Source organism: Lactuca serriola, chromosome 1 (genome assembly GCF_051521515.1).
Source record: "Lactuca serriola cultivar US96UC23 chromosome 1, Lser_US96UC23_V15, whole genome shotgun sequence".
Taxonomy (NCBI): domain Eukaryota; kingdom Viridiplantae; phylum Streptophyta; class Magnoliopsida; order Asterales; family Asteraceae; genus Lactuca; species Lactuca serriola.
In genome coordinates, this window is record NC_136408.1 from 18720262 (window position 1) to 18792350 (window position 72089).

At 38.3% G+C, this 72089-nt stretch overlaps 4 protein-coding genes and 1 long non-coding RNA gene across 8 annotated transcripts; 3 read left to right on the forward strand and 2 right to left on the reverse strand.

The window, feature by feature from the left end:
* Positions 1-28828: 28828 nt before the first annotated feature.
* Positions 28829-46494, reverse strand: LOC145063166 (putative LRR receptor-like serine/threonine-protein kinase RPK1). 4 transcript variants are annotated; one of them, XM_079010907.1, is made up of 6 exons: positions 41409-42086; positions 40996-41067; positions 40814-40885; positions 40604-40747; positions 40081-40537; positions 28829-29226 (listed from the first exon to the last, which is right to left on the reverse strand). In XM_079010907.1, the coding sequence occupies exons 1-4, from the start codon at positions 41457-41459 to the stop codon at positions 40688-40690; spliced, it is 255 nt and encodes an 84-aa protein (XP_078867033.1). In that variant the 5' UTR covers positions 41460-42086; the 3' UTR covers positions 28829-29226; positions 40081-40537; positions 40604-40687. The 4 variants fall into 4 exon arrangements, with proteins under 4 accessions (XP_078867033.1, XP_078866908.1, XP_078866973.1 ...); XM_079010782.1 differs by having other exon boundaries at positions 28832-29226; positions 40988-41067; positions 41300-42086; XM_079010847.1 differs by lacking the exon at positions 41409-42086 and adding an exon at positions 46357-46494 and having other exon boundaries at positions 28833-29226; positions 40988-41067.
* Positions 42119-43377, forward strand: LOC145063428 (uncharacterized). Its single transcript, XR_013687960.1, has 3 exons — positions 42119-42254; positions 42562-42978; positions 43118-43377. It is a non-coding gene; the product is annotated as an uncharacterized LOC145063428 (long non-coding RNA).
* On the forward strand, positions 46343-48062 carry LOC145063071 (UDP-glycosyltransferase 89B2-like). Its single transcript, XM_079010696.1, has one exon. The coding sequence runs from the start codon at positions 46500-46502 to the stop codon at positions 47910-47912; it is 1413 nt and encodes a 470-aa protein (XP_078866822.1). The 5' UTR covers positions 46343-46499; the 3' UTR covers positions 47913-48062.
* Positions 48063-49667: 1605 nt separating this feature from the next.
* LOC145052145 (uncharacterized) lies at positions 49668-54902 on the forward strand. Its single transcript, XM_078999959.1, has 4 exons — positions 49668-50092; positions 50201-50908; positions 53078-54468; positions 54555-54902. The coding sequence occupies exons 1-4, from the start codon at positions 50029-50031 to the stop codon at positions 54900-54902; spliced, it is 2511 nt and encodes an 836-aa protein (XP_078856085.1). The 5' UTR covers positions 49668-50028.
* A 5042-nt stretch (positions 54903-59944) lies between these two features.
* LOC145067696 (uncharacterized) lies at positions 59945-61172 on the reverse strand. Its single transcript, XM_079014777.1, has 3 exons — positions 61030-61172; positions 60863-60936; positions 59945-60481 (listed from the first exon to the last, which is right to left on the reverse strand). The coding sequence occupies exons 1-3, from the start codon at positions 61136-61138 to the stop codon at positions 60179-60181; spliced, it is 486 nt and encodes a 161-aa protein (XP_078870903.1). The 5' UTR covers positions 61139-61172; the 3' UTR covers positions 59945-60178.
* Positions 61173-72089: the final 10917 nt, after the last annotated feature.

Consider the following 72089-nt stretch of genomic DNA (forward strand, 5'->3'; position numbering starts at 1 on the left):
ATCGGCCTGCATACTCTGTTCATGAGATCCATGAACGTTGTTGGTGCATTGGTGAGCCCAAAAGGCATCACCACGAACTCATAATGCCCATAACGAGTCCTAAACGCCGTCTTCTGGATATCCTCATCCCGCACTCTCATCTGATGATATCCAGACCTCAAGTCTATCTTGGAGAACCAAGACGCTCCCTGCAGCTGATCGAACAGATTGTCGGTCCCCGATAATGGATAATGGTTCTTAACCGTCAACTTGTTCAACTCCCGGTAATCAATGCACATCCAATGTGAACCATCCTTTTTCTTGACAAAAAGGATCGGCGCTCCCCACGGCGAGCTACTCGGTCGAATAAATCGCTTCCTCAGCAGCTCCTGAAGTTGCGAGGACAACTCCTGCATCTCTGGCGGTGCAAGGCGATAGGGTGCCTTGGCAATGGGCGCCGCTCCCGGAACCAAATCGATGCGAAACTCCACCTGCCTCTCGGGAGGCACTCCTAAAAACTCCTCGGGGAAAACATTCGGGAACTCCCGCATTATCGGCACCTCACCGACCGAACTTGGCCTCTTTGCGGCTACTCGTGCATCCATCACATAGGCTACAAACCCGCTGCAACCCTGCTATAGACTCTGTCTCGCTCTGGCAGTCGAGCAAAATGCTGACCCACATCGGGTGCCCTCGCCATATACTGTCAGCACTCCCCCACTAGGTTCTCGGATCATCACCATCTGACGCTCGCAATCTATAACAACCCCAAATCGACTCAGCTAATCCATGCCCACAATGACGCAAACGTCCCCCATCGCAATTGGGACCAGATCCATCAGAAAACCAACACCGAAGATCTCGAGTACACATCGTCGAATCACATCAGTAGCATACACCGCTCGCTCGTTGGCTATGGAAACTCATAGAAGTCGACTCAACGCCTCTCGTCGGATACTGATGTGCTGACTAAACGCTACAGACACGAAATATCGACTCCTACCCGAGTCAAATAACACCAAATCAAGTACAGAATTCACAAGAAAAGTACCTACGCATACCATAATATAAGCAAAGTATCTCAAACTCAACATAAATAAATGAAAGAATACATACCAACCACGACATCGGGCGCTGTGCGGACCTCCTCCACTGTCAACTGAAAGGCTCTCCCACGAGCCTTTGGTGCCTCGGCCTTCACTGGCCGACCCTCAGTAGCTCGTGCAGCAGTAGGGGCAGATCCCTGGGTTGATCCCTGTAACAGCTGCGGGCACTCGGCCTTCTGATGGCCCGTTTGGTTGCAATGAAAGCAAACCATAAATCCCTTGGGGCATTCCTTGGCTATATGCCTCTCCTTGCCACACTTGTAGCAAGCACCTGCTTGACACACTCCATCATGTCCCTTTCCGTACTTCCTACAAGTGTGGCCCTTCTGGCCTCCAGATCTTGTATCGGCGGGCTTAGCCCGCTTGGCTGCTGGCTGAGACTATACCAGGCGCCTGTCCTTCCTCTGAGACTCGGCCTCCTCCCTAGCCCGAGTCTCCAGCTCGATCTCCCTCTTCCGAGCATTTGCCTGAAGCTCGGAAAATTTCCGGTATGACGAGTTCGCCACGAACTCCCGAATGTCCCTCCTCATTATGCTCAGGTATTGACTCATGCGTGCCTGCTCAGAAGACACGTGCTGAGGGAAAAACAACGCCCTCTTGTAACATCCGTGTAATCACAGTCACGGACTCCGTCCCTTGCTTGAGGGACAAGAACTCCTGGGCCAACCGATCCCTCTCCACCGGGGGAACAAACTCGTCCCTGAACATGGTGGTGAACCTTTCCCAGGTTACCGTTGTAATCTCCGCAAGAGTGAGATCTGCCGTCACAAACTTCCACCAATCCTTTGCTCCCAATCGGAGCTGGCTCAATGTGAACCGTACCCTCAGATGCTCCGGACACGAACAGGTGTAAAAGCATCCCTCAATGTCAGAAATCCATCTCATCGCAGAAATCGAATCATGCGTCCCATCAAACTTTGGTGGCTTCGTGTTTCTGAAATCCCGGAACAGCAACGAATCCCCCCTGAGGTCTGGCAGCGGCAATAGCTGCAGTAGCTACAGCGGCTGCAGCCTCAGGAATCACAGTGTATCTCTCATCGAACGTCTCAATCAAAGTGGTCTTAATAGACCCAAACATCTCCGGTATCTCTGTGCGGATAGCCGCAACCACCTCCTCGTGGATCATCCGACGAATCTCCTCGTTGCTCACGCCGCTGGTCTCTGGTCTGTGGCGTGTCCCAACCATGATGTCTCTGAAATACAGCATAAGATATCAGAGACTTGCTCGAGTATACTTGCACTCGATAACTCAACCCTACTTGTTCCTTGGTACCCTAAGGATTTTTACTTGGACTATTCACTGATCCGGTATTTTCAATAGTACGGGCCCTATACTACCATCCATACCGCATCATCATTCACCCCAAGTCCTCCTCCTAGGATCCCAGATCGCAAGTACTCTACATCTCGCTAAGCATAGGCTACCCTTCGGTAGATCTCTCATACGCTCCTCACTGCTACCTACTCACTCTCGAAGCATCTCGTAGCAGAAGCAATCTCCTAGGCTAAGGCATTATAAATCAGGCCACTCTAGTCCTAATATGAACACCTAGCCTACTCTAGCATACATAACATATCACATAATATCTCATAACACATAATGTAAGGGTATTTTGGGAAATCACCGTTCGGACGCTGACTGATCGTACACACTGTTTCCCTTGCTTTTCTCAAAATCTTTTAGTATTTTACAAAAATTGTTTCTTTTATGAAAAACTTCCTCATCTCCTCAGTTTGATTTCAGTTACACCCGAAGATGCATCCGAATCCCTCAAACCAAGGCTCTGATACCAACTTGTAACAACGTAAATTTTCAAAACAATTTTTCATTTCCAAACATAGTAAACTTCATAAAACAATTTCAAAACTCATTGTATCAAATGTTATCTCAGAAAACATGTCCCAGAATATCAAACAAATAAATCTATATCGGTGTGTAAGGATCATGCCGGCGCCTTCCCGCGATCCTCGTTGGTACCTGAAATACATATCACACAACACAGTAAGCATAAATGCTTAGTGAGTTCCCCAAAATACCACATATACACATACGCCACTCAAGGATATAACTCTACAAGACCTTCCGGTCAATGTGTCTCAGGGGACTTCCGTCCCATAATCTTGGTAGACCTTCCGGTCCCACTTCTCTGACCTTCCGGTCCGCATCATTTTGACCTTCCAGCCCATACACTGTTGACCTTCCGGTACATATCATAATACTCATAACATAGCATAGCACACACATATCATATAATAAAATACATCACATACTCATCATAGCACATAAGACCTTCCGGTCACACATAATTACCACTCTAGGTAAATTATAGTGAGAAGAATCACCTCGTATGATGTCGGATAACCTCTTGTGCTCGATAACCCGACCTAGCCTTCTCCTATCAAAATGATAACAAGTCTAATCAATACTTTCACTTGTCCTCATCTCTAAAGAATGGGTAGAAGACCATTCTACCCTTCCCTGACCTCTCTTGAATCAGCTTGACCAAAACCCTAAGGTCAACTGAAGTCAACTCTAGTCAATGGTCAAACTTTGACCACACTCGTCGAGTGCACTCGGGTGACTCGGCGAGTCCATGTGTGTTCTCAGAATCCTCCTAAGGCCTCACTCAACTCGTCGAGTTAGTCTTTCACTCGACGGGTTACCACTGGTCACAAATCGCAGGGCAACCCGACTCGACTCGTCGAGTCCCCTTGTGAACTTAACGAGTTCCCTCCATGGCACTACTCAATTGACCTTCTGAGGTCAAATCTGCTTCTCTAACTTATAGATCTGACCTCCTAACACCCAAAAATCACGTAAAGGTTCAATCTTTAAGCTCATGCAACACTCATATGTCCTTATTTGATGAAATAGCTCCTAAAATGGCAACCAAGGTCCACAACTCCACAGGGACTGCATAAAGCTAGAAGGTTGGGACTCTCTGGACCTCTTAAGGTCCAGATCTAATGCTTATTCTACATTGAGACTTCATATACTCTAAAATCCTTTGAAGACAAGGGTCAAGAAACCCTCGATTCATGCAATCTACACCATACATAAAGAGAGGGCCGATTTGTTACCTCAAAGTGAAGCTCCTTGCTCCAAAATCTCAGAATGACAACCTCCTTTGGTCCTTCTTGCTGAAACCCTTCTTTTACTTTGCAAAATCACACCAATAAAGCTCAAGATGGCTCTTCTCTCACTCTCTATGCTCTCTGGTTCGAAGGGATCTCTCAAGGGTGAAGGTGGCCGCTAATGCTTATTCCACATTGGGACTTCATATACTCCAAAATCCTTTGAAGACAAGGGTCAAGAAACCCTCGATTCATGTAATCTACACCATATATATATTTATATATATATATATATATATATATATATATATATATATATATATATAAGTCAAGACCTCTTGGATGTATTGCATGTGTCTTACCGGTGAACCATTAATACTTTTGTAATTAACGTCTCTCTCTCACTATATATATATAGTGAGAGAGAGAGACGTTAATTACAAAAGTATTAATGGTTCACCGGTAAGACACATGCAATACATCCAAGAGGTCTTGACTTATAACTTCATTCTGACCATTCTATCCCTTTCCTTTAATATGACATTGACATGCCGCGTCAATAAAAAAATGTCCAAGAATCGTGAAACAGAGAAAAAGGTAAACGAGTAATTAACATGTCGCATAAAAATTATGGGTGTAAATTTGAAAAAAAAAAACATTTAGAGTAAACCGTGCAAAATTTGAAACTTGAGAATTTTCTTACAAGTTCCACTTTATGTTAATCTGGAAACCTTAAAAAAAAAAAAATAAATAAATAAATAAAAAATAACATGGAAACTTTCGATAACAAGTATAAAGGGTAAACTTGGAAATTAAGGGAAAAATATGAGAAAAACCCGTAAAAAAAAGAAACTATTCAAATATGACAAACTTAAAGTTTTTGTGGGATAATTCCAAGAAAAAACTCTTCATATTTTACACATAATGTAAATACCGATAAAAATATGATAAACTCGTTATAAATTGTAACGTCCGTAGATCCAGGCTAGTCAATTTAGAGATAATAGGGGTCGAAAACGACTTTTCTACAAATGATTATTTAGAATAAATAATCTTAACCAAGTTGTAGAATATGTCTCAAGGGTCACATATAAAGAACGCCGAAATTCAAGTTATAACGAAGAAGTTATGGGCCGTCGAAGTTTTACGGCAAAACCGGCACGACACCGGGAGACGTAAATAGTGGATTTATGTTAAACCGAGAACATACAAAAAAAGAACGCCCAAATCTGACTTCGTGTGAGGAAGTTATGATTTTTCTAAGATTCGGCTTAGCAGTGCACAGCCCGAAACTCGAGTTTTAGTTCGAGTGGTTTTTGGCTTACGCGACCTAAATGATAGTTGAAGATCTCATTAATAGGAACTCAATGGTAAAAAGATAGACGAAAATCGATTCCGTATGAAAGAGTTAAGAATTCTTCGCGGTTATTTAGCAGTCTAAACTCCTTCTACTGTTAAATTTAAGACCGGTCAAGAATTAGCCGACGGAGTCTAAAAGAAAGTTGTAGATCTTGTTTTTACCTATTCGTGGATATAAAGAACATCGAAAACGGAGTTCGTATGCGAAAGTTATGAATTTTTGAAAATCGGCTAATTTCCACCCTGTGTGCGATGCCACGTGTCAGCACCAGGCTTTGCCTTGGTGCCCAAGTAGGCTCACGACCTGAGCATCAAGAAACTCACGACGTGAGTGACCGTCCAGCCTCCTATAAATAGAGATGCCCCCTCCATTCATTCTCACACCTCCCTTCACTTCCCTCTCTCTCTCTAGAACTTCTCTCTAGCCCCGAAACCCCCTGAAACCCCCCGAAAAGCCTAGGGAACCTCCCTAGCACGAGGCGGAAGCCCTGGAGCGCCCGACGGCTCCGAGAAGAAGAGCCTTTGGGCTCGGGAACGCTGCTCCAGCGGAGCCTGGTTTTGAGAAAAACCCGCTGTAAGTGAGCTACGCCTAACTTATCTTTAGTATAGCTTATGTTTTTATATAGTAACATTATTAGGACCATAAATTAATTATTTGGGCTATTATTATGAGTTATATAGAGTGCTGTTTAACGCTTATATAATAATAATAATAGCTAGATTATTAATTAGTCACGGTTAACGTTAGACTAAACCCTAGTGATAATGATACTAGGTTTATCGAGGGATAATTGTTTTGAGATAACTGTTAGGTGCAATTTGTGCAACTTTTAGTCCCATTTCATGCATCTATTTAGCACAATTGTTCTTCCTTTTTCTTGCATTTCATCATATTCATGTTAGTCTCTAGAACAACCTTATTTGCACACTTTTATGTCTTTTTCAGGTGAACCGAAGCTTGGAACATGCTTTGGGAAGTGCCGGGAAGCATTGGTGAAGATTTCGGGACGATCGGGCGAAGAATGAAAAAGTTGGAAAAATCAAGTTTGGAATTGGAGTCAGAGAGGAACACGGGGTGTGTCAGTTTAGTGCAAATCAACACGGGGCGTGTTGCTGAACATGACCCGTGTCAGTTTAGCCTATTTTAACACGGGCCGTGTTCGACCCAAAAACCAACTTTTGGCAGTTTTTCCTATCTTTCATATTACGGGTTAAGAGCCATTTTTACACACACACAACATATCAGAGCACCATTGGAGAGGAGAATTCGAAGGTTTTTGCAAGGGTTTGTCCGTCAATCATTTGGAAACATTAATTCTTGTTTTTGTAAGTTGTAATTACACTTAATTTCATCTTTTAGACTTGTGATCTTGTTCTAGCCATGTGTGGCTAGAACCCTAGTTTCTCCAATTTCATGTTTTGACTTCTTGGTAGTGACTTCAATCATATGACATGATGTTTGTTCTTAATCTCTATCTAATGAATTTGATTTTGCTTCAATCGAATGTTTGATTCTAATTGTGATTCTTATTGGCCATTTGAATTAGGGTTAGGTCATTCAAGTTATTTCTTTTACAAAATCCATAATTGTTTTGTGAAATTGAACAAGTAACAAGCATTAAATTGATCTCTATTGAATGAATTTAGTGTAGATCTTATTCATACGCTTTTACACTCCCGAGCTTATGAGGAGTATTGGGTGTTGTTAGGAACATTCACATAAAGCTTCATGCAATCTTATAATTTAATTCTAAGAACTTGTTTAGATTAGGTTAGTAAGGTTAGGGTTAATCAAAGAGCTTGTTTTGGTTAATTAATGTGGTGAATGGGAAGTGTTAGAGCTTGTTAACACTTTCAAGTACCAACTTAGATAGAATTAAACAAATATCATGTTATCTTGGAATCACATTGCTAAGTTTTCATACATGAGGTTGGAGTCCTTACCTTATCTGGATTTAATTCACTCTTTTAGTTGATTACTTGTGTTTTTAAGTGTTTGTTTTAATTATTTTATTCTAAACCCCCCTCTTTATTGTTGGTGACCATAGTACCTTGCGCAAAGAGGTATAGACTAATTATCCTGTGTCTCTGTGGATCGAACCTGCTTTCCTTGTACTACCTTTTAGTGCAATATAGTGGGATTCTTTTGGAGTATATCCTACCCCATTATTTTTTGGGTCTGACACCCTTAACAAATTGGCGCCGTTGTCGGGGACACGGTGTTACTAATTGTTTATGCCTAGATTTTTGTGAGCAGGTACATCTCTATAAAAAAACAAAAATAAATAAAAAAAAAAACAGAAAAAAGTGTCGCTCAGAAATGAATACTCCTTACATAGAAGACCAGCTTTCTGAGCTAGCTCAGTTAGTTATGATGATTGGAAATGACCAAAGTATGCAGTCCATATCTATTCCTTGCGATTTTTGCACTCAAAATGGACATCATTCCGATATGTGTCCATATCTACAAGGAGAATGGGAAGAAGTGCAAGAAATGGGAAGATACTACTGGTCAAACCAATGGAGTTATGATCAACCTCAACATGATCAATGGTGGAAAAACAACCAAGCTTGGGGAAACAACCAATGCCAAAACCCATACCAAGCTTGGGGAAATGACCAATACCAACTAACTCCACAGTTCCAACAACTATATTCTCCACCTCCCCAACAACCTGAAACGTCGAGCATGTCCTTGGAAGACATTGTCAAAAGCATTGCCACTACTACCCAGATCTTCCAAGAAACAACCAAAGCTAGCCTCAAAAGCTTAGAGCAACAAATTTCACAACTTACTCAATTGGTGAGTATATTGGAAACTCGGGGAAAACTACCATCGCAGACGGAGGAGGACCCAATGCATGTCGTTTCTTCCATCACCTTGAACGATGGGAAAAATGTTGATGACACAAGATTGCAATTGGAAGATGGGGAAGAGGAGGAAGAAGTAGAAGTGGAGAAGGTTGTCAAGGAAGAAGTGGAAATTAAGAATGTTGATATGGAAGTTGTAGAGGAGGTGTTGGAGGTTGACAAAAAAGAGGCTGAGCCACCCACTAACAATGAGAAACTCCTTTCACTGGTAGACCAACCACAAGAGCCGAAAACGATAAATTTGTTTGACCCTTCAAATGATATGTACCCCGAGAAGATCGACACCCAACCGGTAATCAAATCGACCACCTTATCAAAGAAGGAAGATTTGGCCACCTTACTAGACAAGTACAAGAAAGGTATCGGCTGGACGATTAGTGTCATTAAGGGTCTAAGTCCAACATGGTTCCCACGCAAAAAGAAAGTCAAGTACAAGATAAGTGTTCCATTGATGGAGATGGCGAAAAGTTTAGTGAGTTGGAGAGCCCCACATACTTAGATTTATGCATATTCAGGGGTCATGTCGAGCTAACGACTTTAAAAAAGGGCGGCTAACCGGGAGGCAACCCGGGGGTATTTTTGTCTTTTCTTTTAAAACTTTCTAGTCTTTGGTAAATTTCAAAATTTTAATGTCCCAAATGGTTTTAAACTTGTTTTTGCCTAGAAAATGACTCTCGGGCTTCAAAAAATATTTCACAGATAGCTTGGGGAGGTTGAAGAGGAGGTTCTCACCACCAACTGCAAGGCTCCAAGAACGATCCGGTAAATTCTTTCCATGTCTTTAATCATTCATATTTTGTTTTAAAATTCAATATGTGTGCACTTGTGACTCTTTTACACTCTTACCCAACCCGACTACCATCCCCCACCACCTTCCGATGATTAGATAGGTTGTTCCGCCCTCTCCAAGCATCGAGGACGATGCTTATCTTTAAGTTTGGGGAGGGGTAGAGTTGTACATTAGGTGCATTTTCATATTTCATATTCATGCATGCATTGTTTAAAAAAAAACTCCTTTCTTATTTTCATTTTCCTTGCATTCTGCATTTATAAAACCCAAAAATATTTTCCTTCCCATCATTTTCATACATTGTTAAAAAAAAAAAAACTTTATACGAGATAATGACACTCTTTACATACAATAGTTCCATGAAGTGGGAAATCGAGATCTCAAATGAGAAAAAAAACTACTGAAGTGACCGGATAGTTGCTGGAAGTGTAGAATCAACTATCATAACTAGGGGACCCATACACCGTAATTCGAGACCCCAGCCTTAGATAATAAAAAAATGAAGTACTGAAACGTTTTTGTAGGCGGTAATAACAGCCTTAGGATGATTTGCTTCTGAATGTTTAAAAAGAATCTTAATCGGCAACTTTGAACCCACAAAACATGGACCTATTTGTTGACACGCGTTACCCTCGCGGTAATATAGAGCTTAAGTATTAGATCCACACATTCAAGAAAGAAGAAAGGGTACAACTGTCACATCCAGTACCCCAATCAGAATTTCAAGTGCCAAAACGAAGAAACTTTCAGAAATTCAAAAGTTTATTGAAGAATTCAAAGTTCAAAATGAAGATACAAATCCAAGTTCAATCAAAATCAAAAGCCGCCTCAAAGTCAAGTCTGTCGAATGAAGAACTGTGTGATATGATACTTGTGGCTCTCGAAAAAGTGAAAGCATAGGAGCTGGGCCCCTTCGGGTGGGCTCACTGTTTCAACAAAAGTTGATTCGCCGTGACGGGTTCTTAAGGATGCGTCGATTCTGATTCTTGACTATCTAGTCTTAAGGACATGAGATCCCGAACTGTGTTATTTTCGCTCGCAAAAGCTAATTAAGGTATGAAGTTTAAATAAAACTATGGTTGGATTATTAGATTACACCGTTTCGTGGTCTTCCTCACTTTGGGAGACTGTGATATGTGGAAGGTAGCAGGATGGTCGCCTAGGTATTAATGATTGGAGCCCCATTGATGTAAATTCTGATCGTCTATGTCCATTTTTATACAATTAAATAAAAAATATTACTTGTGTTCTTAAATTTTTTCTTTGGTTCATCTTTGTTCCTTAAGTATCTTTTTTACATATGTTTCTTTTTCATGGTCTTCATTGCATGCATTCATTCTTAGCTTTTAGGATCATTTTATCCCTATTTGTTCTATATTTCTTTTTGCCATCTAGAAATCATCCTGTTTGTCCGGTTCTTGTTCTTTCTTGAGGACAAGAAATGTCTAAGCTTTGGGAGATTTGTTAGGTGCAATTTGTGCACCTTTTTGCGCACCTTTTAGTCCCATTTCATGCATCTATTTAGCACAATTGTTCTTCCTTTTTCTTGCATTTCATCATATTCATGTTAGTCTCTAGAACAACCTTATTTGCACACTTTTATGTCTTTTTCAGGTGAACCGGAGCTTGGAACGTGCTTTGGGAAGTGCCGGGAAGCATTGGTGAAGATTTCGGGACGATCGGGCGAAGAATGAAAAAGTTGGAAAAATCAAGTTTGGAATTGGAGTCAGATAGGAACACGGGGCGTGTCAGTTTAGTGCAAATCAACACGGGGCGTGTTGCTGAACACGACCCGTGTCAGTTTAGCCTATTTTAACACGGGCCGTGTTCGACCCAAAAACCAACTTTTGGCAGTTTTTCCTATCATTCATATTACGGGTTAAGAGCCATTTTTACACACACACAACATATCAGAGCACCATTGGAGAGGAGAATTTGAAGGTTTTTGCAAGGGTTTGTCCGTCAATCATTTGGAAACATTAATTCTTGTTTTTGTAAGTTGTAATTACACTTAATTTCATCTTTTAGACTTGTGATCTTGTTCTAGCCATGTGTGGCTAGAACCCTAGTTTCTCCAATTTCATGTTTTGACTTCTTGGTAGTGACTTCAATCATATGACATGATGTTTGTTCTTAATCTCTATCTAATGAATTTGATTTTGCTTCAATCGAGTGTTTGATTCTAATTGTGATTCTTATTGGCCATTTGGATTAGGGTTAGGTCATTCAAGTTATTTCTTTTACAAAATCCGTAATTGTTTTGTGAAATTGAACAAGTAACAAGCATTAAATTGATCTCTATTGAATGAATTTAGTGTAGATCTTATTCATACGCTTTTACACTCCCGAGCTTATGAGGAGTATTGGGTGTTGTTGGGAACATTCACATAAAGCTTCATGCAATCTTATAATTTAATTCTAAGAACTTGTTTAGATTAGGTTAGTAAGGTTAGGGTTAATCAAAGAGCTTGTTTTGGTTAATTAATGTGGTGAATGGGAAGTGTTAGAGCTTGTTAACACTTTCAAGTACCAACTTAGATAGAATTAAACAAATATCATGTTATCTTGGAATCACATTGCTAAGTTTTCATACATGAGGTTGGAGTCCTTACCTTATCTGGATTTAATTCACTCTTTTAGTTGATTACTTGTGTTTTTAAGTGTTTGTTTTAATTATTTTATTCTAAACCCCCCTCTTTATTGTTGGTGACCATAGTACCTTGCGCAAAGAGGTATAGACTAATTATCCTGTGTCTCTGTGGATCGACCCTGCTTTCCTTGTACTACCTTTTAGTGCAATATAGTGGGATTCTTTTGGAGTATATCCTACCCCATTATTTTTTGGGTCTGACACCCTTAACAAATTGGCGCCGTTGTCGGGGACACGGTGTTACTAATTGTTTATGCCTAGATTTTTGTGAGCAGGTACATCTCTATAAAAAAACAAAAATAAATAAAAAAAAAACAGAAAAAAGTGTCGCTCAGAAATGAATACTCCTTACATAGAAGACCAGCTTTCTGAGCTAGCTCAGTTAGTTATGATGATTGGAAATGACCAAAGTATGCAGTCCATATCTATTCCTTGCGATTTTTGCACTCAAAATGGACATCATTCCGATATGTGTCCATATCTACAAGGAGAATGGGAAGAAGTGCAAGAAATGGGAAGATACTACTGGTCAAACCAATGGAGTTATGATCAACCTCAACATGATCAATGGTGGGAAAACAACCAAGCTTGGGGAAACAACCAATGCCAAAACCCATACCAAGCTTGGGGAAATGACCAATACCAACTAACTCCACAGTTCCAACAACTATATTCTCCACCTCCCCAACAACCTGAAACGTCGAGCATGTCCTTGGAAGACATTGTCAAAAGCATTGCCACTACTACCCAGATCTTCCAAGAAACAACCAAAGCTAGCCTCAAAAGCTTAGAGCAACAAATTTCACAACTTACTCAATTGGTGAGTATATTGGAAACTCGGGGAAAACTACCATCGCAGACGGAGGAGGACCCAATGCATGTCGTTTCTTCCATCACCTTGAACGATGGGAAAAATGTTGATGACACAAGATTGCAATTGGAAGATGGGGAAGAGGAGGAAGAAGTAGAAGTGGAGAAGGTTGTCAAGGAAGAAGTGGAAATTAAGAATGTTGATATGGAAGTTGTAGAGGAGGTGTTGGAGGTTGACAAAAAAAAGGCTGAGCCACCCACTAACAATGAGAAACTCCTTTCACTGGTAGACCAACCACAAGAGCCGAAAACGATAAATTTGTTTGACCCTTCAAATGATATGTACCCCGAGAAGATCGACACCCAACCGGTAATCAAATCGACCACCTTATCAAAGAAGGAAGATTTGGCCACCTTACTAGACAAGTACAAGAAAGGTATCGGCTGGACGATTAGTGTCATTAAGGGTCTAAGTCCAACATGGTTCCCACGCAAAAAGAAAGTCAAGTACAAGATAAGTGTTCCATTGATGGAGATGGCGAAAAGTTTAGTGAGTTGGAGAGCCCCACATACTTAGATTTATGCATATTCAGGGGTCATGTCGAGCTAACGACTTTAAAAAAGGGCGGCTAACCGGGAGGCAACCCGGGGGTATTTTTGTCTTTTCTTTTAAAACTTTCTAGTCTTTGGTAAATTTCAAAATTTTAATGTCCCAAATGGTTTTAAACTTGTTTTTGCCTAGAAAATGACTCTCGGGCTTCAAAAAATATTTCACAGATAGCTTGGGGAGGTTGAAGAGGAGGTTCTCACCACCAACTGCAAGGCTCCAAGAACGATCCGGTAAATTCTTTCCATGTCTTTAATCATTCATATTTTGTTTTAAAATTCAATATGTGTGCACTTGTGACTCTTTTACACTCTTACCCAACCCGACTACCATCCCCCACCACCTTCCGATGATTAGATAGGTTGTTCCGCCCTCTCCAAGCATCGGGGACGATGCTTATCTTTAAGTTTGGGGAGGGGTAGAGTTGTACATTAGGTGCATTTTCATATTTCATATTCATGCATGCATTGTTTAAAAAAAAAACTCCTTTCTTATTTTCATTTTCCTTGCATTCTGCATTTATAAAACCCAAAAATATTTTCCTTCCCATCATTTTCATACATTGTTAAAAAAAAAACTTTATACGAGATGATGACACTCTTTACATACAATAGTTCCATGAAGTGGGAAATCGAGAGCTCAAATGAGAAAAAAAAATACTGAAGTGACCGGATAGTTGCTGGAAGTGTAGAATCAACTATCATACCTAGGGGACCCAAACACCGTAATTCGAGACCCCAGCCTTAGATAATAAAAAAATGAAGTACTGAAACGTTTTTGTAGGCGGTAATAACAGCTTTAGGATGATTTGCTTCTGAATGTTTAAAAAGAATCTTTATCGGCAACTTTGAACCCACAAAACATGGACCTATTTGTTGACACGCGTTACCCTCGCGGTAATATAGAGCTTAAGTATTAGATCCACACATTCAAGAAAGAAGAAAGGGTACAACTGTCACATCCAGTACCCCAATCAGAATTTCAAGTGCCAAAACGAAGAAACTTTCAGAAATTCAAAAGTTTATTGAAGAATTCAAAGTTCAAAATGAAGATACAAATCCAAGTTCAATCAAAATCAAAAGCCGCCTCAAAGTCAAGTCTGTCGAATGAAGAACTGTGTGATATGATACTTGTGGCTCTCGAAAAAGTGAAAGCATAGGAGCTGGGCCCCTTCGGGTGGGCTCACTGTTTCAACAAAAGTTGATTCGCCGTGACGGGTTCTTAAGGATGCGTCGATTCTGATTCTTGACTATCTAGTCTTAAGGACATGAGATCCCGAACTGTGTTATTTTCGCTCACAAAAGCTAATTAAGGTATGAAGTTTAAATAAAACTATGGTTGGATTATTAGATTACACCGTTTCGTGGTCTTCCTCACTTTGGGAGTCTGTGATATGTGGAAGGTAGCAGGATGGTCGCCTAGGTATTAATGATTGGAGCCCCATTGATGTAAATTCTGATCGTCTATGTCCATATTTATAAAAATAAATAAAAATATTACTTGTGTTCTTAAATTTTTTCTTTGGTTCATCTTTGTTCCTTAAGTATCTTTTATACATATGTTTCTTTTTCATGGTCTTCATTGCATGCATTCATTCTTAGCTTTTAGGATCTTTTTATCCCTATTTGTTCTATATTTCTTTTTGCCATCTAGAAATCATCTTGTTTGTCCGGTTCTTGTTCTTTCTTGAGGACAAGAAAGGTTTAAGCTTGGGGAGATTTGTTAGGTGCAATTTGTGCACCTTTTTGCGCACCTTTTAGTCCCATTTCATGCATCTATTTAGCACAATTGTTCTTCCTTTTTCTTGCATTTCATCATATTCATGTTAGTCTCTAGAACAACCTTATTTGCACACTTTTATGTCTTTTTCAGGTGAACCGGAGCTTGGAACGTGCTTTGGGAAGTGCCGGGAAGCATTGGTGAAGATTTCGGGACGATCGGGCGAAGAATGAAAAAGTTGGAAAAATCAAGTTTGGAATTGGAGTCAGATAGGAACACGGGGCGTGTCAGTTTAGTGCAAATAACCACGGGGCGTGTTGCTGAACACGACCCGTGTCAGTTTAGCCTATTTTAACACGGGCCGTGTTCGACCCAAAAACCAACTTTTGGCAGTTTTTCCTATCTTTCATATTACGGGTTAAGAGCCATTTTTACACACACACACACAACATATCAGAGCACCATTGGAGAGGAGAATTCGAAGGTTTTTGCAAGGGTTTGTCCGTCAATCATTTGGAGACATTAATTCTTGTTTTTATAAGTTGTAATTACACTTAATTTCATCTTTTAGACTTGTGATCTTGTTCTAGCCATGTGTGGCTAGAACACTAGTTTCTCCAATTTCATGTTTTGACTTATTGGTAGTGACTTCAATCGTATGACATGATGTTTGTTCTTAATCTCTATCTAATGAATTTGATTTTGCTTCAATCGAATGTTTGATTCTAATTGTGATTCTTATTGGCCATTTGGATTAGGGTTAGGTCATTCAAGTTATTTCTTTTACAAAATCCGTAATTGTTTTGTGAAATTGAACAAGTAACAAGCATTAAATTGATCTCTATTGAATGAATTTAGTGTAGATCTTATTCATACGATTTTACACTCCCGAGCTTATGAGGAGTATTGGGTGTTGTTGGGAACATTCACATAAAGCTTCATGCAATCTTATAATTTAATTCTAAGAACTTGTTTAGATTAGGTTAGTAAGGTTAGGGTTAATCAAAGAGCTTGTTTTGGTTAATTAATGTGGTGAATGGGAAGTGTTAGAGCTTGTTAACACTTTCAAGTACCAACTTAGATAGAATTAAACAAATATCATGTTATCTTGGAATCACATTTCTAAGTTGTCATACATGAGGTTGGAGTCCTTACCTTATCTGGATTTAATTCATTCTTTTAGTTGATTACTTGTGTTTTTAAGTGTTTGTTTTAATTATTTTATTCTAAACCCCCCTCTTTACTGTTGGTGACCATAGTACCTTGCGCAAAGAGGTATAGACTAATTATCTTGTGTCTCTGTGGATCGATCCTGCTTGCCTTATACTACCTTTTAGTGCAATATAGTAGGATTCTTTTGGAGTATATCGTACCCCATTATTTGTTGGGTTTGACACCCCTAACAATAACGAAGCGCTATTTGAAGGCAGAATCACCACCTTTTCAGGTGAGTGCATGGTCCCTTTCATCTTACACATAGCTATGAAGTATTTTATATAAATTACGTGCTATGTGTGCATATTACGTGAGTAGTTGCTGTCTATGCTGGATGAACGATTTTATACACGTTTTAATTGATTTAAACTGTATATGTATTTTATATCTACGAAAATGTTGGGGTAAGACATGGGTAGATGTAATAGATGAAATATGATTGGATGATGAGTTGAGGGGTGAAATAGACCGTAAGGTGAGGGTGAGAGGTGGACGATATGAGAAGCCTTTTTCCCAAATGATGGCTCCGTCATTCAGCAAAGTATGGATGGCAACCACGGACTATTCTAGACAGTCCAGTGGAACACTAGCAGGCTCGCAACCTGTAGGTGCTGTGAACAATGTGTTCACCGGTGTACTCTAAAAACCCATTGATATGTATTGCGAGTGGACTCTCGAAAATGATACTATCAATAAAACCCTGGCAGATACACCTAAAGGACTCTACTGGTAGAAGCGCCTAATAGAGAACCTCATAACCCCGGCAGATGCGCCTAAAGGACTATTCCGGCAGATGCGCCCCATAGAGAATGTCACAATTTTGGCAGCTACGCCTAAGTGACAGAACTAGTAGTTGTGCTTGACAGATGTGTCATTTACAACGATGGAATTTGTACCTATTCCTTAGGATACTCCTTAGGAATGAATAAACAAGAAATAGTTGATTCTTAGAGTAGATCCTTAAGAATAAAGAAGATAATGAGGATGGGTAATTAGGTTAACTGTTTGATGATTAAACATAATAATTATATTATTATGGGTTAAAAACCCTATGTACTCACCAGGTTTCCCAACCTGACCCACTCAGTTTACTTATATCACAGGTGTCGATATGAAGTGACATTACACTGAGAGATTAAAGAGATGTAGATCACTAGTGTAAATAAATGTAAGTTCTGTTTATGCTTATGTTCCTATATTGACGATGACATCCCAAACGTTTTAAAATGAATAAAATACGTTTCTTCGAAAAATTTTTGATGACGCATTTAACGTATTTTTCTGGGAACAAATTCTGCAACATTTTAATGAAAAGAAGTACTATGATTTTTATAAAGCATAAACAAAATCGGTCTTTTCTGGCCGTGGAAATGGGGATGTCACATAAATGAATGTTATACTTATCAACACTCATGGTAACAATATAAAAACACTACATTTCACAATGTGAGGAGTTTGTATTGTACTTAATAGTGTTGTAAAAATCTCAACCATTCCCCGATTAATCTTCGATTAGTCCCTAGGCGCTACCCGACCGACTAGGAGATGCATAATGATTAATCCTTACCTAGAGAATGAGTGAAGTTGTGGAAGTCGACGAATTTTAAAATGTAACACCCACTTACCGGGTATGAGTTGAATTCTTGTTGATTTAATAAAAGATTGAGATTTAGGGATTGTGGCTAAGAGCGATACGACTTCTGAAGGTTGTGACAAGTGTCATGTCAGTAAGTAGCGTCACAACCTTGTTTTGGTCTCGACGTGAAGCCGCCACATCCTAAAACCTAAGATCTCGGGCCTTGGGCTCTATATAATGGTGTTAACATTTTAGGGTTTGCTTCTCTCAAGCTCCAAACCCACAATAATGAAAACAATTTCCTTAAGTGTGTATTCTAGTGTATGTGGAATATTTTGAGCCTTGGAGTGCCATTTGGATAAGAAGTGATCTTGGTGCTTGTAGAGTTTGTTCCAACTAAGTTCTTGCATTGCTAGCATCTTTTGGACCTTTGAAAGGTATAAAGCTTCTGCCTTTATTACTCTTTAGCTCTTGTTTCATGATTTGGAGCCCCTTGTTGGTCATTTTGAGGAATGTTCTTGGAGTATGAGCTACTCCAAAACCCTAGGACGATTTTGTGGTGATTTTTAGACTTAGGGTGTTAGAGAAAGGTGTGTGCTTGGGTTCTAATTGGTTCATGCACAAATATTTTCCATTAAGAACGTCTAGAGAGTTAGGGTTTGAGTTTTGAGCTTGTTTTGGTTAGGAAATGAAAAAAGTTGAAAACTTAATCCATTACGTCCCTTAAAGAATCAAATTTAAAGTTTGGGCTTTAGACTTAAGTGTAATGACCCTAAAATCCTTTCATTAATGACGTTATCTCTCTGTTACTCGAAGAAATATTTATGCAAAAGATTTTAGTTTTATGATGCTAAAATGGAATAAATTAAATAAAAGTAATATTATTTAATATCTATAAGAATTAATCAATAATTAAAAGGTTAAATAATTTAATCACATGGATTTATTGGATTTTAGGGTAAATATAATTCATTTAATTGGTGTAAATGGTGTTAAGGGACTAAAATGGCATAAAAAGAAACTTAAATTGTCAAAGTGTCTAGGGTTAGGTTGGAAAGGGGTTTAAAGCCAAAATTTGAGGGTCCAATTAGCGAAATTTGGATTATAACCTACAAGACTTGGATTGATTCACCTTGTATCCTTTCCTAGTCTTCACATATGATTTATGAGATGATCTAAAATCGAGCAATATGCTATTATTGTTTTCATGTACGTCGATTAGCAAGGAAAAAAAAAGGAAAACAACGATCGTGAGGTAGGGGTGCGAGACAGAGAATGCAAGGGAGTGGTGGGAAGGATTGTAGGCAATCGACTCTCACTGTGGGATTAGCTTGAAGCCGTTGGAGTCAATTTCTCTCCTTGGTAAGTTCTTAGTTTTCCTTCTTATGTAATTCCTTTGCAATTTCTTGTGAGTTGGTTGAGTTGGTGAAGTCAATTGGTTTCTCATTGGTGTTATTGATTATGCCTCTTACTACCTTCAATCTTGTGATTTTATGTGATCAACTCCAGCCATATTTGATTGTGTTTTGATGATTTATGTTTTTCAAAAATCATGTTAAGAACACTCTCAAAAGTGTTAATAATCAAGTCTGTAAATTGCTCAAAGTTTTGAATTCTTACCTTCTTTGTTGTTGTTAAAACTCATGTTGATTTCTATCTCATTTCTAGTGAGTATTTTTCTGTAAAAGACCATTTTTTGAACCATCCAAAAATTCATAAAAACAGTCCTTAAAGGTCTAATATGTGGCTTAATGGTGGAGGGAACTCAATCCCCTTAATGGTGTTTTCTCTTTTAGCAATGTACTTTGTTTTTTTTCCTTAAAAGCAATGTACATTGACTCATGGTTTGAAATTGAAATTGTCATTTTGACTTCATGACATTATGTTACTGTTAAGAACTTAATTTTCAGCTTTATAGTCATTTTTGGTTATGTCTTAATGAGTTAAGTTGTCAATTAACCCTTACAACTAGAGATGCAAACGGGGGCGGATATTGACGGATACTACAATACCCGTCCGCAAACCCGACCTCCGATCCCCACACCCATCCCCGCCCCGCCCTGCCAGATGCCCAATGGGTTTGGGTGAAAAAATTTGCAACGGGTTTGGAGAACCCGATGGATACCCATTTAGTAGATAATGTTCTATTTTTTAGAAAGATGAAAGTAGATAAACATATAATAATTATGACAATTACTTCTTCCGCGGTATCTAAAAAATATAAAATTGTTTAAGACATGAAGATATAAAGTTGTTCGATAAATAAACAACTTTAATATATATATATATATATATATATATATATATATATATATATATATATATATATACACACACATAGTTAATGAGTTTGAATTAGGCACACAAAACTTTTGCTATTAAAGGTATCATATTCTTACTTTTTGCAACTTTCCAACTTAATCCAAGATTAACACACATGATAAACTGTTTAGTAACCTATACCTCGGTAACTTAAGAAGTAATTAATAAAATCGATTTTCTATATGTTTATTATTATTATTATTATTATTATTATTATTATTATTATTATTATTATTATATATATATATATATATATATATCAAGTCTTAAATAGGGCGGGTAATAGCATAACCGTCCCCGCCCCGTCCCCGCTACAGGTAAGAAATTGAATCCCCATCCCCGATCTGAATACCCGATCCGTTCGGGTCGGGTCCCCAAGGGTAGCGGGGAATACCCGATCCGCTTGCATCCCTACATACAACTCAAAACTGGGAATTGTAGGAAACTGCCTATTCTTCCCCTGTTTTGTAAAAAATCTAGAAAAATAATCGAGAGTCACATTTAGGATCCGTAAACTCTCAAAGTTTAGATTTTGGGTCTAGTTTGTCCCTGAGTTTTCCCAGTACCTTATGTTGTCTCTAACCAAGGTGAAAATCATCATCTTCACTGATTGGTCACATATTAGCTGCATGGATATGCAGTTTTGTAAAATTCATAGAAAATTATAGAAAAATCGTATGGACCAGTATGAGCACTTACTGAAAAGATAAAAGTCTAAACTACTAGAATATGAAAAAAAAATTCTATAAGTTTAGCTAGTGTTGAAGTGGTATTCAACAGATTGTTGTTTCAAGTCAAAATATGAGCATTTGGCCTAATAACTAGTTTACATGTTTGGGGTATAGAATAGTTATTTTTGATCTTGTAGACTTATAGTAATCTACTTATTTGTGTTTTGTTAAGGGAAATATTGATACCTCAAGTACTACAAGATTTAAAGTGTGGAAATGGTGCTTTTTTTACAAACGTGAGTCAATCTTTGTAGTTAATTAAAGTACTTGTTAGGAATTCCATATCTTAGAGGGATTGGAATGAACCTATGTTGTTTAGGTTGCATGTACCCCAATTTTAAATGAAATTTTGATGTGAGTGATGTTTCCTTCATGCTATACTTTTTTTTTTGTTATTTTGATGTGAGGGGTATGGTAGGTCCATAATAGAAAGAGGGATTTGCGTTGATTGAGTGTGACATTTGGATGCTAAATTTTTTGGTAATATTTACCTATGTTGGTTAGGATAATGCATGCTTGCATTAATGATGAAGTGATGATATGAGCATGATTATATCAACGATGTAAAGTGCCTTAACTTATACTTTGTTGCATGTTTACATAATGTAGAGTATGTAAGTAATATGCCATCTAATATTATTAATAGAAATTGAGTAGAATTACTTAGGGGTCGTTTGATAGTTGCTCACTAGGTTAGAGCTGATTGGGTTAGAAATCTATTGAGTTCTAAGTAAGTTAACTTCTGACAAAAACTTGTTGTTTGATTTTGCATCTGACTGACTGCATAAAATGACTATATTACCCTCAAACTACCAAGTTCCATGCATCAAAAATAAAATTGAATGCAATCTTATAACAAACAGAAATTAAATTATACAATTGAGTTCTTGCATCTACACGTTCAAGTTGAAATATTATATGTAATGCTCATAAAATTCATGATAAATTTAAACTTTTTAAATACAACCGAAGACCATAAAGTGTTTACAAAAAAGTTTTCAAAACATTTCCAATATCAGATTTTTCCCAAAATCATAGATCATAATTAGAGGATGTGTACGGCCACGCCTTCGCCTTCCCGCGGTCATCCGAAGTACCTGAAACATAACCCAAAATTGTAAGCCAACATTTAGTGAGTTCCCCCAAAATACCGACACACAACCAGATAACATATATACAATAACAACATGCAATGGGTCCACAGCTAAAAGACTGGATTACCCCTGAGCCCATAAACATAAGTATGGCTTGCCCTCGGGGCCTACAACTTATGTCTGGCTTGCTCCCTGACCAGATCAGCCCTCAGACTGAATTACCATCAAGCCCTTAGTATGAGTCTAACATACCGCCCGGTCCTCAGCTTGTATCTGGAATGCTTGTGAGCCCTCAGTATGAGTCTGGAATTCCCTACCCGACCCTCAACTCATATCTGGAATGCTCCAGGATTTGTTGGCTACAACACAGAGCAGTACAACCTCAACCCCACACAATATGTCGACATATAACAAATAATACACATATACATATAATCATGCGAACAGAATCACAGGTAGTCCTACAGATATACCAGACTAGCATATCCACAATTAGCATAATCATGCATATCTATTCCATGCTCAACATATCAGTGAATAGCAGGATATCAAACCAATAGGCCGGCATTGGTGTCTTCGACCCGTAAGTACAGTGATGAACACTTACCTCATAAACTGGATAAAAGTTGATGAGGTCTCAACTACGAATCTCAGCTCCAACCACCTCTTATTCCAACCAATTGATCAATCACAATTAGAATTCCCAAAATGCCCTTAAGATCAAACTAGGTCAAATTCAAAGTCAACTGGTCAAACCAAATAAGTCAACCGAGTCAACCTATTCGAGTCAACCCAATCGAGTCAACTCAACCGGATTGACCTAGTGCGAATACATGGGGCGTACTTCGAAGGTACGTTGGGCATGCTCGAGTCCTCACATGTTGACCACCATCGGGGTGGTTGACCTCGTACGCAGGGTGTACACCCAACAACTTTAAAACTTATTAAGTGCTTAATGGAATAAGCACTTATGTCCATATTTCAGATCCAAGGCTAAAATACCTTCTAAAGTCATAATATTCCAACTTTATGACTTTACATGCCCATTAAGTGCTTATCTCAACTTCTTAATCCATCAAGACATTCTACAAGATGCATGGAGCAAAACCAACCATTTGAAACCCATTTTTATGACTTAAGACCCTCACAAGGGTCTGAAAGGACGACTTAATGGGTCAAGAACATGAATTGTTCATGAAACACCACATTTGGGACAAAAAGAGCCTAAAACTAACCCAAAAAATCTACAAGAAACTACACCAAGTTCAGAACTTGATACCTCAAAATAGTGCCAAAAGGTAGTGTGATCTTGGATCTAGAAAGCTTCACTCTTTCAAGGTGGTCTTCTCTTCCTTTCTTCTTCTTCAAAAGCACCAAAACACACACACAAGTTTAGAAATGGCTTCTCAAGAGGATATTAGGGTTGCAAACACGTATGAGAGGGTGGAGGCTGATAAGGTGAAGGAAATGAGACCATAACAGTGCTTAAATACAAACCAAACCTTAAAAATTAGGGGTTTCTTCATCTAGCAAGTATGCCAACGTATATTGATGTATGCTCAACGTACACCACGTACGCATGGCGTACTCCGAAGGCCTAAAATTAAAACAATGCCATTAAGGCCCTTTTGCATAAATGTCTTGAACTTTGGGATGAAAACACAACATAAATGAATTAAAGGGGTCCAATTTAGAAATACCTCACATCTGGATTTTACATTATAGATGTAGTTTTATCAATTACACATTATAAAGCTCAACTCTACAACAACATCAAACATTATTATCGAGAAAACAATTACACTGTATATATATATATATATATATATATATATATATATATATAACTACTATGAATTGAAACACCAAATATCAAATAATTACCAAAAATAAAACAACAATTTCAAAGTACTCATCATAAACAATTTATCAACTATCCCAATTTTCTCTATCAAACCTCAATCCAATCTTTTTATGTGTATAACAGCCCAATGCATTCTGCCTTTTCCAAAATTTGCTTCAAATTCCTCATGAGCATTAAAACTTCACCCTTTGTTAGCCATATCAAAAAAGAATTATCTTCCTTTCTTTTGTTAACACAACTCTAATTCAACAAAGACTCATTCCATTCCCAAATCATGATCAAAACAACATGACTTAAAACTTGTTTCTGAACAACCTGTCATTAAAACCATCAAATGAACCAGATCAAGTTGTCATATTCTTTTGAAAAAGCCATCTATCACAGATCTCATTGGGTAGACTTCAGCCGCAAAAGTTAGTACCTAACATCTTTAAGGATTACTCTAGCTACTTCCTTCACATCACAAAAGCAATGCACTTGAAGATAATCAGTTCCAACTAAAAACTAATGATATGGATCAAATCTAATTACAGGGATCAAAATACCATGAAGTTAATAAAAGGAATCGCAAGAGCACTGGGAATTCGTAGACAAATTATTTTCCGAAATTGGGAAAACAATTTACAACAAACTAATTATATGGATTAAATCTTACATGTGATAGAATTGCATGGAAGAAACTAAAAAAATGCTTTCAAAATGGAAGAAAAACTTAAGGGAGATGACTCACCAAGGAAGTCAATGGCACGAAGGAGGAAGTTAACAACGTAGGCGGAGGCGAAGGAGGATGAAGGAGCTGTAAACAAAAGTGGAACGCCGATAGAAGGTGATGAACGATAGGATAGGGTGATGGTGTCGCTGGCAGAGGCTGAGGAATATCGACAGATGCAGAGGTGGGGAAGGAAGCAAAGTGAAACTGAAGAGGTTCTGTTTGTGTTTTTTCTTTAGCGCAAGGGCAAAATAGGATGAGGATTATTTCATTTAGGTCAGCAACTAAATTTGAGGGACCGAGTCAGTGTCTTGGTTAGAAATAACTGACCGAGCCGGCCACATTTTAACATTATCAAGCAGACTGACTACTGACCGAGTCAATAGTCAGCTCTGACTGGACTTGGGAAGTGCAAAATAAACAACCATTTAGGGAGGCTGGTTGTGTAATCTTTACGTGACGAATTAATAATGCATTAATTAAAAAGGGGAATACACTTAGTGGGGCGTAAGGGATAGCAACATAGATTTAGGTGTGTACCCTATCCGGATACTTGTGAGGGACTTATAGGTTGAAAGATACCTAAAAGGGAAATAAATTAAGCCAATAGTGACGCATAGTGGTTTTTCTAGACCACCATTCGGGACACGGTTCGTGGACACTAAGGTGTTCAAGGACTAGAGTGATGTTGGCGTAGTGATGGCGCTGGATCAAATATCACATTTGGGTGGGAATTTTCTAGTGATGGAAAACAATGATAAGTACCACTCTTGAATGACAACACACATAGTCAGAGTATCGAACGTAATGCATCGAGGGCAATGTTACGAGTGAGAGCTGCGCCTCACTTAGAACATTGGGTCGAGCTGGTCATGTTAGTAGTGAATGAGATTTTTACATCTTGGGTTAGTGATGGACCCAATGGGAGAAGGGTTGGGTCGGTCACTTAGTAGTGAACGGGTTTTTCCTTCAGGTTAATGAAGGACCTACGTGTGGGGTGTCTACCTTACAGGTTAGTAATGGACCCATGTGTGGGGTGTATAACTTACGGGTTAGTGATGGATCTAGGGATAAGTTAGGAATAATTAATATTTATCTAACAATAAAAGATAAATAACAACTGTAGACTTTAATGATGCTCTGGTGATGTATGTGATGTGAGTGATGCATGTGATGTATGTGTTGTGTGTGATGTAAGTGATGTATGTGATGATATGCTATGTGTGTTTTCCTAACATTGTACTTATGGTTGAGTCACTTAGCTTAAACTGACACTTGTTTCTTTTTTTTTGTGGCTTTTGCCTTGTATTGGTATATGTAGCATGATATGATGGTCGGGTGAGTATTGAGGGCTTATGGGTGGTTACCTTTCGATTTATGTCTTAGTATTGATACCATTTGGACATGCCAATGAGTTTCATAACACTTGTTTTTGAGGACTTAATTTGGATTGGTTTATGAACTTTAATTTTCATAAATGTTGTTTTTGGTAATAAAAGTAACATTGATGATGTTTTCATGAAATTCAAAATAAGAATTCCGCTAACTTATTTTGTTAAATAAATGTATTAAAAAATGGGTGAAAAAATCACGATGTTACATTAAGGGATTAAGAGCTTAATGAAAGCTTGCTGAATAACCAAAATTAGTGGTGCGACCATTAGCATGTTGCGATTGTTTTGTCGTTTAGCTTTCGTGACACGAACAAGGAGCTGGCCCCAATGTGGTTGATTGTTGACTTTGACTAGTTAACCGTTGACCATTTAAGTTTTGACCGATTTGACTTTTGGTCAAAACTTTGAGGAATTAAGCTATAAACTGAGGTTTGACCTCTGATTGTAATCTAGGTTGTTCTCATTGTTGATACGTTCGATTATGCGAGTGTGTGTTGGTTTAACTCTTTGATTCATGTGACCAGCTTCTTTGTATATCCAAAGTAGTAGGTTGGATAAGTATTGTTTGGGTACAACTGTATGTTTAAGTTGCTTAGTTTGTTTGCTTATTATGTGTTGGATCCTAGGGGAAGTTGGCTACAAACTTTCAAGCCAACTAGAATGGTAGCTAGAAGTTTAACAGATATTTAGGATGATGGCTTTGTGCCTATAGGTGCGCTAAGGTAGACCTGGCAAACGTGTCGTGTCGTGTCGGGTTCGTGTCGTGTCAAGACATTAAACGGGTTGAAAGGGCTTGACCCTAACCCAACCCGTTTAATTATTGTGTCGTGTCAACCCATTTATTTTCGTGTCGGGTTTCGGGTTAAGGCTTAAACCTTGTAAATATGCTGTGTCATGTCGGGTTGAAATATTTTAAAGGTTGGAAAGTAGGAGATGTGGAGGCAAGAAGGAAAAGTGAAACATTGAAGTTATGAGATGGAATGACAAAATTTATAGTTAGCTTAGAAGGAAAAATAAAAAGAGTTAAAGTTGAGGAGCAAAAGGGATAGTTGGTGAGGATGACTAAAATTAAATAACTTTGAAAATTTGAATATTACTTCTAATTATCGAGTTTGACTCACTACAAGTCTATAACATATAATATATTTATAAAAATATGAAATTAATAATAAATAATATATAATTAAACGGGTCATATTCGAGTTCAAAGTGTTGACCCTAACCCTACCTGTTTAATTATCGTGTCGTGTCGTGTCAACCCGTTTGCATAAACGTGTCGAAATCTCTGACCCTGACCCGCTAAGTTCGTGTCGTGTCATGTTTTGCCAGGTCTACACTAAGGTGTTTACTATGAATTGATGATGGCTGAAAGTTTAACATCTCTTTGGGATGATGTCCTTATGCCTATAGGTCCACTGAGGTGTTGACTATGAGCATTGTATGTATGCACTTAATATGTAATGTAATATATGATATTTTTGAGAACTCACTAAACTTTAACTTACAGTTGTTGATTTACACCCCGTTCCCGAGTTTATCAAAAGAAACGAAAAGAAGAGAAAAGAATGTCACGAGATAAAAGAAGAGAAAGGAAGGGAAAACAAAATTTTCTTTTGTGTTCCTGAGTTGGAGAGAAGTGGAAGAAAATTAATCATTTTCTTCTTTCCTTCCAAATCCTCCCAAATCAGAACGAAAGATAGGAGGGAAAATGATCATTCCATTTTGCTCCACTTCCTTCCACTTCTTTCCTTTAATGAAACTCGGGAACACCAATTTCTTTCATTTTCTTCTCATTTCCACCCATTTCCTTTCCTTTCTCTCGTTAAGTTGAACTCAGGAACAGAGTGTTAATGTTTTTCAAGTAGTTCTTTTGATCGAGGAAAGACTCCAATTTGATTGTATTGTACATGCATCACTAATGATTATGTTTTGATTCACGATATTTCAAATACATAAATGGTTTTGTGACATTAATTCTTGATATTTTATCTTTATGGAAAATGAATGCTATATTTGTGTTTAAAAAAAATGGTTTGAATTTGAAACATAGGACGTTACATGAACACTTTGAAAAAGTTCAATATCAATAGAAATTATTTGATGAATGACTCGTATTATATTAATTATATTAAACTATTTTGTTATGATATTATTTAATGGCGAAATCCAATGGCCCTAAGTACTTTGACTCACTTACATCTTTATGTCTAGTGTTCACATTATCGGGTTTTTAAATGACTTATTAGTTTTGCATTTCCAAAGAAATTTCTGAAAAGATTAGTTTAGAGAAAATTGTTTTAGACTTAAAAAAAACAAAAAGTCAGGAGTTCCACTTTGATAAGCGATGCACATATATTTCATCTTAACTAGATGTGAAACCCCACTCCACGGGGTTCGGTTAAGACCATGGTATTACTCTTTTGTTTTTCGGTCAAACCAAAACTTACCTATATATAAATACCAATAATTCAAGCAAAACTATAAATTAACAAATTATATGTTTATGTTTTTGAAAATATATTTTTTTGTCTTAGGATTCAGTAAATATTCATCTGTCATATTTTGAAATAGGATCTTCGAGTGCTTCCAAATGAAATCAACAGATTCGAGAACGGAGAAAGCATTTATAAAATTTACCAAAAAGCTAAATTTTTAATAGTAAAATCCCAAATTTGACCAAAATTCCCCTGCTCTCTTTGATAACTATTTTGGTTGACTGAGATACCAATCTTGAATTCAATCCAGCATGTGCATATGCAACATCACATTAAATCCTAACAGCACCAAGTAAAACCAATAGAAAGATAAAAACAAAATTCCCAAAATACCCTTTAATCAAGAACACATAAATCAAAATTTTTTTGCCAAAATACTAAAAGAAACCAAATTTCGAAATCACCTAGATGGATGTTTTTAAAATCTGACCTTTATTGGCAGTATGTGTTATTAAAAATGGAATAGAAATGTTTCCACTACATACAATTCTAATAAGAACATCATCTAGCTTTTCCAAACTAACTACACTAAAAGATTCATAAAAATTCATTTTATCTACTAAAATGATTCCCTGATTATTGGCAGGGACAACTAATATAACTCTCTTTAGCATGCCTAGAAAGCATCTTACTGGTTTGCAACCAAAACACATATAAACACAGACATTCATAAATTCTTGGAAGAAAATGAGGAAAATACATGTTACTCGTATTCAACCGAAAATGATTACGGTTATGAAGGCTATCTAGATGCTTTTCTTTTGCTTCCAACCTCATAGCACAACCAAACATAAAATTGGTAACTTTAGCAACAAAAATCAAGGGGAATTGGTCATTTTGGACGATCAAATACATCCTACCTGTAACACCCAAAGTTTTGAAGGCCAAGAAAAGAAAGAAAAACCCTAATTTTAAGGGGCGACTCGGCGAGTCCAAGGAGGAACTTGGCGAGTCCGAGCGGGATCTGGGTCGAGGAGTAAGTGACCGACTCAGCGAGTCGGCCAAGGAGACTCGGTGAGTCTGGTCTGTGCGAGGAAAACCCTATTTCCGGGAGTTGTATCCTATATAAAGGGTGTTATGTCCCTCCCTCAGCCTCCATATCATCCTAGAGAACCTGTAAACCCTATATTTCGTGTGAGCTTCCATCATTTGAGAGAAATAGCTTTGGAGGAAGGAAATTTTGGAAAGGAACTTGAAGATCAAGAAGGTTGCTTCAAAGGAGAGGTGTATATTCGAGACCTACTTCAGTTTGTGTTCATCTTGGAGGTATTAAGCTCCCATTTTCCCCTTCTTTGCATCTAGATCTATTTTTGTTATGAGATTTGGGGGTTTTATGGTTGATTGAGACACAATTCGAGTTAGGGGATTAGATATGTTGTTGCCACTTCAGATCTAGTGTTGGGATGGTCCAATATGTCATAAGGCATCAGAAGATGAGTAGTTGGTGAAGCCCTTTTGTCCTTAAACCAAACCCTAGTATGTTTTGAGCCTAGATCTCTTTAGTTATATGTAAAGTTTGCAACTTTACGTGGGGATTGAGCTTTGGAAGTATGGATCTATGGTTTGGAGTCCCTGCATGACTCAAAAGTCCTCTGCATGTTTGGAGATCTGAATGGACTCGGTGAGTCCTTTGAGTGGACTCGGCGAGTAGAATGAAGATTTGGAGGAAATCGACGAGTGGGATGAACAGCTCGTCGAGTCAGATGAAGATTGCCTTGAACTCGGCGAGTCTGTTCTTGGACTCGGCGAGTCAGGTCGCGAAACCCCAAACCCTTCGAGTTGAGACTCGAATCAGTGAGTCGAGTGGAGACTCAGTGAGTTGGACAGGTCAGGACTCGGAAATCGGTAGACTCGGCGAGTCATGGACTGACTCGGCGAGTCGAGTCGCGATTGGAAGGACTTTGAGCATATGAACTCGGCGAGTCAGTAGGTGGACTCGACGAGTAGGGCTGACCTGGAAGGTTGACTTTGACCAGGACTTTGACTTTGGCCAGAGCTGATTTGGTTGTCTTTCGGGGGTCAATTAGACTAAGTGTTGCATTGATATTGATAGCTCGGGGAGCTAGTGGAGCAGGAGTTCAGTGAGTTGTCGGGCAGCAGCTAGTGGGATCATCAGCGAGTTCAGCCAGTGCAGGTGAGTTTCCCTTTGTGTGAATGGGTCTACGGCCACAATGTTGGCCCATGTAGTTATGAGTAGAAGACCCGGGGGTTAGCCCTAGGCACAATATGCTAGTATGATATTCAGGACAAGGTCCAATGATAGCGGGCGGGTGCCCAAGGAATGGTTTATGTGATAGTTTATACTTGTTGTCTGTGTGATACTTGTATGTGCCTGGTAAGGTGGTGAGTGTGGGCGAGGTCCCGTACCTCACCAATAGCAGAGTGTGGATGGTGTTCCACATCTCATTAGTAGCAGATCAGGGGCGAGGCCCAAGATAGGGAAAGAGTGAGGGAGGGCTTGGCCCGTATCTCACTATCAGTAGGAGCATGGACGAGGCTCCCTGGCTCATCAGTAGAGTTCGGTTGTTAGGACCGGAGGGTAGTCAAACACCCCAGATACGTCTGACAGTATGTGATGTTATGTTTATGTGCTAGCATGATATGATGTTATGTGACAGTGGTAGTAGGGGTGAAATAGTCCCCACCTACCGGTCGACAGGACCGAAGGGGTAGCCCAACGCCCAGATATGCTAGGCACTATCCGGTCGAGAGGACCGAAGGGGAGCCCAGCACCCAGATATGCTAGGCAGTATCCGATCGAGAGGACCGAAGGGGAGGCTAGCACCCATATATGCTAGGCAGTATCCGATCGAGAGGACCGAAGGAGTAGGTCGGGCACCCAGATATGCCTGACAGTATATGTATGTTATATGATTGTGTGGTATGTGGTATGATGGGGGAACTCACTAAGCTTCGTGCTTACGGTTTTCAGTTTTGATTTCAGGTACTTCCGGTAGCGGAGGGAAGAGCTCGGGGTGATCGCATGGCACACACCATAGTTTAGACAGCCTAGGAATGTTCACTCTGATAACGAACATGTATTTTGGAAACTAATACTCTGTTTATGTTTTGAAATGATGAATTTGCTTAAAGTAATGTTTTACTAAAAGAAATTTTTAGTCTTGAATTTCGGACGTTACAAGTTGGTATCAGATCCTTGGTTTGAGGGATTCGGACATGCTCTCGGGTGTGTCTGAACTCAAACTGAGGAATGGGTATAGAAGTTTTCATAATGAAAAGACAGTTTTGTAAAAGAGAGTTTTGGGAAAGAAAACAGTTTTAGAAAAGCAAAAAAAATAATTCAGAAGGGAAAGAACTTTGAAAAGAGAAAAAGGGTGTGGTGCATGCAATCAACCGAGCTCAAGTAAGTACCCCAAAATACCCATACAAGTTTATGATTTGATTATCAGCTAGTAGAATAGCATGCTAGAATAGGACTAAGGACCTAGGGAGGATGCCATATGTGTCTGATTATGTGCTTTGAGCTGCATGATAGTGCAGGTTAGACAATAGTAGGATAGCCTATTTAGGTTATGCCTGAGTTATGAGTTTGTGTTGCATGCTAGTTCAGATTCTTGCTATGTGGATATGATTGCTTGAGTATGTTATGGTTAGATTTTCCCCTTGTTCAAATGTTGCTTGCTTTGTGCATTGTGGGATTTTGAGTGATAGGAGTTAGCCATTAAGTGGATACGCCACGTCACATGTGATCAGGGTTGAATAATCTCAGAGTGCTGGATTTGGCCCTATTGCGCAGCTCTCGTCTAAGTCTAACCGTTGTAGGGACGAGTCTGTTACTCGAAGGATTATCTGAGCCTCGTAACATGTGATGATATCCAGGTGATGGCTAATTGGCATCGCGAGGAGGCCTTCAACAGCTGACGACTGGTTTGAGTTGAGTCAGAGGTTTCCCTAGGGTCAGCCTAGGATGAGATAGTGCTGGGAGCAGTAGTAGTGGTTAAGGGACCTGGCGGAGTCAGAGCAATTCCTGAGGAAAGTACGGATAGATGTGGAAGGTAGTATGGGCCCGTACTACTGAAAGCAGAGGATCCGTACTCGATTCGGGAAAGGCCGAGACAAGACCGGAAACCTGGTAGGGTGTGTTTGGTCTCGCATCAGTGATGAGTATTCTGATAGTGGTTGTGGAATATTTTCAGCATGGTAACATTGCGAGAGAGACCAGCGGGCGGATCAGGCACCGGAGAGGGATCAGGCTCGGGTTCGGGGGCCGAGCAGCTCGAGGAGCGAATGAGGGAGTTGATATCCGCCGAGGTTACGCGCAGTATTTTGAATCAGACTCTTGTGATCTTTGGCACGGTCAAGGAAGGTATATTGGAGATTTTGGATGAGAGGATGGGAGCCTTCCGTACTGAGATGATGGCTTTGATGGGAGCGCGTACCTTGACATCTCGGGAATTCAGGGCTTGCGGGGCACCAAATTATCATGGGGCTAGGGACCCCATCGCTAGCAGCAGATGGTTGGCTGATGTTGCCAACGCATACCGTACGAGCCGGTGCCCTGAGGGGGACAAGGTCAGACTCGCTTCTGGTCTTCTGAAGGACAGAGCGAGGGATTGGTGGGAGGAGATTGGTCATGCTTTGGGTGATGATGTTGCGTTGGACGCGATGACTTGGAGCGATTTCTCGGCCAGGTTCAGGGCGGAGTTTTCACCGATTATTGAGGTGCAGCAGTTGGCATGGGAGTTTCAGGATTTGGCGCAGACCACTGAGACTGTCGCGGAGATCACCGCCAAGCTCAGGGAGAGGGCTTTTCTTGTACTGCAGTATGTCGTGGATGAGGAGATGAAGAAGGCCCGATACCATGAGATGTTGAGGGATGACATCAGGGAGTTCGTGAGCAGATCCAGCTGTAAGACGCTGGAAGATATGATTTCTCGGGCTAGAGAGAGGGAAATTGATTTGGAGCAGATCCGGAAGAGGAAGCCGAATGAGGTTCAGGTAGCTGCAGGTTCGGGCAAAAGGCCCAAGGGATCGGATCCGAGATCGAGGGATTATCAGGACCGCATTCGGTGCGGGAAGTGTGGCAGGGCGCACGGGGGCGCGTGCAGGAGTGGTAGCGGTGGTGAGTCTGGCTGTTTCAAGTGCGGTCAGACTGGTCATTTCAGCAGGGATTGTACTGTTACCACTGCGCAGGGATCTGACTTGTTATGTTTTCATTGCCATCAGCGGGGCCACAAGAAGGCCCAGTGCCCCAGTTTGTTTTCAGCAGGGCGGGTGATGACACCTGCCCCTGCAACTTTGAGGATCACAAACGGCCGTCAGGGCCGTACAGAGCGCCTGCGGTGGGAGGCAGAGCTCTTCAGATGACTACCTTAGAGGCGCGATCAGCACCGGACGTTGCAGGTATGCGATTTTTGTTTTCAGTTCTTTTATTTGTGCATGATTATATTGTTATGGTTCTGCATCATTATCGGTATGAGTATTTTATTTTTGAGCGGTTGATTGTGATCGAGTTATATGCCATCTGCATACCTTGGATATTCGAATGGTAGTGAGGGGACGTGCCCTATTGGAGAAGGTTACATAGGACGCAGTAACTGTAGCATGCTTGGGAGAGACTTGGTATGTCTCGCTAGATCAGAGTTGTATAGTGTTAGAGATGGATTGGTTAGATCCCTAGCTATGGTAAGCTTGGGTTCCTCAACATATTGATTATGGAATGGTAGCAAGGATTGGGATTTCTTTTTGAGTATTGAGTAACAAGGGGTAAGCAGGATCGAAGTGGGGGAGAATCCTCCGAGTGTGCAAAGGTAGGAGCACACAGACCCAGAATGTGTGCGCGACCTCCGAGGAGGAAAGGAAGTAGTTCAGTGTTTGATGGATTGAGGATTTCAGGGTTGGGAGTTTAAGAAACTCCCCATCAGCTAGTGTGTGTGATGGTAATGGTTAGTGCGTGGTTGGGAATTCAGGTTGTGGATCGCCCATAGGACTCGAGGGAGTCGGAATGAGGATCTTGAGAGCTAATGGCATATGGGTGCCTTCGTATTAGCAGTCAGTGGTAGGAAGTGATGTAAGACTACGGGGCGGCCGTAGCATTCACTAGCAGTCAGTGGTGGAAGTGTTGTAAGACTACGGAGCAGCCGTAGCATTCACTAGCAGTCAGCAATGGATGGTGATGTAAGACTACGGGTAAGCCGTAGCATTCCTTAGTAGCTTCGTTAGCGGAGTTGGGGCGAGGCCCGTATGAGATTAGCAGTGTAGATGAGACCTGGGAGCAGGGTTGCTCGGTAGTATGGTTGGGTGAGACCCGTGGGCGAGGCCCGAGCGAGAGTGATTAGACTAGTAGGACTAGAAGGATAGAGGCGGGTGGGACCTGTGGGCGAGGCCCGTGAGTTTTAGCAGCACAGGTGGGACCTGGTAAGGACCTTAGTGTCAGGATAGGAGATCGGGGATCCCAGGGAAATTGTAGTGCCTGTAGGGCAGGATAGATTGAGCAGTTTTAGGTGGTCGAAGTTTCTTCGAAAGTCGTTGGGAGCGACTAGTAGTTGTGTTGGGTCAGCTACCGGTGGGAGCCGGTAATCCAGACATTGATAGGTTGGTAGGGACCAGGGTGGTCTCAGTTCATCCGGAAGGCAGACAAGGAATAGCAGAATTTTCAGTCAGTAGTACTGCGGGTAAGCAGTGTATGGTGGGATTCAGTTAGTTGAATCGAGGGGTGCTCGACACCAAGTTTTGGCAGAGAGGAGTGTCAGTGGTTACTGACGGTGATAACCCGTACTGGGATTAGCGGGGATGATGGAGTTGGTGAAGGATAGGGCCTTCACAGTGACAGAAGAAATAGTTGGTTATGGAGCTTTGCCTTGGGAAGGAAAGGAATTGTGCAAGGAAAGAAGGGGTGAACCCCTATTGTGACATCCCCAATTTCACGGCCAGAAAAGACCGATTTGTTTATGCTTGTTTTTAAAATCAGAGTAATCTTTTAAAGAAAACAGTTGCGGAATTTGTTCCCAAAATATGATAAAGATTTATCAAAGCATTTCTTTAAAGAAATGTATTTTTATTATATAACAAAATCTCGGGATGTCATGTTCCGATACAGACACATAAGCATAAACAGAACTTACATTATTTATACTAAAGATTTACATTTCCTTTAATCTCTCAGTGCAAAGCAGCTTCGTATCGATACCTGTGATACAATTAAACTGAGTGGGTCAGGCTTGGGAGCCTGGTGAGCATATAGGGTTTTCGACCCATAATAATATAATTATTATATTCAACCATTAAACAATCTACCCAATTACCCATCACCATTATCTTCTTTATTTCTTAAGGTTTTACCCTATTAATCAACTATCCTTCCTTCATTCATTCCTAAGGATTGACCTAAGGAATTAGCACAAACTTCCATTTCTACATAAGGCGCATCTGCCAACATTATCCTTTAAGTGCCTCTGCCAGGATTACGTCATACACTATGAGGCGCGACTGCCAGGTTTATGACATTCTCTTTTAGGCGCATCTGCCGACATTATCTTATAAGCGCATCTGCCAAGATTATCCTATAAGCGCATCTGCCAAGATTACCCTATAAGCGCATCTACTATTGTTACGACAATCTCTATTTGGCGCGTCTGCCAAGATCACGACATTTACTACTTGGTGCATCTACCGATATTATTCTCAAGCGCATCTGCTAGTTTTATGACATTCCTTAATTGGTGCATCTACCAATATCATTCTTAATCATCTTTCATACCTCATCATTTTATCACATACCAACTATCTCATCTACCCATGTTCTACCCAACATATTTGTAGATATAAAATACATATACAGTTTAACTCATTTAAAAACTATATAAAACATTCATTCCATACTCATCTCAAATAAACAACAATATATAAACACATAGCACGTATTTTATAACAAATACTTCATATTTATGTGTTAGAAGAAAGTAACCACACACTCTCCCAAACATATACTTAATACATTCAAACAATACTTGTATTATACCCGTGTTTATGAAAGGGACTATACACCCACATGTATAAACAACTTTATATTATACACATAGCACATATTTTATAGAAAATACTTAATATTTATGTGTTAGAAAAAAGTAACTACACACTCACACATATAAACAACTATATATATATATATATATATATATATATATATATATATATATATATATATACACACATAGCACGTATTTTATAAAATACTTCATATCTATGTGTAAGACGGAAGTGACTATACACTCACTTGATCAGAAGATGATCGGACAACACTACGGCTTGTAGAAGTAGTATCTCTCCGCAGATCTGGAAGATCTTCACAAAAATCAAACTTCTCGCGGGCAGACCTTCGGCTCGGGAATCACGCTCTTCGGGATTCTCGGGGCTTCGGATCTTGCTTCGGGACTCGGGAATGATACCGGGGCTTCGGGGTACTTCTGGCACGCAAATCGAGGTAAAACGGGAGAGAGAAGAGAGAAAATAGCAACCCTAAACGTCTGGCCCTTCAAATCTATTTATAGGGCAAATTTGGCCCTTGCCACGTCGTGGCAACCTTTTTCCACGTCGTGGGCTTGGTCGTCACTACATGCGTCATCCCAAGTTGCATCTGGGGGCTTCCCGGAGGTGTCAGGAGACTTGCCACGTCGTGGCCCTGCTTGCCACGTCGTGGTCTCTGACATTTTTGGGGTTCCGCGCCCCGAACTTCAGAAATTCATAACTTTCGCATACGAACTCCGTTTTCGACGTTCTTTATATCGACACGAAGGTGAGATTATGCTCTACAACTCTCGTTTAGACTCCATTGGCTAATTTTGACTTTATTTTTAATATAATATAAGTATATTACTTATATATTATCTTTAGTAGGCCAGGACAGGAAAACTCCGTTATAAACTCATAACTCCTTCATCTGAACTCCGTTTTCGTCTGTCTTTTTATCGTTGGACTACTATCGAAGAAATCTTCGACTCTCGTTTAGATCACTAAGGATAGATATCTATCTACCTTAAATTCACTATTTACATCGCGTTGGGTCGCGCTAGGTCGTGGTGGTTCTGTCGCGAAACTTCGACATGTCATAACTTCTTCGTTATAACTCGGATTTCGGCGTTCTTTATATGCACGGAAACCTTGTGACATATACTACAACTTGATTAAGATTAATCCTTCTAAATAATCTTCCATCAAAAAGTCATTTTTGATGCTTATCGTCTGTAAATTGACTAGCCCTAATCTACGGGCGTTACACCTATAGGTTCAGTGCAGTACTCGGTGAGTACCAGAAGGATTGTCGGTAAGTAAGTTGTGTTCCCAGGATGTTCAGGGTCAGGGTGAACCGAGTCTATTATTCACAAGGATTTGTGTTAGCCGGAATGACCGAGCGGGAGGCCAGCGAAGGTAGGCAGCTGGTGTTGGATTAATTGGGAGTTATTGAAGGCAGATCGCAGGCGGTGGGCCATAGCAAACTTCGAGGACGAAGTTTAGTTTAAGTGGGGGAGAGTTGTAACACCCAAAGTTTTGAAGGCCAAGAAAGGAAAGAAAAACCCTAATTTTAAGGGGCGACTTGGCGAGTCCAAGGAGGAACTCGGCGAAGTCTAAGCGGGATCCGGGTCGAGGAGTAAGTGACCGAATCGGCGAGTCGGCCAAGGAGACTCGGCGAGTCTGGTCTGTGCGAGTAAAACCCTATTTCCGGGAGTTGTATCCTATATAAAGGGTGTTATGTCCCTCCCTCAGCCTCCATATCATCCTAGAGAACCTGTAAACCCTATATTTCGTGTGAGCTTCCATCATTTGAGAGAAATAGCTTTGGAGGAAGGAAATTTTGGAAAGGAACTTGAAGATCAAGAAGGTTGCTTTAAAGGAGAGGTGTATATCCGAGACCTACTTCAGCTTGTGTTCATCTTGGAGGTATTAAGCTGCCATTTTCCCCTTCTTTGCATCTAGATCTATTTTTGTTATGAGATTTAGGGGTTTTATGGTTGATTGAGACCCAATTCGAGTTAGGAGCTTAGATATGTTGTTGCCACTTCAGATCTAGTGTTGGGATGGTCCAATATGTCATAAGGCATCAGAAGATGAGTAGTTGGTGAAGCCCTTTTGTCCTTAAACCAAACCCTAGTATGTTTTGAGCCTAGATCTCTTTAGTTATACGTAAAGTTTGCAACTTTACGTGGGGATTGAGCTTTGGAAGTATGGATCTATGGTTTGGAGTCCCTGCATGACTCAAAAGTCCTCTGGATGTTTGGAGATCTGAATGGACTCGGCGAGTCCTTTGAGTGGACTCGGCGAGTAGAATGAAGATTTGGAGGAAATCGACGAGTGGGATGAACAGCTCGTCGAGTCAGATGAAGATTGCCTTGAACTCGGCGAGTCTGTTCTTGGACTCGGCGAGTCAGGTCGCGAAACCCCAAACCCTTTGAGTTGAGACTCAAATCAGTGAGTCGAGTGGAGACTCGGTGAGTTGGACAGGCCAGGACTCGGAAATCGGTAGACTCGGCGAGTCATGGACTGACTCGGCGAGTCGAGTCGCGATTGGAAGGACTTTGAGCATATGAACTCGGTGAGTCAGTAGGTGGACTTGGCGAGTAGGGTTGACCTGGAAGGTTGACTTTGACTTTGGCCAGAGCTGATTTGGTTGTCTTTCAGGGGTCAGTTAGACTAAGTGTTGCATTGATATTGATAGCTCGAGGAGCTAGTGGAGCAGGAGTTCAGTGAGTTATCGGGCAGCAGCTAGTGGGATCATCAGCGAGTTCAGCCAGTGCAGGTGAGTTTCCCTTTGTGTGAATGGGTCTACGGCCATAATGCCGGCCTATGTAGTTATGAGTAGAAGACCCGGGGGTTAGCCCTAGGCACAGTATGCTAGTATGATATTTAGGACAAGGTCCAATGATAGCGGGCGGGTGCCCAAGGAATGGTTTATGTGATAGTTTATACTTGTTGTCTGTGTGATACTTGTATGTGCCTGGTAGGGTGGTGAGTGTGGGTGAGGTACCGTACCTCACCAATAGCAGAGTGTGGATGGCGTTCCACATCTCATTAGCAACAGATCAGGGGCGAGGCCCAAGATAGGGAAAGAGTGAGGGAGGGATGGGTCCGTATCTCACTATCAGTAGGAGCATGGACGGGGCTCCCTGGCTCATCGATAGAGTTCGGTTGTTAGGACCGGAGGGTAGTCAGACACCCCAGATACGTCTGACAGTATGTGATGTTATGTTTATGTGCTAGCATGATATGATGTTATGTGACAGTGGTAGTAGGGGGTGAAATAGTCCCCACCTACCGGTCGACAGGACCGAAGGGGTAGCCCAGCACCCAGATATGCTAGGCAGTATCCGGTCGAGAGGACCAAAGGGGAGCCCAACACCCAGATATGCTAGGCAGTATCCGGTCGAGAGGACCGAAGGGGTAGGTCGGGCACCCAGATATGCCTGACAGTATATGTATGTTATATGATTGTGTGGTATGTGGTATGATGGGGGAACTCACTAAGCTTCGTGCTTATGGTTTTCAGTTTTGATTTCAGGTACTTCCGATAGCGGAGGGAAGAGCTCGGGGTGATCGCATGGCACACACCATAGTTTAGACAGCCTGGGAGTGTTTACTCTGATAACGAACATGTATTTTAGAAACTAATACTCTGCTTATGTTTTGAAATGATGAATTTGCTTAAAGTAATGTTTTATTAAAAGAAATTTTTAGTCTTGAATTTTGGGATGTTACACTACCAATAACAAAGAACACCAAACGAGCAATTTTACCGGTAAAATCATTTTCAAACTTACCATATATGCCCTTGTCCCTCAAAAAACATCATATGCATCAGGAGTTGAGTTTTTTAAAAATATTAAGGAGGCTATTTTGAACCAGTATAAAATAAAAGCAATAAATGTTGCTTACCATAACCTCATATAAGCAGATCCACAGATTCTTTTTATTCTACAAAAGAAGAGTATGTTAATAGTTAAACAGATAATTTCAAACAATCCTATAAAGACATTCACTTACAAGCATACTATCACACTCATATAAAATTATATACAAACAAACCAATACACATATACACACAAATAATTATACAGATAATTTCAAACAATCTTATAAACACACTCACAAACATACTACAACAACACCATCAACCATAGCTCAGGAGGAATTTGTCCAGTAAGTGAGTTGTTCATATGGCTGCATAAAAATCAGATAGAAATAAGAAACTAAAAATATAATATCAATGAAAGGATGAGTACTTACAAGTGCTTTGTCTTGTTCAAGTTTGCAAATGACATAGGTATTGAACCAAATATGTGATTTTGATCAATTTGTATTCGATCCAGATTAGGGTGATAACCAATCTCTTCTGGCAAGGATCATGTTAGTTGATTTCCATTCAAGAGCCTGCATGTAAATTAACAATAATTTTCACTTGTATTCACATTTAAATCTAAGAAGAAATCAACTTACAAGAGTTCCAAATTTGTAAGTTGGCATATTTCTTTTGGTATACTCCCAACTATGTTGTTCCACATGACATCCCTTTAAAATGAAGAGTAAATATACATAAGAAAATCAAAATACTATAAGAAAGGAAGTAATGCAGATGATGATGATATTGATAATATTAGGAATTTGGCTCACAATATTACCATATAAGTCAAGCGCCCGAGCGCTGGAGATAAAGTTCCTCCAAGGTCGAGATTCACTGATTCAGTAGTTGCCTGCAAAAATTGTAAACAGAATTATTTTTAAATGAATCAAAAGTTAAATTATCAAGGGTGTGCTATCTTATAGTTCTCTAACATGAAGATAGTTGTCGTCTAGGGTTCCGTTGAAGCACAAAACCCCAGTCCAAACCAACTCGGAATAAGTGCAACCTGCTATAGCCAAAATCAAAAAAACCTAACATGACATTTAATAGGACCGATCTGTTAACCGGAGAGAACCTTGTACCTTCAAACACACACATACAAAGTTACAGAAGATGGTTTCTAGATAGCGATTTGGGACTCCATTCTTGCTAGACAGATAAACTGAAGGTGTAGGGCAAGTATTATCGTACCTCATACAACCACGATTGAACCGCTGCCTCCGTTTCCACTTCCTCCAACATCTTTAAGAAATATCGTGAAGGACCCGATTAAGAAATCGAAGAAGGAAGAAGATTTAACAGAGCTGGGGTAGGAACAGAGAGGCGGAGAGGCGGTGCGATTGGGTTAAGAGTGGTGAACATGGTAACCCGATGAACAGTACAAAGGAGGAGGTGGAGGTCAGATTAAAGGAGCAGAGCAAAATTGACGAAGTAATCGTCGCTACATCTGCTCTTGCGAGTTCTAAAAGTAATGGGAGGAAGGAGGTGGGTAAATGGTGAATGGTAATGGAAGTCAGAGGCGGTGAAGCAGGTGTTGTATGACACGTATCTCGGACAAAATAACAGAGATGATGAAATAAGAACACGTATCATAAATAATTTAGAAAATGACATAATTTGGCCAAAACAAAAAGGTTCAGCAACAAATCCATAAAATAACAAAATAGCATAAATAAAGGATCAAAACTGCCAAAAGCTTAGCAAGTTAACTGTAGCTAAGAGCAGATAAATCTAATCTAATAAAAGAATCCATTTCTGCCACGTGTCAATTTTTAACCCCAAGAATTTTCAAAGTGAACTGCCAAAATTGCCCTTCACCTTTAAAATCCACAATTGTAACATATCCCCAAATTTCTTCTGATCGGTTTATTCCCAAAATCACGTTTCCTATTCCCCCGATTTCTCTTCTCACAAATCGATTCTATAAATATGAGGAACGAAATCGATACCATAAATAATCGTGAATCTGAGTTTTAAAGGATTGCAATTTCATATCTTGGACCAAATTGTTGCTGCTGCTTTCAAGAATCTATGGAGGTAAAAGCATGTTTATATTTTTATATTTTTATGTTTTTAGTTCTCTGGGTCTTATTCTTCTCGCATTTCTCTCTTCTTTCTTGATTTGCCATGTTTGTTTCTTTGATTGCCCATTTTTTGAATTGCTAATGTTGTTTGTTGATTGAATTAAAGGTTTTTGTTTGTTCGAATGATTTGAATTGCTAATGCTTTCTTTCTTTCTAGCTGTCATTTTTCACCAATTCTATCAATAAAATAGGAAATAGATTTGAATTCCATGGAGAAATTAGAAATCCTAATCATATCTAAATTTAAATTCGATGGGCAGGTTTTCAATTTATATATACCTCTAGCTCTCACTTTCGGTCGCATCTACTTGAAGTTACAATCGCGACGAACACTTCTTCTCCAAAGTGACGATTAGAAATTGAACTTACACAAGTGTTAAAGGCGTCAATTTGGAATTGGAAGTTTATAATTTATTTTGTTTAAATTAACATCCATTTTCACACATTTTGTTGGAAGTAATTAGCTAAGTGCTTGGTTTTTTTATCATAAGAAATATATGTCATCGATGATTACACTATAATTAGTCATATTTGTTTTTCTCTCTGTCATTCATTGTAATTTCTAGGTGTAAGGTGATGATGGGTGGAAGTTAATTGAAGAAGGCGGCTATAAAGTCGTTTTTGATTTCATTCTAGATGAACAAGAGTATGCACTACAAAAACAAAATTTATTAACGGTAATTCATGACAGCCATAGCTTAACATTTGTTTTTATTGTTTCTTTTGTATTCAAAATATACCTCTAATTTTTTTTTTTTAAGTATCTTTTTTTTTTTTTTTTTTTTTTTTTTTTTTTTTTTGTTTTTTTGTATTCAGAATGATGTATCATCACGTGAAGAGGAAAATGGAACTAAGTTGGCCATGACAGAGGTGAATGAAGTAGCTGTAAAAGATGTATCTTTTGAGGGAAATAACAATGCATCATTGACCATCCACACCGGTCAAATTGTCATTTTTATGTTCATTTAAATAGGTTCTTATTTTGTTGAGAAAGAAATTGTTTTAGTGTCAACTTTATTTCATTATGTTAACCCATATAGCTATTATTTATTTTACATGTTTAATGCTTCTGCACAGTCACTCTCTTGCTTACGGTCATAATTTGAGGACTAAATTTGTTAGTAGCTGACCTATGTTGAAGCAAATAATTTGATCGACTCAAGGATCAAAAGTAACATTTATTTAGAAAAACAACATATGAACCGTTAAAATCAATGACTCAAGGACCAAAAATACTGCTAAAACCATGAAACAAGCATCAAATCTTAAATAAAATTCTCTTTTGGAACTTAAGAAGTACAAACTACATGACCAACTTTAATGTTTACTCTAAATAAATTTTAAATAAAGACCAAATTATACGCTACTATAATTTGTTAATTTTAAGTTTAATAAACGTTCTATTTCTTGAATCTAAAATTTTCATTTATTTTATTTAAAAAAGTATTCTTTTAGCTTTTGTATTGTTAAATTTATTTTATAATTAATGGTGATAAAAACATTTTTTATATGATTTACTAAGATCATGTCCTTTTAAGTATATTGCTTCATATAACCAATAAAAGAGTATTAACACAGATGAAATTTTAGTTACTACAAAACACATTTAGTTAACAAACACATGAAAGTCAGATCTACGAAAAGTTAACCCTCAAACCCAATTTGTTTAAATGTCTTCACATGCGATATGTATAACATATATTGGATATTCAATATATATATATATATATATATATATATATATATATATATATATATATATATATATATATATATATATATATATATATATATATATAGGGGATAGGGAATATAAATTACAGCCCCACCTAAGCTTAGGTACTAAACCTCTAAAATATGTCGTTTTAACATGCTAAATATACCCGGTTTGGTTTCACTTGGTAAATATATCATTCTCCATAACATTTTTTTTCTTTCATTATCGTTTTATCATCTTCGTTTTCTTTCCTCAGTTATCGTTTATTACTTCATCCAAGTGCACATTACTAAACCCTAAACCTAAACCTAAACCCTAAATTTAAACCCTAAACCCTAAATCTAAACCCTAAACCCTAAACCCTAAACCCTAAACCTTAACCCTAATCCCTAAACATAAACCTAAACCCTAAACCCTAAACCCTAAACTCTAAACCCTAAACCCTATTGTGTCGATCTTGAATTTACAACTTGAAGTATTAATCGTGAATCCATTAACCGTAATCTTTATATAGTAAAACAATGTATTTTCAAAAGGTTTAGCACCTAAGCTTAGGTGTGGCTGTAATGTATATTCTCTTTTCCCATATATATATATATATATATATATATATATATATATATATATATATATATATATATATATATATATATATATACTAGGTGTGAGACCCATGTATTACATGGGTTTAATTATAAAAAATAAATATAAAAATTTAACAATTTGAAAAGTTTGAATTTATAAGAAAAATAAGAAAAATTTTGAATTATTAAAATTAATAAGATTTTAATGTATTGAATACATTACATATATAAACCATTTTTAATAAATACTTTACATATATATTATCTTACACATTAAATGTGGAATTTTAATTTAATAAAATGAAAAATACAATAAAATGACAAATGGAAAATAGAAAATTTAAAAATTCTAGAAAATGTCATGTGTCCAAATGAAGGAGAAGAGGCCATGTGATAAAAAAACATTTATTTATTATTATATATATATATATATATATATATATATATATATATATATATATATATATATATATATATATATATATATATTAAATAACCAATACAAAACATTAAAAAAAAAATCTTAAATCTTGTTAATAATTTAAATGGTTTATAAATATTTTACCCGTGGTTTCCATGGGTTGTAGGGGTGTTGAACGGGTAATTTTTTCGGGTTTCGGGTAATTCGAGTCGGGTAATTCGGGTTTTTCATATTAGAAAAATTACCCGTTACCCTACCCAAACTAAATTCGGGTAATTTGGGTATTACCCGAAATATGTGATTTTTTTTTGAATTTCATCTAAAAATAAATTTAATGAAATAAATAAGTCGTGCTTTATTAGTCTTGTTTATATAAACAAACGAGACATAAACGAAGTTACTCAAGCTTTGAACATTGAGATTTTCTACTCAATAATACATGAGATATCAAGTAATTTTTTAACGACTTAATCTAATCTAATAAGATGTTAAAAAAACAAATACCTAAAGATCTTAATTTAAAAGTTTAAAATGTTTAAGATAAATGTAGTCATAAGTTTTGCCATGTTCTAAAGTTTCGTCAAGATAATGAGTTTGTTAGTTGTAATAAAAACTATAATCAAGAAAACAGTTAAATTTTAAAGAACGTGATGATATATAAAAATTACTTTTAATATTGTTAGTGTCGTATTGTCATAATAAATATATTTATGTTTTACAATAATGATAGTTAGTTTAAACATGATCAAATACCTGTTATATAGTACAAGCTCTACAAAAAAAAAAATTAAATAATTTGGGTAATTCGGGTATACTCGAAACCCAAAAAATATACCCTTTACCCGACCCGAAAAAATTTCGGGTAACCCGATTTACCCGGAAAAATTTACCCGATACCCGATTTACCCGACCCGTTTTACCCGATACCCGAAAAAATCGGGCGGGTAATTCGGGTATCGGGTATTTTCGACAGGGCTAACGGGTTGTAACCTAGTTTAATATATAGTATAATTATTTTGTTAAAATTTTGAGGTCATATCCTTGAATCAAATTAAAATGGTTTTATACGTTTTTGTTTTCACGTTTGGTTCCCGCCCTCTAAACTGTTCATGTTCCGCACTTTGATATTCCTTGTATTTATCCGCTTTATTATAATTTAAATAAATTTTTAATTTTTTAAAGTTTAACAAATTTAGAATTTAAATCTCCGACTAAAATTCGATATTTCCAAGTTTTAAGAACCACGGCTCTCACGTTTTAGAAATTAAATTGAGCGACGTCAAAAATTCAATTTGATTAAAAGTGTAGATGCGTGTTATCAAAGGGACCAAACCTGTAACTTAGTATAATGATATAAGGGAACGGTGTAGATCAGCCTTAACCTAGTTTTCATCGAGATACGAGAAGTTAGCAATCTCATGATCTAATCCCCAGACTGTCGCACATCCGCCACACACATACCACCGGCGATCAACTATGCCGATTCCGATAGCCGGCATCGATCCTGGCTCCCACATCCTGGTTTTCCCTTACCCAGCCCAGGGACATATGCTATCTCTTCTTGATCTCACCCATCAACTAGCCATCCGAGGCGTATTCATCACAATTCTTGTCACTCCCAACAATCTCCCCGTTTTATCCTCTCTCCTCTCCGCCCATCCAACTACCATCACCACCCTCGTCCTCCCATTCCCACCACACCCCTCCATTCCTTCCGGCATCGAAAATGTCAAAGACCTACCGGCCGGTGGCTTCAAGTCCATGATGGTGGCCCTAGGCGATCTACACACCCCCCTTCTCGATTGGTTCCACAATCACCCTACCCCGCCGGTAGCCATCGTCTCCGACATGTTTCTTGGATGGACTCATCACCTCGCATGCCAGCTTGGCATTCGCCGTTACACCTTCTCTCCGTCTGGTGCGTTAGCTCTTTCCGTCATCTTTTCCTTGTGGCGCTACCCACCCAAAAGGGCTGAACCACAAAACGAAAACGAGATGATAAGATTTCCCAAAATCCCGAATTCCCCGGAATACCCTTGGTGGCAGCTGTCCCCGATTTATCGAAGCTACGTGGAAGGAGACCCAACTTCGGAATTCATCAAAGATGGCTTATCCGCTAACATGGCGAGCTGGGGAATCGTCATCAATTCGTTCTCCGAGTTGGAACGAGTTTACGTTGACCAGCTTAAGGAAGAGCTCCGCCATGATCGTGTGTTCGCCGTTGGGCCTTTACTCCCTCCTAGCAATAGTACAATCAGCAGAGGTGGGTCCAGCTCAAAGGACGTCTTATCATGGCTCGACACGTGTGCATCTCAGTCGGTGGTGTATGTCTGTTTCGGAAGTCAAGCGGTGTTGACCAACGAACAGATGGAGGTGGTGGCACTGGGTTTAGAGAAAAGCCTCGTAAACTTCGTATGGTCGGTGAAAGAACCCACCGCCGGACACGTGACAGGAAAATACGGCAAGATTCCGGCTGGATTCGAGGATCGTGTGGCCGGTAGGGGTGTTGTTGTTAGAGGGTGGGCGCCGCAGGTGGCTATACTGAGTCATGACTCGGTAAGTACGTTCTTGACTCACTGCGGTTGGAACTCGATCATGGAAGCGGTGGCGGCGGGGGTTTTAATGCTGACGTGGCCGATGAGCGCTGACCAGTTCTCCAACGCGACGCTGTTGCACGAGTTGAAAGTGGGAATCAGAGCGAGTGAGGGACCGGATACTGTTCCTGACTCGGGCGAGTTAGCCGAGTTGTTTAGTAAATCATTGAGTGAGAAGACCCGAGTGGAGAGAGAGCGAGCGAAGGAATTTGGGAGTGCGGCAAAGCAAGCAACAAGTGAAAATGGGAGTTCATGGAAAGAGTTGGATAGATTAGTGGCCAATTTATCACATTAAAGGAATCAGTGGACCAATTAGCAAAAATCAAGAAAATTGTGCAAAATTTAAGTTTTTTTCTTAAAAAACGTTGTAAAAAATGGTCAGTGTGGGTATTTATTTTCTTTTAATTTAATCCAAAAAATAAATCAATTTGTATGTAGTCCAAAACGATTTGTTTGTCATATTTTTACAATTTTTTTTTTCTATTTATCTACAATTTTTTAATTATATAAAATAAGAATTCCACATCCATTCCTTCTTAACTCTTTTTCTAAAATACTAAATGATGAGAGGTGTGAACTTGACGGTAAAGTCAAGTTTAAACTAGGGGTGTTCAAAAATATCCGCATCCGAACATTCGATCCGAAAAATCCGATCCGAAAATACCCGAAAAATCGGATATCCGAAATTTCGGATACCCGAAATTCTGATATCCGGATTTTCGGATTCGGATACGGATATTAAAATGTGAAATTTTCGGATATTTCGGATATCCGGAATCCGAAATATATAATATAAAAATTATTAAAAATACTTTTAATGCATTTAGTTTTTTTATTTGAAATTCAAAAAGACAAATTATTAACACTTTTACTTGGTACGCAAAGTGTGGATGATATAAATGTTACCTTTTTTTGTTGATTTTAGTAATTTGAGTTTGATTTCTCAAGATCTTTAGGTATCGTGAGGTATCTTGCATTTAGCCGGACCAAATGAAATATTATTATACCTAACAAATGCATGGAAACATTCTTGTTTTTGGAGAGTTTATTTTATTTATTTAAAACTAATGAAATTCGGATATCCGGTTTAATATCCGAATCCGTATCCGAATTTTCGGATATCCGAAATTTCGGATACGGATTCGGATATCAAAAATCAACTATCCGAATTTTCGGATATCCGGTTTTGAACACCCCTAGTTTAAACCATGATGTTTTCTAAGATGTAATAATTTTATATACATTAAAAAGATAAATTATAAAATTTTATAGAATTATATAAATTATATCAAGTTTTGAGAAGTATTATATTATCATATAATAATTAAAAAATATTTTTTTATACCCAATCAGAAAAAAATACATATGGCACGTCTGGACATGTTATTTGTGAGCCTTGAAAAAAAACTCAGGCAATAAGTTGATAAGGCACGTCTGGACATGTTATTTGTGCGCCATTCGTAACAAACCCGTCTTGAACGTTTTCGTAACAACTATACCAACCCTCGCGTCTTAACACACCATGACATGCGCCTGACGTGCTTTTTAGAACCATGCTTTTTCATTTACAAATATATCTCTCCTACAAATCAATGTATAAAAAAGGTGTAAATGGCAAAAAAAGATTAAATTGAAAGTTATTATTGAGTTATAAAGTTTTTCAAGACATGATTTAAGACAATAATTTTATATACATGATTTCTTTTTAAACAAAGTAATTTCTTAATATTGATGATAAAAAAAAGTCAATACATATCGACGAAAGGCAAACGGGCAACAAATTACGCCGCTAGTCCGTTCTGGGTGGCAAAACTTTTTTTTTTAAATATAATTTGTAGATTTAGGAGATATAACATTAGACCTTTTGGATTCTGTTCAGGAGTTCTACCGCCTGTGGCACGAAAAAACCAAAAGTCTCAAATCATATAATCACATATCTACTCTAATAAATAAGGATCTTTTTGCCACATGCCACCTTCTCATTCATTTTACCATATGTAATTTTAGAAAAAAACACCATAAATGGTCTCTGTGGTTTCCAAAAGACAAAATTGCAAAAATGGTCCCTGTGGTTTGCATTTTTTCAGGAAAAAAGTCCAAACCACGAGTTTTTTGGTTTTGTGGTCCTTTTGGACTGGTTTGTTTGTGAGAATGGTCCCTATACTTAACACCCGTTAAAAAAAATCCGTTAACCCCCTCATGTGCCTTGCACGTGAGGGTATTTTTGTCTTTTTACTTACAGTGTCAACACTTCCTTCTACCTTTTATCCCTCATTTACAATCCCAAACACCCGTCAACTCCCCACCTCCCTCCTTCTTCCTTCTGCTCCATTAAACCTGCAAAAAAAAAAGTCGTTATCGAAAGAACCTAATCGAAGCAAAAGGAGACAAGGTCATACTTTAAAGTCGAAATGGTGTACGTAATGTGGCAGATCAGACCAAAAAATGAAGTTGTCGACGTATCATCCTTATATGGTAAGTTGCTCTGTTTTCTTAAACATTCCTATTTTTCATTTTACCCTTGATTTATACTAAAATCCGCCAAATTTTGACTTTGTTATCATGTACAATTTTGACTTGTAGCGGGTGCACCCACATGGTTTAGTATTAAGCTTCATCATGGTGGGAAGTTTACTAAGTTACCTGACATAAAGTATACTGGAGGTGAAGTGCGTTATGTTGATTATGTGGACATAGATGAGTTTTCTGTACATGAACTTGATGCCATAATGCTTGACCTAGGTTACCCAGACCCACGGATGATTGAATTGAGTGTTGAATCCCCAGTGATATACTACCATTTCAGGATACCCAATGGTGACTTTCAATTTGGTCTTAGAGCTTTAGGGAATGATCAGGATGTTATCAATCTTTCTAAATTTATTCAAAATAACAAGTTGATTGAAGTGTACACAGAACATGGGAAGACAAATCTACTCACATACTTCATGTCTCCAAATGCAAAGGGTAAAGTTGTCATTGAGGAATTACCAGAAAATGATGATCAAAGGGCTAAATATGAGGCTGAAGTTCATGTAGAATCTCCATTGAGAAATATGAACCATGTCAATGATGAACCAATTGGTGAGTACATGTCTTTGATTCTTTTTGGGAGTAAAACTGATGCATTCTCTCCAGAGTATAGAAGGGGTAGAGTTGGGAATTCAAAAAGAGAGGAAGGTTCTTGTAGCAAGAGGCTTAATTTAGAGGATATCGATGATTTAAAAGAGAAGGAAAACACTAATGAGGGTGTTAAGGAGGTTCATGAGGCTGCAACTGTTGTTGAAGGATGTGTGACATCCCCAAAATCTCGGCCAGAAAAGACCGATTTTCATTTATGCTTTTAAATATTTTCAGAGTAAATCCTTTTGATTTGAAAGAGTTGCGGAATTTGTTCCCAAAAACAAAACATGATAAAACAATGTTTACCGAAGCATTTCATAAAAGAAATGTATTTTTCATTATAATCAAAACTCGGGGTGTCATGTTCCGATACAGACCAATAAGCATAAACGAATACATTACAAGTCATATAACAAATATAAACATATGCAGACTTGTAAACAAAACAACTTGATGGTTCATCCATCTCATGCCCTTCCGCCACTTCCTGTAATACAATTTAAAACTGAGTGGGTCAGGCTTGGGAGCCTGGTGAGCATATAGGGTTTTCAACCCACAATAAATATCATATTTAATTTTCACCAACCAACAATAACCCAATTACCCATTCCCGTTATTCTCACTTTAATGTCCCTAAAACAACTAACATAAGGGACCTAGTCTAAGAATATTCCATCGGGGCGACAACACATGCTTCGGGGGTACCTCAGCAATATAAGTCAAATAAGGCAACCATGAGGGGGATGGAGTACAGCGAATGAACACCCAAGTTCATTAACACCTACAGGTGGCGAACCTGCTAATGTTTCCACAAGACTGTCTAGAATAGCCAGTGGTCGTCATCTAAACTCCGCTAGATGACTCAATCAAACAACAACGAGGCCTCTCATCTGTTTATTACACACCAACTGTCTACCCATGTTCTACCCAACATATTAGTAGATAAAAATATACATTTGTATACATAGTTTAAAAACTTGTATAGCATGCTTAATCAACACATATATCACATAACAGATGAGGCACACACACACATAACACATATCTCATAGAGAAATAATCAGATCTATAAGATAGAAGAGAGTGAAATACACATTCACACATAACACAACCAAATATATACACATAGCACGTATTTTATATAAAATACTTCGTATTATTGTATTAGAAGAAATAACTACACACTCACTTGATCAGAAGATGATCGGACAGCACTACGGCTTATAAAATTAGTATTCCTCAGTAGATCTGGAAGATCTCCTCGAAAATCGAACTTCTCGCGGGCAGAGCTTCGACTCGGGAACCGCACTTTTCGGGATCTTCGGGATCTCGGGACTTGCCTCGGGGCTAGAGTATGATACCGGGGCTTCGGGGTAGCTTCGGGGGTTTTTGCGCAGAGCTTCGACACGAAAACGAGAGGGAATTGGCAAAAATACCCGGAACCCTCGCATCCTATTTATAGGAGGCTGGAGCCTCGGAGTACGCGGGGCGTACTGCGTTACGCGGGGCGTACTGCCCAAAACGTCATTGCTTACGTATCCGAAGTGCTCGAGTGCGAGTGTCGACATCCCTCGGAGTACGCTGGGCGTACTCGAGTACGCGGGGCGTACCTCGGATCAGATCGGTGACTCCTTCGGATAATGCTTCCGAATTTTGATTTAAAAATAAATACAAAATGATTAATAAACTTCGGAAATTCATAACTTCTTCATACGAACTCCGTTTTCGACGTTCTTTATATCCACGGAAAGGTGAGACCATGCTCTACGACTTTCGTTTAGACTCCGTCGGCTAATTTTGACTTTATTTTTATTAATTATTTTTAATAGGCCGCGACAGAAAAACTTCGTTATAAATTCATAACTTCTTCGTTTGACGTCCGTTCTTGCCTAACTTTTTATCGCTTCGATACCAACAATGAGATCTTCGATTCTCATTTAGATTGCTTCGGCTAACAACCGCTCGATCTCAAATCGAGTAAAACAGGCTGTATACCGCTAAGCCGGAACTTCGATAAATCATAACTTCCGCATACGAAGTCAGATTTGGGCGTTCTATATATATTCGGAAACCTCGTTTCAATTACTACAACATTAACCAAAGATATTAAGTTTATTTTACACTTAAATTTTGACGCTTATTTTTATTCTTAATTATTCAAACCACATAATTAAGCAATTAAGCACAAAACACACAATACTCAAATAATACAATCTTATTATTTCAAAACGGGTTACAGAGGTCAACCTAGACTATTACATTGCTACAAATGGCAAGCCCGAAACACAGGCGTTACAGGATGCTACAATCCATTTACTTCAAATATTGCTAATGTAGGGGATGAGATGATTGGGGTTCATGATAATGACCATATTGATGGATGCTACAACACCCCACCCATTAATGATGATGAACAATATAATGAACTTTTTGACAACCTTATGGAAAATTTAAATGGAAGTGATGAGTATGTTGAAGAGTATGAAGGGGATGTTGAATCTGAAGAGAGTGATGAAGAGTATGAAAAGGATGAAGGTGATGATCATGATGGGAAACAATCAGAAAATGAAGATAAAGTGGATGACATAATGGATGAGGAGAACAATATAGAAGATGTTGATGTGGACATGGCAGACTTCTTTCTAAATGTTGAAAGTGATGTTGAAGGAGCATGTATTAATGATGGTCATGAACCTGAAGATATGGAAGTGATCAACAATGAGGAGTTCGAATCATTGGATGAAGGATCAGACCAAGACAGAGAAAGAAGAGCTCTCATAAGAAATTTGGGAAAAGAAAAAAGGTGCAGCCTTGGGTCAGTACATATAAAGTCATTCTCAGTGGGGCAAAAGTTTAAAAGTAAAAAAGAATTAAAGGAGTTAATTGATGTGCACGCACTAGAAACAAGAAGGAATCTATTCTTTAAAAAAAATGACAGTCAAAGGCTTAGGGCACAGTGCAGAGGAGTTGTACCTATCATCAATAAAGGTCAAGTGGGGACTAAACCTACCACTTCAAAAAGCAAGGGCAAAGAAGTAAAGACACAAAAAGAAACATGTGGTTGGTATATACATGCATCTAGGTCAAACCCCGAATCTGATTGGTTTATAAGGACCTTAAACCAAACTCATACATGCTTACAAACAAGAAAACTCAGAGCTTGTACTGCTTCTTTAATCTGCAAGAAAATCATAGATCAAGTTGAGGCAGATCCGAAGATTCCTTTGAGAGCCATACAAGATCACTTTCAAAAGACCTACCAGGTGGGTATTTCAATGGATAAGGTGTTTAGGGCAAAAGATATGGCAAGAAAGCATGTAACTGGGGACTACACAAAACAGTTTGAGTTGTTGAGGGACTATGCTCTTGAACTTCAAGCTACAAACCCAGACACAACAGTCAAAATAGATGTGTGTCCTAATGGCAACCCTGCATCCCCAACAAGGCAGTTTAGAAGGATTTATGTATGCTTGGGTCCACTGAAAAAAGGTTTCAAAGCATGTCTTAGAGACTTAGTAGGTTTGGATGGTGCCTTCATGAAAGGCCCATTCCCTGGTCAGGTTCTTACAGCAGTTGGTCTAGATTCCAACAATGGAATTTATCCCTTAGCCTATGCAATTGTTGAGTCTGAAAACACAGCTAGCTGGAAGTGGTTTTTAGAAAACCTTGGGGATGACTTGGAGCTTGGGAGCAACTCAAACTATACTTTCATAAGTGACAGGCAAAAGGTAAATTAAAACTCATCAATTGATCATTTAGATTGTGTTTTTTTACCAAGAAATTAATTCTAATTATTGTATGTTGAGTCATGTAGGGATTACAAATTGCAGTTGATCAATTGTTTCCCAATGCTGAGCATAGGTATTGTATTAGACATATTCATGACAATATGAGAAAGAAGTGGGGGCAAACTGAGTACAGGGACCATTTATGGAGGTGTGCATCAGCAACCACCATTCCTGAGTTTGAACATTTGATGAAAGAGTTTAGTGAGTATGATAAGGAGGCATGTCAATGGTTGAAGCAAATTCCTCCTGTACATTGGGCAAGGAGTCATTTCTCAGGTAATTGTATATGTTTGCATATGGTAAAGATTATGTGTTTCAGTTATTTATCAGCATTAATTGTATGTTATTGTAATGTGCAGGAGAGCTGTTTCTGATGTGTTGATTTCAAACATGTGTGAAGTGTTTAATGGGAAGATAGAGAAAGGCAGGGACAAACCTGTAATTTCATGTTTAGAGTTCATTAGGGAGTATCTAATGAAGAGGATATGCAATGTCATGAAGGCAATGAAGAAGGCTAAAGGTCCACTAACACCTACATCAACAGACATCCTAGATGCAAGGAAAAAAGGTGCTTCACAATATATTGCTAGGTGGAATGGGGCAAACAAGTATCAAGTCACTGCAGCATTGCAAGATCAACATGTGGTGGATGTTAGGAACCAAACCTGTACTTGCAGAAAGTGGGAATTAATGGGAATACCTTGCAGGCATGCAATTGCAACTCTGAATGAAATGAGCAAAGACCCTGAGGCTGAGCTTGACATTTACAAGTGGGTACACAAGGTGTATTGGCTAGAGACATGGCAAAAAGCTTATTCATTTAAGGTGGAACCAATTAAAGGGAGACCCATGTGGCCTAAAAGTAATTGTCCAACAAAGCTAATCCCTCCTCCACATCACACTCAGGTGGGAAGGCCTAAGAAAAAAAGAAGACAAAGTGAGGGTGAAAGGTTAAGCAAAAGGCAGAAGGCAAGTGAAGGTGATGGAGTCAATGAGATGCAAAGAGAAAATTCCCAAGGGCCAAGAAATGATGGAGTGCAGAAGCTATCAAGGAAACATGTTAGTGTTACTTGTAGCAAATGCAAGAATAAAGGACACAACTCTAGGACCTGTAAAGGGCAAGGAGGGAATCAATCTAAGAAGTGATTATGGTTATTTGTTGTGGTGCAATGACTCTTTAGTTTCTTGTTGTTAAAAACTGTTTGTTTTTGAAAACTTTAGTTATGGTTTGATGATGTGGTTATGTATGGTGCACAGACACTTGTATGCTTAACTTGGTAATGGTTTTTGGTTCCACTCATGTGGTTAATGGAATGTTCATTTTGGTAAATTTATGACATGTATTTTGGTAATGTACTTTTGTTAATTTTGGTTCTATTTATGTGCTTATATCTGACAACTGATACACATTTTGAACACAACTGATACACATTTTGGAATTCATTACAAACATGATGAAGTCAAATTACAACAAAATTATACCATTTTTACCCTGCATCACTTGATCAACAAAAATCCCCACATTTGCCTAACCCTATCCCTTACATAGACCAAGTACTAAAGATAACAATCACAAACATAAACCAACTTGCACATAAATACATCTTCAGCTTGAAACCTTCATCCTTCAATGCATCACACCTTGCCTCCAACATGTTGTTCCTGCTCAAAAGTCCATTGCACTGTTCCTGTAACATGTTGATACTTCTTACCAGCCCATTACATCTTTCCTCCAATGTATTTATGTTTCTTAGAAGACCAGGTATGATGGTTTTACTCCTAGCACAAATAGGTGGGTCAACCCACCCGATAAACCCACAAACAGAATCCTTAGTAGGGCAAGCATAAAACCTCCTGCCGGGATTCAGTGGTGTCCAAGACGTTTTCACCAAAGCAAGCTTTCCACAAAAACAAACCACCATTGTTCGATTGCAAGTCAGGAAAGGAGAAATGGAAGAGAATAGTCGTTGGGGAAGAACAGTTAAGAACGTTGGGGAAGAAGATTTGTTGGGGAAGAAGCTGGGAAAAGAAAACGATATATAAAGGATGTTTTATTTTTCCATATGCAAAAATGGTCCCTATAAGTAAAAGGACAGAAATACCCTCACGTGCAAGGCACATGAGGGGGTTAACGGATTTTTTTAACGGGTGTTAAGTATAGGGACCATTCTCACAAACAAACCAGTCCAAAAGGACCACAAAACCAAAAAACTCGTGGTTTGGACTTTTTTCCTGAAAAAATGCAAACCACAGGGACCATTTTTGCAATTTTGTCTTTCCAAAAATATGAAGTTTAGCCCCCGTGGTTTAAAAACGTCATAGATGGTCCCTGTGCTTTCAAAACTTTTGATGATTGGTCCTTATTGCTAACTTCGTTAAGTTTTGTCCATTAACTAAAGGGCATTTTCGTCATTTCACTACCACAAGGAACATTTATGATGATTTCTCTTATTTTATAAAAAATACAATAATATACAAAAGGGACCTCTCTCTCTCTCCTATTTTTTTTCTTCGTTTAGCACCACACAAACACCCCCGATACTTGCTATTGTTGTCCCCATTTCTTCTTCATTAGACTGTCAAGACTCACCCACCGGAGGTGGGTGGTCCTCTGATCACTGGAAAACGCAAAGATAAGAGGAGGTTGTTGCCTCTATCCCAACCTCCAACGGATACCTTCCCGTCGAAGCTCAACCCCCAAACACCCCATGTCGTTGCTCTCATTTTCTTCTCCTTCAATTTGATGAAGAGGAGGTCCCACACCCCCACTCGACTTCTGATTTTGTCTAGTTCTTTCTCAAACAGGTGAGGGACGAAGTTCTCCCTTCCCCTTTTGCGTTAGCCGGAAACGAACAGATAAGAGAAGGGCCGTTGGAAAATCCAACAACTCTTTTTCTTCTTCATCGGTTTCAGTCGCCCTTTCTCGTGATCTCTCAGCCTCACCGGAGATTCTCGATTTTTCCTTCTGTTCGTTTGTTTCTTCATTGACCTGATGAAGACGATGATTCCTTTCCCTGTTATTTGTACCAATTTACTCAAACCCCACCTCCTTATTGTAACACCTAACCATCGACAACTAGGTTAGAAATAACCACAAAGCTTCTTCCTTCCTTTCCTATACATCGTTTCAAGAACCCAAAATTCAGAACATGTTTAGTATTTTAGGGATTGTGGTGGTGTTCATACCCAAATCCGATGAGGTCAGGAGGGGAAGGAAACCCCTGCTCTATTTTCTGGTTCTAAATTTCTCCCATTTCTCACTTGATTCTCTTTCTCACTCAGTAACCTCCACCAAGAAACCCACCAACTCCCTTGAATAACTGTTGAGTGATCGAAAAATGATGGACATAAGGGAAGGGAGGTTGTTGGTGAATAGACACGAGAATATGAAGAATAGGGTGGGGTACTTAAAAAGGGTGTTTTCCGAGAGAGAGAGAGAGAGAGAGAGAGAGAGAGAGAGAGAGAGAGAGAGAGAGAGAGTGAGAGAGAGAGAGAGAGAGACTTTGCATATTATTTCCTTTTTTTTTAAAATAAGAAAAACATCATAAATGGTCCTTGTGATAGTGAAATGACGAAAATGTCTTTTAGTTAACGGACAGAACTTAACGGAGTTAGCAATAAGGATCAATCGTCAAAAGTTTTGAAAGCACAGGGACCATCTATGACATTTTTAAACCACATGAACTAACCTTCAGATTTTGGGAAACCACAGGGACCTTTTATGATGTTTTTTCGTAATTTTATGGTAATTTTAAATTAAATTTTATTCCACGTGTCATTTTATGGTTTTTCCATTTTATTAAATTCTATATAATATTAAATGTATTAATAAATGCATATCAATTTCATTAATAAACTTTCCTTTAAATTTCAAAATTACCAAGTTAAAGTTTTATTAGTTTCTTTTATTTACTTATCTAAATTATTTGTTTAAATTTAAAAGAGAAATAAAACACTTTAATTTTTATAATTCAACATTTTTTTTTCATTTTTCTTATAAATTCAAAGTTCTTAATGTTTAGAATTCTATATTTAATTTTTATTTTAAATAAACACATGTAATACCGGGTCTCACACCTAGTATAGTAATAAATAATATACACAATTTACTTGACTTTTTAATGTCACTCCGATTTACCTTAGATTATATTTATATAAGTAATCCGTCAGTAATCTAATTTCTTAATAAATAAATCTATTCTTTCCATTACATATATAATTGATCATTTTATTTGTTTATTTATTTATTTATTTATTTATCATTTGTCAAAAACCTAACACAATTATAAATATATTTTATATGAAAATGTCATATATATATATATATATATATATATATATATATATATATATTATTTTATTTGTAAAAATAAAAAACTAGTAAATTTTAATATATTTTTTATACAATTTAGAAAGCATGATTTTTTTTTAAAATTGAAAACTAAAAGAAAAAATAAAATAAAACGACCAGTATTGTTGTGTCGGTCAAAGTTGGCGTTGTGAATTTGTGATCTTCCATAGCCCACCGACTTCGATTGTGATCAATAGTTTTTTTTATACGGTGTTATAGTGTCATGATGAGTTGTGATTCCTCCGAATAAACATGGTCTTAAGTCGATTTCTATACCATGTATTTATCATATTATGAGTTATGATATGATATGAAATATGATTATGTATAAATAATGAGATATAAAACGTATAAAAAGTGTGGTGGTGGTGGCGGGTGGAGGTGGTGGAGGCAGCGGTGGTGGCTAGTGATGGTTGGTGGCGGCGATAGTGGTTGTGGTGGTAATGGTGGCGGTTAGTGGTTGGTAGCAGTAGTGGTGGATATTGGTTTTCAGATAAGTAAAAGAGTATTTATGTAATCTGTTACTTTTTTTTTTGATGAAAATGAATGTTTTTCATCCAACTTTGGAATGAATTTACTTTTCTATATATCACAAAAAAATTATTTCATTTAGGAATCTCTTTCGGTCTCTAAGTCCAGTCAAACGCATGAAGGAATTAAAATTCTTTTCTTTCTAATTTCATTCATTTGCTGCCAATCTGCGAATCAAATGTGCCCTTATATGAAAATGTGTGTTGATTGTGTGTTTGTGTAGTGGACCTTTTTTTTTTTTTTTTATTTTTTGTGTTGGTTGTGTGTTTGTGTGGTGGACGGCTCATCATAAGGGTTTATTTAAGATTCATTTTAGAAAAAACTTATAAAAAACATAGGGGAAGTGTTTTTAATAGGACTCTTCTTTTCAAAAAGAAAATAAAAATAGAATTTGACCTATGTTTCTTGATTGATAGCACCTCTTTTAATGTTACTCACAAATAATATCAGTATCTGAAGTAAATAATAATCAGCAAAAGATAATCATAACGTACAAAGTGTCCAAAATGACCCAAAACCTCAATAATACATTGATTGATTAAATAGATATATATAAACAAAAATATTAGCTGTCTTAATCCTAGTAGTATATATGTGTGGTAACGTACAGTTATATGAGATTTCCACAAGTTTTACCTATATATAGCCTACCAACAAGATCAAATAAAAGGATGAAGCAAAGGTATAAGAAAGAAAGAAAGAAACTAGCACTACAAAATTGCTCCCCTTTCTTGAATGTATACGATCATTAACCCTATCTATATGAAGTCAGTTATTTTTGGGTGGATGAGACCTTGGGACATGGTAATCAGAATTAAGAGCCATGAAAGTCGAGCTCATTTTGACATGATGATGATCATCATCATCATTATGATCTATCTTCTTGCTTCTCTTGGTCATTTTATGACCACCTTTTCTAGGGTTTCCACTTGAAGAAGACGAAGCTTTCTTTGACACCATCTCGTCACCATTTATATGTTGTTCCTCCGCCATCTTCACCAGCATTCTCCTACCATTTATCTTTCCATTTACCAATGTTCCAACACTTGCAGGAACTGCATAGAGGGTACCCTAAAAACAATTCAAATATAAATGTCCTAAGTCAGTTGAAATATACTTTATAAGATGTAAGCATGATTAAACCAAATATGCTAAGTATATAGGGTTCTTAGCTTCTGTATTATAGAGTTTGAAGAAAGTGCTCATTGTTGCAAATTACAATATTTGGACGTTTTGAAAGAACAATCTGGCCAATCTAAATACCATGATTTTAAAAACTAATTCATACACAAAAATTTGCTAGTGTCCTGATCAATAAAGATACATTTAAAACCGATGTACTTGTTTTTTAAGGAGAATATACCATATAACATTTTTGGTGACTCGAATTTTGAAATGAAACCATACACATGTGTTCATGTAGCATTCCATGGTTAAGTGAGCAAAATTCACCTTTTCTTGTCTGGACAACAAGGGCCTTTCTTCTTCTGCAGATTTATCTCCAACCACCATCACCATCTTAGCATCTACACAAGTTCAAACCGAAACTTAAGCACTCTAAAGGGATATCATAATTAGTTGAATTCAAAAGAAAAGATTGTTTGAGTAAGTGAAGTTACCTTGAAGAGAATATGCAACACTGTTAAGTAACATGAATATGATTGCAAAGACAAAGATACGAAACCTTATGGAAACCATTTTGTTCTTTGTTTCTTTCTTTGCATGCATACTTTTAAGAACAAAACGATATGGAGAAAATGGAATGGGAAGGAGAGCATTGATAATTTATAGACCCAAGATTCAAGTCAAAGTCAAAGATATATTCTTTAACCTTTATCCCATTAAAATATATAAAAGTGGGTACAAGCAGCACTTTTTTGGAGACCCAAATTCATTTATTTTAACTCAAACTATTGGATTAATAAACAAATAAAGTTAAATATTGGGTTTCACATGATGGTTGAGACAATTGAGACAAGTGAATAAAATATTACGTTATTTAATACTAATAGTCATGTTTATAAGTAGGTTTTTGAATTATTATTTAATAATGACAAACACAAGACAATATATTATATACCAAGATAATAAATATAAGGGTAATTACAAATCTAGAATTTTTTCTTAATTACTTATCAAAAAATAGCTAAAAAATACCACTTAACCAAAAATAGCCCACAAAATAGTAGTCGACTTATGGTTGACTATGGTCAACGCCGTTGATTGCTGTTTTAGGTCGAAAAGTACTTTTTTATGCTAATGGTCTACTGTTTCACGGGCCCGTTTACTTTTTTGTGGCCCATTAGCCCATAGTATATAATGAAAAAAAATTCAGATTAGTCATTTTTCCTATTATTTTCTTTGATTTGGCTACTTTTTTCTCTCAATGGAGCACCCGAAGAACAACCCGGTTTGTCTAATTTTTATCAAAATTTTACCGTGTTTGTGATTAGAAGTAGGTTTTGTATATGAGGTTAAATTTATTTTTTGAATAAAATTGAAAAAAAATATATAAAACCGTAGGTTTCATACGAAACCTACAGTGTATAACTGCCCAATGCACAATTTGTGCAGTGTCGCCATGTACATCTTATAAAAAAAATATAAAAATTAAAAAAAAAATTAAAACCGTAGGTTTTTTCACAAAACAGTAGACGAAACCCCAAAAACAGTAGATTTAAAAATAAAAAAAATGTATTTTCCCCCCAAAACCGTAGGCTACGGTTTGGGATACCGTAGCTAAACCGAGAGGAAACCGTAGGTTTCCCAAAACCTACGGTTTTGTAGCTTACAAATTAAAAAAAAAAATTATACATAATACGAAACAGTAGACGATATGGCGAAACAGTAGACGATTTAAGAAACCTACGGTTTCGTGGGCTATATTTGGACATTTACTAATTTTTGGCTAAAAATTAATAATCACTTCCTTAATTTGCTTAGATTAATAATTACCCCTAAATATAATAATTTGAGTAAATTTAGAGAAAACAAAACTGATTAACATCGTAAAGTTGAAATGACAGCACTAACTTATATATAAAATTGTAAATTTTGCTTAAAATCTTAAATAGCAATATATAATTATTTTCAGGTATAATGAATTTTTAATATGAATTAGATTTAAAATCGGGAAATCAGATCGGAATCAGAGCCGTTAGAATTGAAATATTTACAACCAGTCCAGGTTTAAGGAATGTTTTTATCCGGGTTTCGGGTAATCCGGGTATGAGTCATTCGGGTCCGGGCAAACCGGGTTTAAGAATCGGAACCCGTGTTAGGAACCGGAACCGGTTTTAGGGGTCAAAACCAGTTTTTGTGAAAAGTTTAAAACATACATATTTTATTCGTTTGAAGTCGAATTGACATACAGTTTTTTCCAACATATATTTTTGAGTTTGTATATGATTTTAAACTATATTTTTATATTGGTTTCATATCAATTGACTTACAATCCCCCAAAAGCCGGATATCAAAGCTGAATTTTTTTTTATTCAGTGAAAAATTTAAAACATGCATATCTAATTATTTTGAAGTCCGATTAGCATGCGATTTCTACTAACGTGTAGTTTAGAGTTTTTATATAATTTTAGACTATACTTTTGTCATTTTTGGTTTCATATTTATTGATTTATAGTTCTCCAAAGTTGAGATATCAAATCTGAAAAATTTCAGTTTTTCAATTTTTTTTTTCTATATTCTATGAAAATTTTAAAACATACATATCTAATTTGTTAGAAGTCAGATTAGCATGCATTTTTTTTTTCAGTATGTAGTTTAGAGTTTGTAATTTATTTTAGACTATAATTTTGTTATTTTTGGTTTCATATTTATTGACTTACAATCCCCCAAAGTCGAGATATCAAAATTGAAAATTTTTAGTTTTTCAACTTTTTTTTGTATTCTATGAAAATTTTAGAACATGCATATCTAATTCAATTGAAGTCGGATTTGCATGCAATTTTTTCCAAAGTGTAGTTTAGAGTTTATTCATAATTTAGACTATAATTTTGATAATTTTCATTTGATATTCAATGATGTACAGTCCCTCGAAATCGGGATATATTTGTAACATCTATTTCCAAGTATTGCCCTCGAGACCCAACCTTTCTAATTTTAAGAGTTTTTATAGATGTCACGACGTGCTGATGAAGCTCACCACGATGTGGCATCGCTCCATAAAGGAACACGCGTTTTCAATCACCATGACATGGCCACAATGTGGTGGCAGCAGAATGAAAAACCCTAATTTCGAGTCTTGAGCCCTATTTAAACAACATTATGGCTAAGGTTTGCCCTTAACTCCAGCTTCCATCCCTTTGAGAGAAACCCTAGTGTGTGTGTGTGTATGTTTATGTGTATTCTTGGTGAAAAAGTGAGTGTTCTAGACCTTTCAAGGTTCATTGAAGAATGAGAGGATGAATCAAGCATGTAAGGTGACTTTTTGTTGTTAGGGGCTGCTTTTACTTCAATACTTAGACTCCAGAAGGTATAAAGTTTAGAAATTTCCACTCCATGAGTTGCTTATGATGTGATTAAGTCCATTTTTGGTTTTTGAAAATGAATTCTTGGAGTTTGAAGCAACTCCAAGACCTTGGATAAGATCTATGCTAGTTCTTGGACCTTATGGTCCCATAAAGTTTGTATCTTTGTCATAAATCAACCATGCATGATCTTTCTAGGTTACTTGGTCCCTTTTAGAGTTAGGGTTTTTGATCCAAGCTTATAGAGGCTAGAGAAGGGATAAAGTTGAAAACTTTATCCATACATAGCCTAAATCAATCCAGATTTGAGCTTCGGAGTTCTCGAAATAAGGATTAAGAGATTAATGAATTATGTTGGTCAAGACGTAACCATGACGTGGCAAGTTTGCTTCCACAATGTCGCGACAAGGGGATTCGTGATAGTTTTGGAATTTAGCCTCCACTCTGTGTCCATGGTGTTGGCAATGACATGGTGACTAGATTGTTGACTTCTGACCCTTGACTTTTTGACCAAGTTTTACTTGAGGTCAAACTTTAGGGTTCAGGTCTTAGATTGAGGATGTATCCTTATTTGGCTAGGTGTGTGTGGTACTATATATATATATATATATATATATATATATATATATATATATATATATATAGGGAGAGATAGAAATAGAGAGATAGAGGTTGGCTCAGGTGTATCTATCGCTCAAGCACACGATATAATTGGTGACGAAGATCACCAAGATGTTTATAGAGAGAGCCTTTTTTCCCTGAGTATGTTGCTTTGGAGTAGGTATAGATGTCATGATACTTGAGCATGCTCAAGATGAAGATCAAAGAGTTTGTAATGACTGCCCAATACCAGACCCTAGCAAAACTATAGTCCCACTCCCATAGGAGATATATAGAAGAGGCAGACCCCAGTCTAGACCCAACTAGCATCTAAGTGGTTCAGGCCCGATGATTCACGATCTAGAAGCCAAAAGGGATGCACTTGCAGTAAATGTGGCAAGGTGTACGAGGTTTTATGTCGGTCAACGATGAGATGTCATTGGTATGGCAAGCAGAGCCATTATGTGCGGGATTTCCAACAGTTATAACAACAACAACAGGTTACAAGGGTTTGTTATCATTATGATTAGGTTGTCCATGTGATGTACAAGTGTCCCTTGATTGATAGGCCAGTGCATACACCGACCTTTATGAATTTGAGGATCACAGATGGCGGCCAGGGGAGAGCTGAGGCTCCGAAGGCTAGGGGTTATGCTTATCAGTTGACAGAAGAAGAGGCCATGACGACACCTAACGTCGTTATTGGTATGTATCTATATATGCTTATGTTAGCTCTTATTTTGAATTGCATGCTTATGTTTATGATTTGCTTAGGTACATTCATAGTTAACTCTTTGCGTGCTATAATGTTGATCGATTCAGGTGTGAGTAGGTTCTTTATATCACTTTCCTTTAATAGGATTTTTGACATAGCTCTTTGAGTATTGGAGTGTCTGTTGCAAGTTTCCATCGCCAATGACACACAAGGTTTCCTCTTTGAGCATTTTCCACGACTATGTGTCAGAGATTTCCAGGGTGCAATTCCCAATAGACCTGGTCCCTATGGCAATAGGAAATGTATGTATGATTGTGGGTATAAATTGGTTGAGTCGGTTCGGGGCTCTAATCGATTGTGAGTAGCCGTTAAAGATGGGGCATACTCCAATTTTGGGAGAACTGAATGTCTACATAGAGGGTACCAGGGTTTGTTCGGCTTTCTGTTCTACCACAAGGGCCAAGCCACCAAGAAAATATTTGCAGCAGGGTTGTACTCAATACCTTGATTATATGACTGATACTAGAGAGGGGAGGGGACATTCCATTGCCGATGTTCCTATGGTTCGAGAGTTTCTCGATGTGTTTCCATAGAATTTACCTGGTGTGCCTCCTGTGAGACAAGTTAAGTTTAGGATCGATTTGATCCCTAGGGCATCTCAAATCGCTAAGACACCATATCGCCTCGTACCGCCCGAGATGCAAGAGTTGTTCTTGCAGCTTCAGGAGCTGCTAGGAAAGGAGTTTTTCCGCCCGAGTATCTCCCCTTGGGGAGCACTGATCTTATTTGTGATAATAAGGATGGGTTGCATGGTATGTGTATTGATTATCGGGAGTTGAACAAGTTGACAGTAAAGAACTGTTATCCACTCTTGGGGATTACTGATCTTTTTGATCAAGTATAGGGCGCATATTAGTTCTCCAATATTGATTTGAGATCGGGGTATAAACATATGAGGGTCAGAGAGGAGGACATTGAGAAAATGGCCTTTCCGACTCGATATGGTCATTATGAATTCGTGGTCGAAGATGATTTAAGTCCAATGTGGTCGAAGATGCTTTAAGTCGCAGCGTAGGTAGCTCGATGTGGTGAAGGATTATGACGGTGAGATCTTGTACCATCCGGACAAGGCCAATGTGGTTGAAGATGCTTTAAGTCGCAAGACAACTAGTACTCCTGTTCAGGACTTATGTTTGAGGATGACCGTTATTTCAGGATTTCCGGATATGATCAGTGACGCTAAAATAGAGCGGATCAAGAAGGAAAACTGGAAGAAAGAGAAGACCAGGGTCATATTACTACCTTTATCACGGACAGTCGGGGACTATTAAATTGGTGTGGATAGATTTGGGTTCCAATTTCTGGTTAGGTTCATTATACATTGTTAGAGGAGGTGCACAAGTCCAAGTTCTCGATTCACCCTAGCACGATAAAAATGTATCATGACTTGAGACTTAGCTATTGGTAGCCTTACATGAAGAAAGAGATAGCTTGGTTTGTTAAGAGGTGTTTAACTTGTCGGAAGGTCAAGGCCAAAAATCAAAGACCTCACAGAAAGTTACAATCCTTAGATATTCTCGTGTGGAAATGAGAGCAGATCACCATGGATTTTATCATTAAACAGCCAAGGATGACCAAGGGGTTTGATGTTATTTGGGTGATTTTCAACCGTCTGAAAAAGAGTGCCCACTTCCTTGCTATTCAGGAAAGTTCATTGGCTGAAAAATTGGCCGACATCTATGTGAGAGAGATTATTTCTCACCATGGTGTGCCTATTTCTATCATATCTGATCGAGATGTACGATTCACTTCCAGGTTTTGGAAGAGGTTCCATGATGAGTTGGGTACTCGATTAAATTTTAGTACTGCATATCATCCATAAACAAATGGGAAGAATGAGTGGACTATTCAGATGCTCGAGGATATGTTGAGATCCTACATCATCAATTTTGGCGGGAGCTAGGACACGTACCTCACTTTGGCCGACTTTTTGTACAAAAACAGTTATCATTCTAGCATTCGTGCACCTCCTTATGAGCTTCTTTATGGAAGGAGGTGTTAGAACCTATTATTCTGGGGAGATTTTGGGCAGAGGGTCATGAGGAGCACTGATGTAATGCTCAAGACGACGAAGCTCATTCAGTAGGTCAGACAGAGGATGAAGACGACGTAGAGTAGATAGAAGAGTTATGCTAATTAATGACGATTTGATTTTGAGTTTCATTTTAGGGATATGGTATTGCTGAACGTTTCGCCTTGGAAGGGTGTTATTCACTTTAGGAAGTTGGGCAAGCTGGAGCCTAGATTTGTTGGGCCATTCCGAGTTGTGGCTAGGTTGGGCACGATAACCTACCAATTAGATATATCGGAAGAGCTTAGGCAGACCCATATAACTTTCCATGTCTCTCAGCTTTGGATGTGCTTATTAGATGATGTATCTGTGGTACCATTGGACGATATTAAGGTTGATGAGAGTCTGAGATATGTAGAGAGATTAGTAGCTATCTTGGATAGAAAGATGAATGCCTTGCACAAAAAGGTAGTTCCTTTGGTTAAGGTGTAGTGGCAACATCGAATGGGTTTAGAGTGGAATTAGGAACCTGATACGAGGATGCACGAGCACTACCCATACTTGTTTGTTACTGCAGGTTTCGATGAAGAAATCTAATTCAAATGGGGGAGAATTGTAACATCTACTTCCAGGTATGGTCCTCGAGACCCAACCTTTCTAATTTTAAGAGTTTTTATGGATGCTAGTATGTGGTGATGAAGCTAACCACAATGTGGTAGCTCTCTATAAAGGAATGTGTGTTTTCAATCACTACGATGTAGTCATGCAATGGCCACAATGTGGTTGCGGCAAAAGAAAAAACCATATTTCGGGTCTTGAGGGCCATTTAAAAAACATTATTGCTAGGTTTTGCTCTTAACTCCAGATTCCATCCCTTTTAGAGAAACCCTGGTGTGTGTGTGTGTGTGTGTGTGTGTGTGTGTTCTTGACCTTTCAAGGTTAATTGAAGAAAAAGAGGGTGATTCAAGCTTGTGGGATGACTTGTTATTGTTGGGGGGGGGGATGCTTCTACTTCAATCTTTAGATTCTAGAAGGTATAAAGTTCATACCTTTCCACTCCACGAGTTGTTTGTGATGTGATTAAGTCCCTTTTTGGTTTTTGGAAATGAATCCATGGAGTTTAAAGCAACTCTAGGACCTTAGATATGATATATGCTAGTTCTTAGAACTTATTATCCCATAAGGTTTGTATCCTTTTCATAAATCAACCATGCATGAGATTTCTAGGTTGTTTGGTCCCTTTTGAGTTATGGATTTAGATCTAGGCTTCTAGAGGCTAGAAAAGGGATAAGTTGGAAACTTTATCTAGACATGGCCAAAACCGATCCAGATATGAGATTTAGAGTTTTGAAAATAAGGATTAAGAGCTTAATGAATTAAATTGGTTATGTCATTATCACGACGTAGAAAGGTTGCTGCCACGATGCGGCGGCGAGAAGATTCATGATTGTTTTAGTGTTTAGCCACCACGACGTGGCCACAGCGTTGGCTTTTTGACCGTTGACGTTTTGACCAGGTTTGAATTGAGGTCAAGTGGGTGTGGTATCGGTTTTCTCTATGAGAGGAGTTGTAGAGATTTCTGCTTTCATCTGTGAGGTGAGTACTTCTTACTAAACTTTGTATTGCGATATATCCTTTGTATGTTAGGATGTTGGCATGTTGTAGTGATCTGTTAGACTGTTAGATATGTTATGATTGCATATTTTTTTTTTGTTATTTGAATAATTGAATATATTGTTATTAGGCTGAGGCGGTCCTACTTTGTGTTGTAGGCTAAGATACCCGAGCGGTCTAGTTCATATCGTAGACCCAAGGGGATCAGCCCAACTTGGATATTATAGGATCCGGATGGTTGTCTGGCCTTGTGTTGTAGGCCTGGTGAGCATATATTGTATGTGTATTGTTGTGTGGTGTATTTTGGGAAAACTCGCTAAGCTTTGGCTTACAGTTGTAGATTTAAATGTTTTAGGTACTTTTGAGGATCGGGTCAAGGTAAATGCATGATTGTACACATGATCGAGTAGTTTTATGATTTGAGTGTGTGTATGTTTGGATACTCTGATTTTTATGATGTCATGTGAGACAATGTTTTGATGACTCATGGTTATTTGTAAACTCTTTTTATTCGTCTAATAATGAAGAAAAATTTACATGATTGTTTTGGGACATTACAATCTCAAAACTGGAAATTTTCAAAGTTCAACCCACTAAGTAATCACCAAATAATTTTGATTTTACCAAATTTCAGGTTCTATACCCGTTTTACCTAATTCCACCCGACCCACTTTGATGTTTCCGGGTTTTTCAGTTTTGGACGCACTTTATCCGGTACCATACCCAAAATTGATTCCTATATACCTTTCCTCTTTCTTGTCATACAAAATCCCGTTAGTTAGTTTTCGGGCCCGGGTCCATCTGGGTCGTGTTTGGACCCACTTTCATCCATATTTTTTAGGGTACAAAAAATGTATCATTATATATGATTGGTCATTTTTTTTGTATATTGTAACTCCTTAAAGTGAAATTTTTTGTTCAACGTACGTAATCAGTTATTATCTATTAAGCCAACTACTCACATTTCTGATGATTCTTAAGTCATATTCTCTGATAAGTCTCCAGCTGTTAAGGATTTAAAGCATCAAGTATACAACTCATAGGTAGCGGGATTATAAAAAGATATACCTAAGTGCACATGCATCCTAAGATCTATGTTTACTAGTTATAGCAACCTACTATGAAAAATAACTAAAGTAAAGGATTGACAACCTCAGTTTCACTTGCTTGTTATCTCATACATTCCATGTTGTTGCAAAGATGAATGATCCAAAAGAGCACCCCTCTATTGGAATCAGACCCACAACACCAAAAAAAAAACAAAAGGATTTAACACAAGTTAGGTTTATTCAAAAATCACCAAACCCTAGGAGAGAGAATGTGATTACCGTCCTGTAACACCCACAAAAATCATGCCAATTTAAAACTTTTTAAATCATTCAAAAACCAATAATTATTACAAATTTGTTTTCAAAATGATTTCATGTCAGAGTTTCCCATAATCAAATCATAAAAATATAAGGAGGTGCATGCTCACACCTTCGCCTTCCCGCGATCATCAGAATTAACTGAAACATAATCAACAATTGTAAGCCCGAAGCTTAGTGAGTTCCCCAAAATACCAACACCATAAAAACCATAACCATATCATATAAACAAACAACATGCATAATGAGCCATCAGCCTGACTGGACCGCCTCGTAGGGCAACCAATCTATCTGGACCGTTCTCTGAGCCATCGGCACATCTGGACCGCCACTCAGGGCCTTCAACCTATCCAGACTGCTCGCAACGCCTTCGGCCTGACTAGTACGCCCTAACCGGGTCGGCAGTCTATTTGGTCCGCCTTGGGTATGTTAGCGCAAGCACAAACCATGACTGCCTCAACCCAACCTCCAATCAAACAATCATGTGCACATAAATATAATACACTAGCTAGCATGTACAAATATTCATATAGATCTAACATATCACTAACATAGAATCATCCTATATACCAGGATAGCGACCTAACCGGTCACTAACATAGCATCATCCTATATACCAGGATACCGACCTAACCGGTCACCAACATAACATTACCCTATATACCAGGATACCGAGGTAATAGGTCACTAAGCATATCATCATGCAATAACCAGGATAACAATCAAAATAAAAGGTCGACATCGGTGCCTTCGACCCTATTTGTATAGCGAGGACAACTCACCTCACAAGTGGCTCATGATGATAATGTCAAACTCCCCTAATACAAATCCAAACTAAATCACCTACATTTTCAATGATCCACTTCTATAAATTCCCAAATTACTAAAATACCCCTAAAAGTCAAAATGGTCAACCTTTGGTCAAAGTCAAAGTCAACGGTCAAGGTCAACAGTCCATGTTGACCCAACTTGTCGAGTGTAGCTCACTGAATCGTTGAGTTCCTTTAGAACTCAAGAAATCATGAAAATCCTGGTCGACTCGCCGAGTTTTCAGACAACTCGTCAAGTCCATGTAGTGTCTAGAATGTTAGGAAAATCCTAACCAACTCGTCGAGTTACCTCTCTAACTCGCCAAGTTCATGTAGAATTGTAACGTCCCGAAATTTTTTTGTTTGCGATTGAATGAGTGACTCGACAAGTTATATGCCCGACTCGTCGAGTAGAGTCAGATTGGTCACGTTGGTTTAATGACCAACTCGACGAGTCGTAGAGCCGACTTGCCGAGTTGGCGTTGTGTGAGGAAACCCTAAATCCCGTGGTTTGTGTCCTATTAAAAGGGCCTTAAGCCCTCATTTCCGCCTCACCAGCCACCCAACTCCCCTGTGTGAAACCCTAATCATCTAGAGTGAGCTAAGAGAGAAAAGAGAGTTAATCTTGGGCATTTTTGTGATCTTTTGGAGGAGAAGTGGAGAACATCAAGCTTGGATCAAGAGGAGGCTTTTGGATCCAGAGATTCCTTAGATATTTGCTTTAGTTGGAGGTAAAAAGAGGTTAACTTGATCATTTCCTTATGAGATCTTGTTTTAGGGAGTTTTTAGGGTTTTCTCCTATCCATCTTGTGTCATTAAGTGATTTGAGCGTGGCTTGAGGTTGAAACCTCAGATATGGACTGTAGGGAGCCTTGTGAGTCCAAAGACCCGAGCTTTATTCAGCAGGAGGCAAGCTCTTGTGCATCTAGACCTTGTTGGAGCTTGTATTGACATTATGAGCCTAATATGTCTTGCATGCACGTAAAGCTTGCATCTTTATGTGATATTCGAGCCTTAGG

Excerpts from the sequence above, each read along its gene's own strand:
- LOC145063166 (XM_079010782.1), bottom strand. The coding sequence starts at position 41,413 with ATGAGGTACGATAATACTTGCCCTACACCTTCAGTTTATCTGTCTAGC. Across the intron at positions 41,068-41,299 it reads TTGTATGTGTGTGTTTGAAG|GCAACTACTGAATCAGTGAA; the intron begins GTACAAGGTTCT and ends CAATTTTTGCAG. Across the intron at positions 40,886-40,987 it reads TTGACTTATATGGTAATATT|GGATGTCATGTGGAACAACA; the intron begins GTGAGCCAAATT and ends TTCATTTTAAAG.
- LOC145063071 (XM_079010696.1), top strand. The coding sequence starts at position 46,500 with ATGCCGATTCCGATAGCCGGCATCGATCCTGGCTCCCACATCCTGGTT.
- LOC145052145 (XM_078999959.1), top strand. The coding sequence starts at position 50,029 with ATGGTGTACGTAATGTGGCAGATCAGACCAAAAAATGAAGTTGTCGAC. Across the intron at positions 50,093-50,200 it reads CGACGTATCATCCTTATATG|CGGGTGCACCCACATGGTTT; the intron begins GTAAGTTGCTCT and ends TTTGACTTGTAG. Across the intron at positions 54,469-54,554 it reads TCATAAGTGACAGGCAAAAG|GGATTACAAATTGCAGTTGA; the intron begins GTAAATTAAAAC and ends TGAGTCATGTAG.
- LOC145067696 (XM_079014777.1), bottom strand. The coding sequence starts at position 61,138 with ATGCATGCAAAGAAAGAAACAAAGAACAAAATGGTTTCCATAAGGTTT. Across the intron at positions 60,937-61,029 it reads TGTTGCATATTCTCTTCAAG|ATGCTAAGATGGTGATGGTG; the intron begins GTAACTTCACTT and ends GAACTTGTGTAG. Across the intron at positions 60,482-60,862 it reads TGTTGTCCAGACAAGAAAAG|GGTACCCTCTATGCAGTTCC; the intron begins GTGAATTTTGCT and ends AATTGTTTTTAG.